The sequence below is a fragment of the Salvelinus alpinus genome, chromosome 8 (genome assembly GCF_045679555.1).
Source record: "Salvelinus alpinus chromosome 8, SLU_Salpinus.1, whole genome shotgun sequence".
NCBI lineage: Eukaryota > Metazoa > Chordata > Actinopteri > Salmoniformes > Salmonidae > Salvelinus > Salvelinus alpinus.
The window spans coordinates 17,358,871-17,419,818 of record NC_092093.1 but is presented as its reverse complement, the minus strand read 5'-3'; the positions used below and the strand labels follow the sequence as shown (position 1 = coordinate 17,419,818).

General features: G+C 44.1%; 1 protein-coding gene across 6 annotated transcripts; it reads right to left on the bottom strand.

Moving 5' to 3' along the window:
• Positions 1 to 255: 255 nt before the first annotated feature.
• On the bottom strand, positions 256 to 44,622 carry LOC139582666 (CYFIP-related Rac1 interactor A-like). Of its 6 annotated transcripts, XM_071412866.1 has the most exons (13): positions 44,476 to 44,607; positions 11,605 to 11,659; positions 6,389 to 6,468; positions 6,114 to 6,193; positions 3,737 to 3,858; positions 3,397 to 3,502; positions 2,951 to 3,087; positions 2,731 to 2,808; positions 2,345 to 2,461; positions 2,135 to 2,214; positions 1,859 to 1,985; positions 1,483 to 1,553; positions 256 to 1,167 (listed from the first exon to the last, which is right to left on the bottom strand). In XM_071412866.1, the coding sequence occupies exons 4-13, from the start codon at positions 6,184 to 6,186 to the stop codon at positions 1,104 to 1,106; spliced, it is 975 nt and encodes a 324-aa protein (XP_071268967.1). In that variant the 5' UTR covers positions 6,187 to 6,193; positions 6,389 to 6,468; positions 11,605 to 11,659; positions 44,476 to 44,607; the 3' UTR covers positions 256 to 1,103. The 6 variants fall into 6 exon arrangements, with proteins under 6 accessions (XP_071268967.1, XP_071268970.1, XP_071268971.1 ...); XM_071412869.1 differs by lacking the exon at positions 6,114 to 6,193 and having other exon boundaries at positions 44,476 to 44,610; XM_071412870.1 differs by lacking the exon at positions 6,114 to 6,193 and having other exon boundaries at positions 44,470 to 44,569.
• Positions 44,623 to 60,948: the final 16,326 nt, after the last annotated feature.

Sequence of the window (60,948 nt, the reverse complement as noted above, 5' to 3'; positions counted from 1 at the left end):
CAACAGTCTGACTGGTCTTACAGTATAAAGGAGAATGACTAGGAGAGAAGGTTCATCATCATCACCGCCATCCTACTACAGGAGTAGAGATCACAAAAGCGGTGGAAGGAATTGTTTTTGCCACTCCGTGTCACTTAAATATAACCTGACAGTTTTTATTTAAAGCTGCTTTTTTGAACAATAGATTTCTGTTAGATACAGAGCCCCAAATACAGACAAGAAAAACCCCTCATGAAAAATAAATTACTAAAATCACACTGTGTCCCAATCCAAATAAACATTTGGTTGATCTGTTTATTTCTTATGGCACGTACTGCCTTTTCTGTCATTTTCTTGCCAACAAAGCACAAAGTCCACCAACTTACTGAGAACACGTTATGTGAAAGCCATCACTTTTCCCCCTCAACGCTTCCCTTGCTAAATTCCAAACCAGCCACTACTCCCTAGGCACTCTTGTAGATAGGAGAGGTGGTTGAACAATCTTCACCTTGCCATCCACAAGAGTTGGGAAGACAGGACAAACCGATCTGGAACATGGGGTGTATTCATTAGTCGGATTCCTTAGCAAAATTTTTGCAACGGAAAACGTTTATTTCAATCGGAAAACGTTTTGCAACAGAAACAAGAGTTTCTATTGGACACATGCAGGTAGGTCCCTCCACGTTTGGTTCCGTCTGCTCTGTTTGTTTCCGTTTAGTTGCTGCAGTAAACGGAATCCGACTAATTAATACACCCCAGGATAGGAGTTGATTTGGAATTCATGTTTTGTTGACACAAACCACAGATGAAGCTCCTTTCATTCGCCCGCTCACTCACAGGAACCAACCAGAGTGCTTGGCTCAGGTCACAGGAACCAACCAGAGTGCTTGTTTCTCCAAACGCTACTTGCCAAGCTCAGTTTGTAAGGCTGAAAGGTATGTTAACATAATAACAGAGAAAGGCAAATCATTTTTCAGAGTAAAAGATGTACGTTCTATAAGTTTCAGTAAGTTGCAGGGAATGACTATGTAAATACACAAGTATTAACATCCAGTCTTTTAAATTATGTAAACATATACATCTTTCGTTGAGGTCAGTACATTGATCCTCTTCATATAAAAACGTTACTGAAGCATGGAGCGGATGTTTTTTGGAGTGGACTCGTCGTGCAGGTGTTTGGTGGTGAACCTGAAAGACAAAGCAGGATGAAGGCATAGGGCTGAAACACCTAGCTGGCGGTTGATTTGAACCTTTACCAAAATAAGCCAATTTAATAAAGGTTTTTTAAAAGATATACAGCAGTGCCTTGGGATTGTTTGCTGTATTGCTGTGGGAGCTATCCAGAGAGCACCCTCTACCATTCAGTAATATTGGAAGCTAAGGAGCACTCCTACCACAATACCATTTATAAATCATCTGGCATTTCAACTGAATAAGGTGAGACATCAGAGAAGTACCGTCTCATCAGAGAAGTACTAAACTAAAGCGAGGATAGAGACTTACTTGAGGGCGTTCAGGAGACCTTCAACATTATCTGCTGGCTGTTCTTTGAGGACCTTTATGCATCCCTTCATCTGATGAAAAACACAAAAATGCGCAATTACTCTGGATACACGTGTAAAACATTCAAACAGACATTCACACACATTTTCCATTGGCAAGACAGCGAGGTACACATGATGCTAACGTCAGGCTTTCAGTAGCCACTGTATGTGTTGAAGCTGTAGCTTATTATTCCATACGGGATGGGAATTTGTTTCCTGCTTTAACCAACTCCTCAGCACTGGGATTTGAACTGGGAGCCTTCTGTAACCTCGAGGTTACCGTCCCCTGTAAACAGCCCAGTAGTATCAGTATAGGTGAGAGAGGAGGTTCTCACGTCTATCTTGGAGGACTTGTTGAAGGCTCCGTTGGGATGGACGTGGTCGTACAGGATGATGACTCCAACCATCACTCTCATACAGAACAGCAGCGTGTCCTCACTGTTGAACCGGCACGTGTAGTCTCTGGAGGGAGAGAGATACGCACACACACGCACGCCAATTCACAGCACACGTTGAACAGTTGTTTATAGCGTGGCATTGACAGACAGACTCACTCTGGATATAGTCACTCTGCTAAATGTCTACAGGTAAAGTAAATCAAGTCAACTCACGGTGTCTCCAGCATGACTTTGCAGACACTGGCCATTGTACTGAGAACGTCAGTGGTGTTCTCCAGGGGTAATGTCTTGTTCTGGAGATATAACAAGGTAACACAAACCATCATCAGACTGAAAATGATGAAGAAATGAGGGAACCAGACTTAACTTACAACGATCAACTCTTTTCACAGAGCAGCTAACAATAAGGAGGAAGTCTCTTACCTCTGTTACGAAGTTTGTCGTAGCTGTGCTTAAGGTCTTCAGCATGGGCGTCGCCTCTGCGTAGAACAGTGACATTCTGTTGGCCATCTCATTGTTGACCTCTCTCTCTATATCCAACTAAAGACAAAACAGGAAGAGGGTCAACATCTGATCCATCTTTAGCTTCAAGGCAGAGGAGAGTGGATGTCAACAGAGGACTGATAACCAGGCCAAACACAGACAAGCTATTCTGTCACATTCAGACTAAAACAGACATGACTAGGGTCACAAAATTCTGGTAACTTTCCAAAAATTACCAGGTTTTTCAGAAATCCCTGTTGGAAGATTGGTAAAGTTAGATGATTTTTTGCAACCCTAGACCGACATAACAGTTCCCTCTGACTCACATTCATGTTGTTTATCCTGTTTCGGCTGATGGTCCTCCTGTAATAACTGAAGTCATTCTGGATGGCAGGAATTCTCATCTGAAAGTTAAGAGGACATTAATTTAGTTCCAACAGACAACATGGGAACTGTTATTTGTCAAGAGGGAATAAAATAGGTGCTAACTTTGCACTTGTGTACAGAAATTAACAGTTTGAAATGATGTGTGTGTGTGTGTCTGACCTTGAGTTCGTCGAAGCGCAGGGTAAAGTGAAGGATCTCAGCAAACTGTTTGGCCAGAGCCTGCTCCTTCTCTAGGTGCTGGGTGGGGGTGTACGAGGGGCATGTCAGGGACTCCAGCAGGCTCTGAAGGGCCCTCTCTACAGGAGAAGAAACACAGTTAATACATTACAAACACGAGTTAAGATTTAAACACGCCAGGATCTCCAGCAGGCTATGGAGGGCCCTCTTCAAACACCTGAAGGAAAATGTTATGGTTGTAAACATTTTTATATATATAAAAAACAAACATGTTTCATGTCTCCAATGTGAAAAAGATTACACAAAAAAGATATAATATACTAATAATAGTACACCAATATTTGATTGATTGGCTTTTGATAGTAATTAAAATGTCGTCCCCCGCCGCGCTAAGTGCTTCTACGTGGAGGGATAAAGGTTAGACTTACCTAGTCTCAGCGAGAAGCAGTACAACTTTTTGAGTCGTATGACTAAGGGACAGACTGAGTTCCAGGCTCTCTCCTGTAGGATCATGTCATTGGGGTTCTGAATGGCCTGGGCGGAAACAGTGACAGACACCATGGTTAAATATACATCATCTATATGGAATATAAGAAAATGGGTAATGGAAACAATTCTGAGATGCCTGGTATGAAATCATCAATTGAGCTTTACATTTATAGGTTTGTTTGAGTGCGTGTGTGTGTGTGCACGCACATGTGAGTGTGAATATGCATAGCCTGTGCCTACGACTGTGTGCGTGAAAGCATATCCAGCAGATATACATACCTCTCGTATCTCCTGTCCGGCTCCCTTGTAGGCCTGTAGGCCAGAGAGGATGCTCTCAGAATCCTGGAGCACCGCGTTCACCTGGTTCCATACATCTCTCTCACAGTCTGTGGGCTGTGCATCTGACACACACCACAACAACAGTTAGCCTGGCTAGCTAGCAGGCAGCATATAGACAACACAACAGTTAGCCTGGCTAGCTAGCAGGCAGCATATAGACAACACAACAACAGTTAGCCTGGCTAGCTAGCAGGCAGCATATAGACAACACAACAACAGTTAGCCTGGCTAGCTAGCAGGCAGCATATAGACAACACAACAGTTAGCCTGGCTAGCTAGCAGGCAGCATATAGACAACACAACAACAGTTAGCCTGGCTAGCTAGCAGGCAGCATATAGACAACACAACAACAGTTAGCCTGGCTAGCTAGCAGGCTGCATATAGACAACACAACAACAGTTCGCCTGGCTAGCTAGCAGGCTGCATATAAACAACACAACAACAGTTAGCCTGGCTAGCTAGCAGGCAGCATATAGACAACACAACAACAGTTAGCCTGGCTAGCTAGCAGGCTGCATATAGACAACACAACAACAGTTCGCCTGGCTAGCTAGCAGGCTGCATATAAACACAACAACACTGTACTGGACATTAAACTCACACATTCTGACCATTTGGTTTTCAATGATTATGTGATACAAACTGTCCTTTAACAGGAATTGGGAACTATGTGTATGCCTATATTTGGTTGTCAAAAAACAATCATGCATGTATACTTAGGGCATTTTCTTACACAGTAATACAACTTCTAAGGCTTAGAATAGAATCTCAGCAACAAATAGCATGATACAATATACTTTAGTGTTGTAAAACATTCAGCAAGCATGACATTAACATGAATATCTCTAGGTTCAAAGATAATCTAAGCACGAGGAGACAGGGAAAGGCTACTCTGTGGTAAACAGAAGAGCAGCATGGCATCTGCCAGTATAATAGCAGCACGAGCTGCTGCTCCCTACAAGGCTACAGAAGGCAGCGGCTTATAGCTCTGCCCTTTAGACGGCAAACTCTTAATCATACTCAAGGCATTTTCATATTAGAAGCTGCAGCTAACACACATACAGTCAGTGAGTTACCTACATTATTTCCCGACAGACTAAACATAGAACATCAGTTGATGTCAAAATACTATGAGAGAGTGGAGAGTAAATGCAGTGTAAAACATTCCCTTTCTCTATGGAAGAAAAACAAGTGATGGCGCTATGACAACGAGAGTGAATTAGGCTACTACTAAGGAATATGCTTGGCGTGAGTGGAATAGGCTACTACTAAGGAATAGGCTACTACTAAGGAATATGCTTGGCGTGCGTGGAATAGGCTACTACTAAGGAATATGCTTGGCGTGTGTGGAATAGGCTACTACTAAGGAATATGCTTGGCGTGTGTGGAATAGGCTACTACTAAGGAATAGGCTACTACTAAGGAATAGGCTACTACTAAGGAATATGCTTGGCGTGCGTGGAATAGGCTACTACTAAGGAATATGCTTGGCGTGTGTGGAATAGGCTACTACTAAGGAATAGGCTTGGCGTGAGTGGAATAGGCTACTACTAAGGAATATGCTTGGCGTGTGTGGAATAGGCTACTACTAAGGAATAGGCTACTACTAAGGAATAGGCTTGGCGTGAGTGCTTCCCCCATTTCTCTGTGTCATTTTTTAAGCCAAGAGTATATTTTATTATGTTAACAGTTCAGCTGCTGTCTCTAGCCTATATCATGTGTAGGAAGAGTGCAAGGCAATGAAGCAACGGACATACAGCCTAGCCACATCCAGATGTTACACGAGTTACAATAACATGACTATGGTTTACGATCACTATGTTAGCTCTAACTACATCTGGACCTAGTTCTGCTTTCTACTCCAGGACAACTAAATCAGGAAAAGCACAGCACTGAAAAGGTCAGGACATCATCAGGACATATTCAACATCAAATAGGATAACATCAGTTTTAGTTTTTTTGTTGATAATGCATCATTTGCTGCCATTAGACATGAGGAAATGGTGCATAACAAAAAAACTGCTTGAAACAGATGTCTCTTGAGTAGACGATAGACAATAGGCAAGCAATGGGCTGTTCTAGGAGCATAGACTATGAAGCATGCAGGTAGCTTAGTAACAGGGTCAGAATTAATTCCAGTTCAATTCGGCCAATTAAAAAATTATCCTAATTGAAAATAACCGTTACTTCTCGGTTGTGCAATTGGAAGCTTATTGAAATGGAACTGTCCCCAAACCCTGGTTAGTAAAGGAGCTCTACAGAAGTAAAGCTCTAGAGAAGGAAGAAGAACACAGGCCAGGCAAAAGCAGTGCTCACTTTCAAAGTCAAGGAAAAAGTTTGGTCCCTGCTCAAGTTCAGTGCAAGTGAGCACTTTTAACAGATTCCCCATTTGGTTTCTGAAAGAGAGGAAAGCAAGAGAAGAAAGAGAGAGAAAGAGGTGTGGTGTATTAGAGAGATAGAGACAGGTACAGACAGACACCTACACAGCTTTATGTCCAGAGGGGACCCATAGATATAAACCACTGACTAGGGGAAGCGTTTCATGGTCACACCTTCAGTCAAACTCCTGCACACTCCTCCTTCAGACTTACTTTCAAAGTCCAGGAAAAAATGTGGATAGTTCTCTATTTCCCTTGTAAGGACTTTTAGAAGATTACCCATTCCAGCAAACCTGATCAAAAATGGTAAAAACACAAATAAATACTATTAGATACATTTAAATATATTCACAAATGCAATGGTGTCAAATGATTCAAGAGAACAACTACAGTAGAAATAACATTCAAGGATTAAAAAGAGAATGCATTTATTTGTAATCCCCTTTGAATACATTTCACAATAGCACACCAACAAAAGGTTATTTCAACTTGTTTCTCCCTTTTAGAGAGACTTGGATACCCACAGTGACAATAAAGTGAAAGTGACTACATCTCAGAGGCAGGACTGGTAATATTGGATTCCCTCACAGAGACACTCTGCTAAAGGCTGCTGTCAAACATTCAGTCCACTAACATTCTCCAACCCAGGGTTTCACAAACTTTGTCCTTGGGACACGTTTTGGTTTTTGCCCCCTAGCACTACACAGCTGATTCAAATAAATCAACTAATCATCAAGCTTTGATAGTTTGCATGAGCTGTGTAGTGCCCTGCAGTCCCAAGGACAGAGTTTGGGAAATCCTGCTCTCACAGTGCGCGTGTCAACGTTCCACTATTAGGTTCTCTCAGTGCGCGTGTCAACGTTCCACTATTAGGTTCTCTCATTGCGTGTGGTAACGTTCCAGTATTAACCGAGGGTGTCCTCTAAACAACATCAAGATATAGGCCTAGTGATGTGATTTAGCTAGTCTAAATTGGGTGGTTAGGTGTTCATGGAATGCATGTACAAGGCCTGTGTAATGGAATAGCAGTGGCTCCTCCATGTCTCACAGTGTGTGTGTGGCTGTGCATGTGTATTTAAAGGCCTAAGGAAAAGAAACAGATGGTAGAATCACATTATTCTGATCAAGTATTTAGAAGATAAAGTCCTTTAAGATCCCAGAAAGGGCTAGTTAAGTCTTAAACGCCGGTTGAACTACTCTTTAAACCGTTTCATTGGAGGCAACAAGACGGTAGTAATTTCCAGAGGATAGGCTACCTTAAGCAATGCTTAGCGGGTGGTCACTATAACACATAATTACACAGCGGCCTAGCTACATCAGAGGCTAGTGAACATGATTACTGCTTTAAGAGGGTGATCTGATGCGGTCCCTGCTGGACCAAACAGAACGGGGAGAGTAAATGAGTGCCAGATTTAGGGAGATGATCACAATTGGCCTATAGGCTGTGTGTCTACTTATGCCGGTGTTTTGATTGGTCCATAAGCTAAGGGTGTCAGTAAAACAGATATAATTTTCTATATTGTACATATCCAGGTGTTGAATTCTAGAGAATGTACACAGTACAGTCACATATTAATGCTGCTCTTTCCAGATTCCTGACCGTTAGATTGGTGATACAAAGAGCCACGGTTACAGTCTGCTCAGCATATGATCATCACAGCACACGTCTCCCTCATTTCTTACGGTTAGATCTTTACAGTGATAGGCTAACACTTACAGAATGCACACCTACACTGCCTTCAGAAACTATTCACACCCCTTGACTTATTTCACATGTTGTTATGTTACAGCCTGAATTCAAAATGGATTAAAACACGTTTAATCCTCACGCATCCAAATACAATATTGCATATTGACAAACTGAAAACATGTTTCTTAATTTTTTCAAATGTATTGAAAATTAAATATGTTGTTTACAGAAGTATTCACACCCCCGAGGGTCAATACTTTGTAGAAGCACCTTGGGCGGCAATTAAAGATTTGAGTCGTCTTGGGTATGTCTGGATCAGTTTTGAACATCTGGATTTGGGGATTTTTCAATGGGATTCAAATCTGGGTTTCGGCTTGGCCACTCAGACGTTCACATTCTTGTTTTGAAGCCATTCCAGCTGTGATTTGGCTGTATGCTTGGGGTCATTGCCCTGTTGGAACATAAATCTTTGTTTGCACTCTGAAACAGGTTCTCATCAAGGATTTGGCTCCATTCATTGTTCCCTCTATCCTTACCAGTCTCCCAGTCTCTACCTCCGAAAAGCATCCCCATACCATGATGCTGCCAATGCCATGCTTCTTGGAAGGGATGGTATTAGATGGATGATGAGCTGTGTGCCTTGTTTTCTCCAGAATAGTTATTCGCATTCAGGCCAAAGTTTGTCTCATAAGACCACAGAATCGTTCACATACTTCTCCCATCTCAGCCAAGGAACTCTGTATTTCTGTCAGAGTGGTAATTGGGTTCTTGGTCAACTCCCTGACTAAGGTCCTTCTTGCCTGGTTGCTCAGTCGCCCAGAGTCTGGGTCGTTCCATATTTTTTCAATTTCCCACTGTGCTCTTGGAAACTTTCATCACTCTGGAAATGGATTCATCCCCTTCCCCAGATATATCCCTAATCACAATTCTATCTAGGAGATCTATGGACAGTTCCTTGGACTATAGTTTCTGCTATGACATACACTCAACTGTGGACCTTATATAGACAGGTGTGTTTTTCTAAATCATGTCCAAACAATTGAATTGGTCACAGGTGAACTCCAATCAAGCTGTAGTGACATCAAGGATGACCAAAGGAAATTGGATGCACCTGAGCTCAATTTGGAGTGTCATAGCAAAGCGGTGTGAGTACTTATGTCAAGAGTTCTCTGTATTCATTTCTTTCAATATATTTGGAAAAAGTAATTCACAATTTTTTTTCACAAACATGTTTTCACTTTGTCATTATGAGGTAGTGTGTGTAGATGGGTGCATTCAGGCTGTAACAACACAATGTGGAATAAGTCAAGGGGTCTAGATACTTTCTGAAGTAAGTCAACCGGTCAATACTCCATTTGCCATCTTTAGCCCCTCACATATTCCTGGGAATGTAATCCACAGAAAGTATGGAAATAAAAAACGAAATGCACATATCTGCATGAGAGCCATCGCACTACAATTCACAAACAGAGCACCACTTTTGCTGCTAGGGGGTGGTGTTGCATCATGGTGCTTATTCCCAGTACAATCCAGTCCTTCCGTGAATAGGGCAGGCTATACTAGAGTATACCACTAGGTTTCCTTCTCTCCACCATCCACACCTTCATTCATCCAATCATGGTCTCAGTTGAAAAGATTCCTGAGAACATGATTAGAGGAATCAGTCGTGTTAGTGCCGGGCTGGAACAAAAGCCCGTACCCTCTGTTTCCTCTCTGGGACTAGAGTTGCAGAGCCCTGCAGTCATCCCAGCGAGGCCTGGTAAAGAGGCAGAGGAGGACGTGGAACACAATGGGGTTTCTGCCTTGGCTTGGCTGGCTATCAGTTAGACAGTGGATATTCACTAGCGTTTCCTGTCTCAGTCTCATGTGTCGCACAGACAAAAGAGTCAACAAGTCCAGGGCCAGTCTAAACAAGCACAAGCTAATAATTCAGAGAAGGAGAGGAGAATAGTGGGTATCACCATAGTAACAACAATGTGCTGACTAGCTGTATTATTAGTGTACTATTAATCACCTTTATGGTGCCTAGTTTCTCGTTTGTCACATGAACAGGATACAGCAGGTGTAAAACAGTACAGTGAAATGCTTACTTGCAAGCTCTTCCCCAACAATGCAGAATAAAAGTGTTAAAATAGATTCTTATCTAATGAGAATCCAATAAAGTTACATACAGGTCAGTGGCTGTACCATTATTCCAATGTGCAGGGATACTGGAGTGGCGGAGGAAGGTGTACATATAAACAGGGGTAAAAAGAAGCTGGTAGCACAATAAATACCAATGGAAATTGGCCTCAAAATGACCTGAAATGTTCTGCATAGAAGACCTAATGTCAGGAACACTGACTACAAACAAACATGTTCCTATTCAAATTCCTTTGAAAAATCCAGGAATATGACATGTTTAAACACACACTCTCCCTCCCCCTCCCTGCCTCTGCCGTGAGCTGACAGTAATAATGAATGACGACTCCTTGGCGGTCAGGATGTGTCTGTGGTAGTCTTCAGAAGACCTCCTGCTACCAGACTAGGCCTTCCCAGTGTAACCCTAAGAACCCTCTCACTGACAGAATGGTACATATGTAGAGTAGGGGGATTCAGAACGGCTTGGTTCCACTTTCATAACCATTTATCTGCGTGTTTGAACCTGAAAACCAATGATTGAATCTCTCTGATTCCTGTCTTGGACTGGGTCAACCTGGAAACATAATACCTCAATAAAGAGGTCTTATTTCACCAGCTTTATGAAAAGAGCCATTGTGTAACATCATAACCTATATTTTAAAGTTAAGTATTTTAGAAAGACAGAAATGAATACTGCTTTAAGTCTGTTTAAATGTAAAGTCTAAATGGTTGTTTTACTTCAGTGAGTTGTTGTCCTCAGTAAAGAGGTGCTGAATACGTTCCACAATACTTTCCTGTTGTGGAAACGGGGATAAATGCTTCACGCATTGTGCTTTGTAATTAAACTCGCTCAGTGCAATTAAAGTCCAAACGAGCAGCATGCTAAAACGGCATATCTTGCTGCGTTAAGATTTGAAACAACCTCCATTGGGGAAAAGAGCGAGTCCAGAGAAAACAAACCACAACATATTCTGCTCTGGGTTGAAACCAGGAAATCATTTTGGTGCACATACTTCATAACGGTCTTAAGTTAGTAACTAAACCCTGAAAGGTGGTTGCCCAGACCAACATTAAGTCCTACTCACATGTTGTGTTATAAAACTGAGGATGTGCAACAGTAAACTTGTGCAATAAGAACCTAGATTTATATTCTACTGTTGCAAAACTGCTCTACTGAACCTGACCCTGGCCTTAAACATTACATGGACTCTGAAGTGGGTTTTACTGCAGGAGTAAGCTTCACCTGGGTCTGATCAACCACCTCATAAACATGTTTCGGTCTTCATTACCCTAAAGCTGTGACAACATGGCAACAGACTGAAAGAGAAAGTCCTGTATTTTAAATAACAAATAGAGGCTAATCTTAGACATGGTAAGTACCATGTTATCATGATAACCACAGTAGCATTGTTACAGGGTTGTTAGGCATCACTGAATGAGTAAAGTGCGGTGGTGTGGTTAGGGCCAGGTTTCACCAAGCCTCAGAGTAGCAGTGCTAATCTAGGACACCATGTCATCTTTCTGAAAGGCACAACAGGTCCTAGATCTGCATACCTACTTCTGACACTATGAATCCAGGCATGTCTACACAATGTGATGAAGAAATGTGTTACTGTACCGTATCTGGAGGAGGACGTTGCTTCCCTTCTAGAGCACCCACTTCTTCTTGGTTTCTGAAAAACAATCCAGAACACTCCATCTCATTGTCTTGCCGTGTACAGAGCTCGGAACATCTAAAAGTAAGCACTGTCAATGAGCGTTAGATCAACAGTGAAGGGTACGTATGACCACATATTGTTCTCGTTGTGCCTCTGACTAGGTGTGTATGTCTGTGTGTCCCAACGAACGAACAGTACTAGCATTCCGTTTATCAACTTTCTCCTGGGTTGAACACGTACCTAAATTATTCAGGAGTGAAAGTCATAGCGCCATTCTAAAACAACAAAGCGGCAGGCGGAAGGACGATAATTAATAACGCATCTCTCGGCTGTCCCATGTTAACTGGGCTATTAAATATCCAGCAGAGACATCTTCCAAGTTCTAACCCCCTGAAAACCCAGACCGCAGGGCAGGAGCACACGTGCCCACACACACGCGACAAGGCCTATCACCACTACAGGGACTGCCACAGAGCAATGACTCAAATGTGTAGAGCAACAATGTCACTCTGTATTTGTCCCACATACTGCAGGCCTGTATGGCTTACTGTAAAAAGAGGCATGGCATAGGCTTACTGTAAAAAGACACTTCAAAACAAAAGGTCCTGTGTTGCGTAGGGCAGTGCTGATACCAGTATCGCAATATTTTTTTACATGGCAAAAAGGAAAACATGAAGCAGACACGTTTGTCCTTTAAAAACCTTCTGTATGTAAAACTGTGTGCTATAGATTGGAAAATAAATCAAATGTGACTCTGGATGACAACATGACGTTTGTTTTCAACATTAGGGCTGTTTTCCTGAATAAGTTAAATCCGCTTTGTGTTGTGTTCTTGTTTCCTTGCCACAATACTAACGGGCATCGTGATACTGGTCCCAGCCCTAGTGTTATGACAGTGTTGTGTTCTTGTTTCCTTGCCACAATACTAACGGGCATCGTGATACTGGTCCCAGCCCTAGTGTTATGACAGTGTTGTGCATCTAGACTAGTAACACACAGCAGTAAATGTGCCAGGAAAGATCAAGATTCTGATTTCCATGACTGTCTTGTTCACCATCAGATCTGACAAATGTAATATTGAGGAATTTTAATGGAAATCAGGCTAGACTAAAAGACAGATGTGCAGGAGTAGCTAAATATGGAAGTACAAAATGTAAAAAAAAACTCAATACCCACAAAGGCCATTTATATGTTATGCAGCTGACATTTGTCAAGCAACCATTTTCTCCCACCACTGTGTGCCAATGTGTAGGCAGGGAAATGAAGTCACCAGAAAAGAGGACCTGCAAATCAACTGGACAACCCTGGAGACTGTCCACACAGCCCAGCCAAGGGCTGTGCTGACCTGGTTTCACTGATGACAGAAAACACCAATCCTTTGTTGACTTGCATTGTTCACTCAAGTGCACACGCACACACACACACACACACTCACTCTACTGGGTTTCCCTTAGACCAGCTCCTCTTCTAAGAAGGCCCCAGATTATAGCTCTGCTTTAGGGCCTCTGGTCCTAATGACAGCCCCTTAGCCTCCAATGCTCTGGTGGGTCACAATACACCTTCATCACTCTGGAGTAGACAGAAAGAGACATATCTGCTCCTTCTACGTCAATTCCCATCTGTCACAGAAAATATTCCTCACTCCCTCCACCAAACCTGCCTGGCTGTGGAGCGAGGGAAGAGAATTTGTAAGTCGCTCTGGATAAGAGCGTCTGCTAAATGACTTAAATGTAAATGTAAATGTAAGAGAAGATGAATGGAGGGATGGATGGGGAGGGCTGGTCTGGTCCCATGGGGATTGTTGTAGTGGTGGAGCTGAGCAGCACTTCTTATATGGTCATAGTGGAGCGCAGGAGGATCCCCATGGTTCAACACGACTGGTCTTTTTTTCACACCACACACACACACACACACACGTGTTGTTGCACAGTATACCAAAACTTCAGAAAAACGGTTTGGTACTAGTATTTTTGTTCCTTTCGGTACTTCTGTCAAATGTCTCACGGATCAACAGTCTATTAGCGTAGCAGATGTGTCTCTTATAGCGTGTATGAAACCAGAAAGAAAATAAGCCCATTTCAAAGCTAATTGCCAGCAAAACGTTACTCGTTCACTTTAAAAAAACATATATATATATTTTTTTTAATCGGTCTCTCTCACATCACTCCCAAAGGTTATTTAAGCAATAAGGCCCGAGAAGGTGTGGTATACGGCCAATATACCATGGCTAAGGGTTGTTCTTAGGCACGACGCAACGCCCTTAGCCGTGGTATATTGGCCATACAGTATACCAAGCCCCGAGGTTCCTTATTGCTATTATAAAAACTGGTTACCAACGCAATTAGACTAGTAAAAAATGTTTTGTCATACCCGTGGTATACGGTCTGATATACCACAGCTGTCAGCCAATCAGCATTCAGGGCTCGAACCAATCAGAGTATAACTTCTTATGGCTGCAGGGGCAGTATTGAGTAGCTTGGATGAAAGGTGCACAGAGGTGCCCAGAGTAAACGGCCTGCTCCTCAGTCATAGTTGCTAATATATGCATATTATTACTAGTATTGGATAGAAAACACTCTGACGTTTCTAAAACTGTTTGAATTATGTATGTGAGTATAACAGAACTCATATGGCAGGCAAAAACCTGAGAAGTTCCACTTCCTGTTTTGATTTTTTTCTGAGGCTGCTAGATTTTCAACCAAGCTCCCATTGAAATTACAACGAGATATGGATGAGTTTTCACTTCCACTAGATGTCAACAGTCAATAGAACTGCTTTTTGTGACTGCTATATTTCGCTGGAAAAATGGCTGTGCTTATTGTGGTTTGGTGGTGACCTAACAATCGTTTGTAGTGCTTTCGCTGAAAAGCATATTTGAAATCGGACACTTTTGTGGGATTAACAACAACATTACCTTTAAAATGATATAAGACACATGTATGTTTGAGGAATTTTAATTATGAGATTTCTGTTGTTTGAATTTGGCGCCCTGCACTTTCACTGGCTGTTGTCATATCGATCCCGGTAGCGGGATTGCAGCCATAAGAAGTTGATAACTATCTATAGTCAGGTTGGTTGCAACAAAACCGACCTGTGCGCAACTATGAGGCAAAACAGATGGGGTTGGCTTAGATTGTTGACAACATGTAAGTTATATTGTCTTCAATAATGATTGAAAACAAATGCATTTGCAAAATGAGCACTTGTCTCAAATACATCGTTACAGATGTTGGTTAGCTAGCTAGAAAATGTTTTGCAATATTAGCATAGATATGAAATCAGTCAAAACAGGACATGGTATCAAGAACATGATGAAACAAAGTGAAACAAGTCACTTACGATTCCCCACATGGCGATTTGCTACAAGAATGACAATCTGGCCATCACAACATGCTGACTTCTGGCCCATGGAAGCGTGCACATTGTTTTAGTGACGTTGTCAGCTAACCCATCTATTGCCTCAGCAAACTGACTGCCTCCTGAATGAAGCCATCACCGGTTAAAGAGACAGCGCACACTTTTAGAAAATAAGCTTCCTTCATGTTGTTGATCAGTTCAATAAAATAAGTCCCAAATGGAAGGGAAACAAATTGTATGTCATCTGTAGCCTGATGAAATCAGCCAAAACAAGCTCAATAACTCAATGCATGCACACACTTCTATTGAATATGCATTCACCTGTATTGTGAATAGACCTAGGCTACTTCTTGATTTACCCAGTTTATCAATAGAGATTTACCATTCAAATAAATTATTACCATTATGTTGTTATGTAGTTTGTTTTTACAAATCTAAGTAAAATGTATTATATAACTGATTCATGAATGCATACATGGCTGATGTAGAAAATGTCTAATGTAATGATATTGAATTCAAAACATGCCCGACGATTGAACAGTAGCTGAGTTTATCTGTCTGGATCATGTGCCATATTAGACTTTGGCTAATATGATTTCATTTTTTGCAGTGATATCAGGGACGTTGCTAGGCCTGGAATATTAATTAACCCCCCCTAAATAAATCAATATATCAGTCAATATATTTTCTGTGTGAGCTTTTCCCCGTCAACCGTTCCATCGCATCTTAAACTTCTTAACGGGCGGGCACTAGGACCTGGGGGCATCCTCTGTCGCACACGCTAGTGAGAGTTAGGTCTACTTGTAGCTAACATTTTGGTTAACGTTAGCTCCTGCTGTGGCAGTAGACTGCTAGCTAACAGTAAACTGACAGGAAAAGTCTCTGACAGGACAGATTCATGCAGATAGGCTACGATGTGAATTTGTGGTAAGTTAGAACAGAGAGAGAGAGAGAGAGAGAGAGTATTCACTACTATAGACTTCGGTCATCATCAAAGCTTTGTTAACCAATACGTTTTTATGTGAGTCAAGTTACAGTGTAATAGACGTTGCGAGCTAACTAACGGTGTCTTTTAAATTCAACACAACTAGATATCATCGCCACATAACTTAACTTTGTATTTAATATAGTTTTGCCATCTATGCCAGGCTATAAATGAGTAAGATGACGTAACATCATGCACATATCTTTTCATACTCAATTGCTTTCATTCAGGAGAGAGCGAGAGAGCGCGAGAGAGAGAGCGAGCGAGAGAGAGAACAACAACAACAAACAGATCCAGAGAGAGAAAGTAATCAAGCCGCTGCAGCAACTCCTTCCAGAAATGAGAGCGATTTAGGTGACAAAGACACTGGGCCCAGACAAGTGAAGCTGAATAGCTACCCACACGAACGTTTTGGTACACAGAAAAGGGCATTTCCCGCACTGCTGGTTTGAGAAATACAAATTGGGTAGAGTAGTCTGTCCACAAAAACACAGCTTTCTGCTTTCCATGTGGAGTTTTTGGCAAAAACATTACATTTGATTATTGTCAGTAATGGCTGTAAAAAGTGGGGGGGAAAAGCGTTGTTTATCTTCAGTTAACATGAAATGGCACAAACACACAGAGACAGTGTTGTGGCATGGCAAAGCTACCAGGCAACTAGCAGTCATGGGAACATTGCTCAGATTTTAACACCTGCCCATGCTAGTGATATTGCAGAGAGAAGGGAGTATCTGAGGAGAATTGTTGCGGTCACCTCAATGTTAGGAAGACAGGGACTCTCTTTCCGTGTCAATGAGGAATCTAGTGAAAGCACAAATAGAGGGAACCTTCTTGAATGTATGGAGTTTTTGAAGGAGTTTGACCCTTTCCTGCAAAGGTACAATACTCCATCAAATGCGACATCTCTCTCCAGAATCTCAGAACGACATGATCGAATGCTGTGCTCAAGAGATTATGGACACCATGGTCTCAGATGTCAAAATCTGGAATGTATGTCATTGTGGCGGATGAGGCCAGGGATGGGCAGTCTGAACAGTTCGCGTTAGGTATGTAACAGAGGGGACAGTTAAGGAGCGTTTACTAGTACTAGCAGAAATCAAGTCATTTGATGCCCAATCGATAGCAAATGAGTTGCAACAGCAGCTTCAAATGAGAGGGGTAGCAGACCTAAAGTGCGTTGCACAGACCTATGATGGTGCAGCTGTCATGACTGGATCTAAAGGAGGTGTGCAGCACATTTCAGAGTGCTGCATCAGGAGGCTATTTATGTACATAGCTTTACTCATGAGCTAAATTTGGTGTTGTGTCATACTTGCAGGGCTATTCTGGAGGCTGCTGAGTTTCAGTTTCTTAGAGAATGTATATTCGTTTTTCACTACATCTAGTTAACCACCACAAGTTCAACGAAGCTCAGTACAAACTTGGAATAGCATCAGCTGAACTTGTACAACTCTCAAACACTCGCTGGGCATGCCAGTTGCGGTCCATAAATGCAGTCCTGGACACTAACTGCTATTTTTGATTGTCTATCTGCCATTGGATCCCCCATGGCTGTTGGTCTGAGAGCAAAGCTTCATAAGTTCTCCACCGTGTATTTGCTACTGATGTTTCAGTCCCTTCTTTCTGTAACTGAGGGACTTCATAAGTTCCTCCAGAAAGAGACTGTAAACCTGGCAGAAGCTTGTTTTGGCAAACAAGCTGTATGTGACACACTGATAAGCAAACGCACAGATGCATTTGCCACAGAACTTTATGACCGAACCAAATCACTGAAGTTCACAATATTCCAGAGGCAGATGCAGCAAGAAAGTGCAAACAAAGGAAAAATGGGAGATTGTGGTGGAGACCTCCTTGGGTTTAGGCACAGAATTTTCATGTTCCCAAACAATAAAAACAGAGTTGTTGCTCCCCTGCCTGGACATGATAGTTTGTGAGCTTGACCAGCAATTCTCAACTGTAGATGCAGGTCTGCTCAAAACACTTCCTAGAAACATCATGCGGAACTGAGTTTGCCAAGCACTACGGCATGGATGTTAAAACAGAATAGGTGTTGGTGGCCAGAAACTTTCTTGCCCAGAAAAGAGAGGCTGGATGTCCTCCCAAAGATATGGTTGCTGTGCATAACCTCCTGGATGATATGTTCAGGTTGCCCTCACCAATCCTGTGATCAGCTGCTCCTGTGAAAGGTCCTTTAGTGCACTGCGCCGGCCGCACTCCTGGTTGCGTAAGACAATGGGTCAGAAAAGTCTTGCTCTTGCAGCCATGTGCATTGAGGGTGAAGTGCTTGGGCCACTAAGTCACAATAGTGTTATTGACAGCTTTGCCACCTTTAAAAATATGATGTACACTGATGTGTCCACCCACAAAATAAGCATCAAAAGAGAGAAGCAGGAGGAGCAGTTCTGTAATATTTGTTTGGGATCTTACCTTTTTTAAATCAGATTTTATTCCTAATTCTTTTTCAGTTTTTAAAATGTTATTTAGCTCATTAGTTGAATTTAGTTTTGCCCCATTGTGGATGATACTGTTTAAGATGTTCCATGGGTCTGAATTATTGGGTTAATTTTGAGCAACAATTAACAAAAGGGTGAAATTTAAATAACATTTTTAGCTAATGGTATAATATGACCTGCATGTCTTCACATTTCTCTCTCTCTCAAAATAACATTCCAAAAAGTATTTTGGCTTGATCGTACAGCCATTTTTGTGCCTTTTGTTGGTGTTGGATGGATGGGGACAGAGGGGACTTTAATATCTTATATATTATCTATTATATAATCTTTATTTAAGTAAGTCATATCAGATCAGTGTCTAACACAAACTATGAGACAGGTACACTTTTAGCCAACCTTGACCAAAAATAAGAGATTTTACACCCATTGTTACTCTAAAAATACATGATGAAAAGACATTTTGGGTGCTTTAAAACAAATCCTGGGGGAGTATGCCCAAACCCCCCCTAAAAGAGGCTTAGCCTCCCTGTCCATGAATCTCTAGTGACGTCCCTGAGTGGCATCATTTAGATACTAAACCTGGTATCATGACACACACAAGGATCACCCATGGCTTAACACGAGTGGTCTTCTCTTCTCCAAGCTACACACCCCTCTACTCACCGCACGTGATACACTTCACTGACCAAACAGCCTCTCTTCCTCTCTCTCACTCACTCTTTCTGGAATGATAATAGAGAGATTCAGTCTGCGTTTCCGCTGACAGACACAGAAGGTACTGGAATCAGCAAGAGTCATTGGTAGCGTCCCAAATGGCATCCTATTCCCTTTTTAGTGCACTACATTTGACCAGGTCCATAGAGCCCTGCACTAAATAGGGAGACATTTGGGACGCATCCAGAGTTCTAGAAAATAAACATGTTTTTCCCAGCAGAGTGGAATTTTCCAGCCCAGTGAACCTAATACAGTAATAACACAAGCACCAGTGTTGCACCTCGTCAGAAGAGATAGGATAGTGTCTCTCTCCATCAGAGGGTCTCTGAAAGGCTTTGGTCATTCAATGGAGGCCGAAACATGGCCCGTCCCTTAACAGTGATGTGGTGTTGCTCATAGCATGATGAAGTGGCGTCTACAGGAAAAGCCTGCCTCCTGCTTAGACATACAGACTAGTGCTGTGCAGGGTGTAGGCTACATCACAAGAAAGGCTACTATCTAGATAACAATGTGATGGAGTGTCAACATGGAGGAAGACTTCCAGCGTGTATGTGAGTCTGGTGATAATGCGATGCTGATTGATCGGTCAGTCTGGAGCTGTGGTAGTGTCACGGTGAAGAATGGGTGTTTCCCTTGACCTCTAACTTTCAGGTATCCTATCCTGTCAGGAATTATGGACAACGCGATCCATCTAGTCTCCTCAGTCCTTCTGAACACACCACTTGCTAACCGCCTGCAGCCTCCTGCCGTCTGGCCACTAAACTGTTGCCATGGATACCACGGGTTGTTGGACAGGGGGGGAAGCACATGCAGATGGTACTTCTGTAGTGGAACCCCACAGGGCTTCCTCACTGCCACAGTGACTGTTAGCAAAAAGGGAAGGTTCATTGGTGTTAAGTGAACTGTCACTTGTGGCCAGGATTCCTGCTAACAGTATTTTCAACGACTGCTGTGAAATTCTGTAGAGACCGAAGAGTCGGTGCCATCCTGTAAGACAAGTCACCCGCTTCTGTGAGAGATGACATTCACAGACCAATGGATTCCTATCCAACATTTACATAAGAAAACACCCAAGACCACACTACTCATTGAAATAGAAGCAGGACATTCAGTCAGATATTCTACTCAATTCTGATTCGACTGTAGGTGTTCTAAGCCAGCCAGACAGAACCCCTCTTATCTTGCTTCTAATTCAGACCAGGGGGAACTTCCTTTCAGTCATCCCAGAAGCAGAAGAGACAATTGAGGAACATCTTTCTCTGTCACGTTCAGTGAGGATCTAGAGTGAATGTGTGAGACAGACTTAGAGAGAGAACGGCTGGGGCTGTGTCGTCTAGGTCTAGTAAGTACTTAAAAAGGCTCTGTCAGAGTCAAGAAGACGATTTCTTGAGACATGGCAGGACTTTATTACCATAGTCATAGCAAATGTGAAAATGTACGTTAAATATTGGCCATACTAATGACCTGAATGAATAGCATATCAGCCAGGCAGTCTGTTGTTGACGATCTAACTGATTTGACCTGGGAATCCAATTCATGAGGAGAAAGAGACAGTGGAGGAAAGCCCCATGTGCTGCTACCTCCCTGCTGCCTCAGGATTCCTAGATGTATGTGTGTGTATGTGTTTGTGTTGGGTGGGGAGTGTTTCCCCTGTGGTGTAGTAAAAGAGCGAGATGACATCTGCCATAGCATCACGCGATGCATCAGCTCTCAGCCAGGCCATCTAGCAAATCTCAAAACTGCATTGAAACAGCATGGAAGTCTAGCCTGTCTCCTCTCAGTCCACTGAAAGAGTAGATTAGATTTAGTGTGAAAGCACAATTTATCGTCAGGATTTTTTTTTTATTTGACCACTGGTTTACCAGACACATTGACAGAGAACATATTCTGAGCCATTCGGAAGCTGGGGATTAGTAGGTGTTTAGGGTCAATTCCATTTCAATTGAGTTTTCCAGATTAGAAAAAGATCGTATTTATTCATGATTTGGGGAGGGGAACCTGCCTACCCACCCAACCACCATGGTTGCCTTGCTTCTGACTGACTGACCGACCAACCGCCACATAGCCTAGGCCTCCTCTGTAGGCCACTCAGCTACACATACTCCACTAGCACTTAAATGAAAAGACTGGTGCTGAACTCATACACCTCCACTGACTGTAGCCCCCACATGTGGTTCTGTAGTCCGTGAGAGAGATCTGATGAAAACCGACTAAAAGTTAAAGGGTCATGCCATTGGCATTTTAGACTTCTCCCCCCTTAGTTTACCAAACAGCGCAGGCCTTAAAGTTAAAGCACACCGTGTGGGGCATTCACTTACAGCTCTAGAATCTACATTTGACATTATAGTAATTTAGCAGGACTTACAGCAGAGTATTTACATTTTCGTACTGGTCCCCCGTGGGAATTGAACCCACAACCCTGGCGTTGCAAACGTCATGCTTTACCGACTGAGCCACAAGGGACCAGTAGTGAAATACGATTAATTTCAAGAGGGAGCTACTAAATGAATGTCTACACCTAGTAAAGCTAGTTCTTTAGCCGATGTCATTATGAATCACATACAATTTATCATTCAATTGTTCTCTACAATATTACAACCTTAAACTGCTTGTACTTAACAGTGTTGATTGAATAAGAACGTTAGTTTGTTGCGGCGTTTGCTAGTTTAGACCGCGCAGTTCTTGGTTGCATCTCTCCCATATTTCGGCGTTGGGAAGGTAGTAACATTAGGAGGCATTTCTGTGCTTTGGACCAATCAAAATCAACTTGCTACTCTCGCCATTTTCATCTCCAGATCTGTGGCTATCTATTCCTCTAGCCCTGGGAAATCAATGTTGAGAGGGGCAGTTTCTATGGCAACTTAAAAAGGGGAAGACTCAGAAACTCACAGTGAAAACTGGAACAGATTTTTATTGTGGAGGGTAGATACAGTTGAAGTCGGAAGTTTACATAAACAAGTTTTAATGACTCCAACCTAAGTGTTTCAACCACTCCACAAATTTCTTGTTAAACAAACTATAGTTTTGGCAAGTTGGTTAGGACATCTACTTTGTGCATGACAAGTAATTTTTCCAACAATTGTTTACAGACAGATTATTTCACTGTATCACAATTGCAGTAGGTCAGAAGTTAACATACACCAAGTTGACTGTGCCTTTAAACAGCTTGGAAAATTCCAGAAAATGTCATGTCTTTAGAAGACATAATTTGAGTCAATTAGAGGTGTACCTGTGGATGTATTTCAAGGCCTACCTTCAAACTCAGTGCCTCTTTGCTTGACATCATGGGAAAAATCAAAAGAAATCAGCCAAGACTTCAAAAAAAACAATTGTAGACCTCCACAAGTCTGGTTCATCCTTGGGAGCAATTTCCAAATGCCTTAAGGTACCACGTTCAGCTGTACAAACAATAGTACGCAAGTATAAACACCATGGGATCACGCAACCATCATACCGCTCAGGAAGGAGATGCGTTCTGTCTCCTAGGGATGAACGTACTTTGGTGCCAAAAGTGCAAATCAATCCCAGAACAGCAGCAAAGGACCTTGTGAAGATGCTGGAGGAAACAGGTACAAAAGTATCTATATCCACAGTAAAACGAGTCCTATATCGACATAACCTGAAAGGACGCTCAGCAAGGAAGAAGCCACTGCTCCAAAACCGTACTTTTTGGAGAAATGTCCTCTGGTCTGATGAAACAAAAATAGAACCGTTTGGCCATAATGACCATCGTTATGTTTGGAGGAAAAAGGGGGAGGCTTGCAAGCCGAAGAACACCATCCCAACCGTGAAGCACGGGGGTGGCAGCATCATGTTGTGGGGGTGCTTTGCTGCAGGAGGGACTGGTGCACTTCACAAAACAGATGGCATCATGAGGGAGGACAATTATGTGGATATATTGAAGCAACATCTCAAGACATCAGTCAAGAAGTTAAAGCTGGATTGCAAATGGGTCTTCCAAATGGACAATGACAAACCTGACTCAGTTACAGTCCTCTGTCAGGAGGAATGGACCAAAATTCAGCGTGTGTAAGGCTATCCGAAACATTTGACCCAAGTTAAACAATTTAAAGGCAATGCTAACTAATACTAATTGAGTGCATGTAAACTTCTGACCCACTGGGAATGTGATGAAAGAAATAAAAGCTGAAAAATCACTCTACTATTATTCTGACATTTCACATTATTAAAATAAAGTGGTGATCCTAACTGACCTAAGACAGGGACATTTTAACTAGGATTAAATGTCAGGAATTGTGAAAAACGGAGTTTGAATGTATTTGGCTAAGGTGTATGTAAACTTCCGACTTCAACTGTATGTAAGGGATAATCAACAAGGGGCTATGAGTTCTAGGAAAAGAATGAATGACGTGGAAGGTGTGTCCCACGATGAGCAAGGGGTGGAAATGACCTTCCACAGAGATGTATTACTTTCCAGAGAACGCATGGAGCCCCGAGCTGATTATCCCTTTAATACCATGGCTATAATTTAACACATTTGCCATTAGAAATGTGTTCAACATCCACTGAAGTAGCTGGCAAATATACTAGATAGTAACAGTAGTTGCCTTGGTAAGCAAACAAACAGACTTGCTAGTTTAGCTAACCAAACCATCAGTCCTAGGTTGCTATTATGAAAAACTAATTCAACAATGTCAGTAATGTTTTCAATTCAACTTTTTCTTTCAAAAGCACCTCAAAACATAGAACATGAAAGGATGAACTATTGCCATTGAATTCTACCATGTGGAAAACCGTGCGTTATTAAGGAATCAGGTATTCAACAATACATTTCAGTCCGTTAGCTTTGAGAGAGCGAGATCTATATACACACAATTTTGATTTGTATTCCGCAGATTTAATTTAGAAAAAGCCTATGTTAATCACACAAACCTGCAGCCACTAGCTAACTGTCAGTTGATGTTCAAAGTTATCGGCCTTCTGCCGAGGGAGCAGTGACAGCAAACACTTCTTGACTATGGCCGTAATGACATTCTATTCACTCTAATCATGCTAAATTCTGAGTAAATCTTCTAACTTTTAAACTATATAAATGGTAGAGACATAGCACTTGGACTAATTGTTTTTCTCGTGCATTTCTCTATTGAATGAATCATGTTATGGATGAACACCCTACACAGAGACACAGAAGATATGTTGTGTTTCAGTATGGACAGTCTTAAATGGATGAAAGGGGAAGTGGCGGTCAGGAGTATTCAGATGACATAACTTGGTCAGTGTAATCTCCCGTGGCTGTATTCAATTGGTGTTATGAAACGCTGTATATTCCCCCACTACTGAAGAAATGGAAGTAGCATCTAGCAAGACACACAATATCAAGTATTTTTCACTTTTTCAAACCAAGGCTACAAAACCTGTTATAAGGCCAAGGAAGATCACATAAAATCAACACTAGTTAAAAATACCTTCTGTTCGGGAGAGTTTCATAGAAGGCTGGGCAAGAGCAACAACTACTATTCAGACCATATTCAAACATCTTGTCTTTGGACAACCATCACATACAGTGAGTAGATCTATGTTGGAGGGGAATTCATGCCCCGAATCCCCAGTAAGTTAAATTCCATGTTTGGCCCATTCTAAGAACCCAAAACGTAAACCACCCTCAAAGCCAAATCCCCCAATCAGGATCAAATTTCATGGAGTTTTAGCTTCATAATGACAGAAGAACCATAACAGTCCTTTTTTTAGCAACTACGTAGGCCTAACATCTGGCCTTGGTTTACATGTCTAACCTCAGAGGTGAATGTTACGTGAGGACAGCAACAAATACTACTCACTGTAGTACAACAGTAGTAGAGTACTGTAGACCTGATAATGTAGCAAGGCAAGTGTGTTTCGGGGTCTGTGCGACAATGCCTATCCTACTCATCCTCTATTACGGTAACCTTTAAAAACAGTGGTCTCCACCTTTTACTGGACATAAGCCTTACTTATAAGTAGAACAATGCCATATACAGCACCTTCAGAAAGCATTCAGAGATTTTGTTGTGTTACAGCCTGAATTCAAAATGGATGAAATATATATATATTTTTTTTTTTCCTTCACCCACCTACACACACACCCACCCATAATGACAAAGTGAAAACATGTTTTTAGAAATCTCTTGAAATGTATTGATAATCAAATACAGAAAGGTTATCAATGAACATCCATTTTGGAAAATGAATGCTCAGGTTGTCACAAGGGGCATTGCGCTACCGCTAGCAGCATTTTTTGCCAAAGACTTATACTAAACAAAAAAAACAAAAACACTTTATTTTTTTTAAATGCCCTTTGTCAGGACCCTGTCTTTCAAAGATAATTCATAAAAATCCAAATAACTTCACAGATCTTCATTGTAAAGGGTTCAAACACTGTTTCCCATGCTTGTTCAATGAACCATAGACAATTCATGAACATTCACCTGTGGAACGGTCGTTAAGACACTAACAACTTACAGACGGTAGGCAATTAAGGTCACAGTTATGAAAACTTAGGACACTAAAGAGGCCTTTCTACTGACTCTGGAAAAACACCAAAAGAAAGATGCCCGAGTCCCTGCTCATCTGCGTGAACGTGCCTTAGGCATGCTGCAAGGAGGTATAAGGACTGCAGATGTGGCCAGGGCAATAAATTGCAATGACCGTACTGTGAGACGCCTAAGACAGCGCTACAGGGAGACAGGACGGACAGCTGATCGTCCTCGCAGTGGCAGACCACGTGTAACAACACCTGCACAGGATCGGTACATCTGAACATCACACCTGCAGGACAGGTACAGGATGGCAACAACAACTGCCCGAGTTTGACCCCCCCCCCCCCCCTTTGTTCAGGGACACATTATTCCATTTCTGTTAGTCACATGTCTGTGGAACTTGTTCAGTTTATGTCTCAGTTGTTGAATCTTGTTATGTTCATACAAATATTTACACGTGAAGTTTGCTGTAAATAAACGCAGTTGACAGTGAGAGGATGTTTCTTTTTCTGCTGAGTTTAGCTGTCTAGTCTGCATTTTATAAAATGTGCAATAAGCATAAAACAATTATATAAGGAATTGGCAACTTGTTCTCATTCTGAGAAATAAGGTAAGCCATTTGATTTCAACATCTAAACAAAGTGGACAGGCTAGCCTGCTGTTCAAACAGTTGGAGACAGACAGAAGGGTGTGTTAATAACTCAACTGTTATACCTTGTTATCTAGCAAAAAGATCCAAGGTGGCTAAATATAAAGATTAGTTGGCTATTCATTGGCACGTGGGCTTGTGCTTGAGAGACTGCTGACTGTTCGAAATGCACTGTATTTGACCTTTAATTGTAATTGAGAGAACAGTGTACAAAACATTAAGAAGACCTTCTCTTTCCATGAAAGACTGACCAGATGAATCCAGGTGAAAGCTATGATCCCTTAAAAATGTATCCTGTTAAATCCACTTCAACCAGTGTAGATGAAAGGGAGGAGACAGGTTAAAAAATGATTTGTAAGCCTTGAGACATGGACTGTGAATGTGTGCCATTCAAATGGTGAATGGGCAAGACAAATATGTAAGTGCCTTTCAATGGGGTATGGTAGTAGGTGCTAGGCACACCGGTTTGGGTCAAGAACTGCAATGCTGCTGGGTTTTTCCACGTTCAACATTTTCCCACGTGTATCAAGAAAGGTCCACCACCCAAAGGACATCCAGCCAACATGACACAACTTGAAGCATTGGAGTCAACATGGGCCAGCATCCCTTGACACCTCGTAGAGCCCACGCCCCAACAAATTGTGGCTGTTCTGAGGGCAAAGGGGGGGTGCAACTCAATATTAGTATACTCAGTGTATATTGTGAATCGCCCATTAGTTTGAAACAAATCCTAATTGGCATCAAAAGGAACATTTTAATTTTAGACATCGGCCAACTATTTTTTAAAGAACTTTGTTTACCAAAACGGTGCCAGCCTTAAAATGAAAGCACGCCGTGTGTGGGGAGAGACAAGAAGTAAAGAGTTCCTTAGTCAGTCAGCCCAGCCAGTGACAGAGAGACTGAGGGCTGCTGTGGTATTCAGAGCCAGATAGGACAGAGAGGAGTGCACTGCCCTGCCGTACCCACCCTTACTACCAGTTTATTACCGCGTGGGACTCCAGGCGTAGAATTCCTCCAACATGGACCTCAATAGCACCTCTGTTCTGGTGGTGTTTGAATGTCAAACGCACTGCGATACAAAGGAGCCATGTCTCAGTATGTGTGTGAGGGGGGAGAGGCATCTACACTATTAGGCATCTTCTTGTGTGGGGGCTACTATGGCTATGCTAGCTAGGCCCAACATAAGCAGAGAAATGTTAGGCCTATTTGTTGTAAGCTTTCGATTAGATGTGAAGCCATAACATTGTGATTTAACATGGTGGATCTACTCCCAGTAGATAATGTGTGGCCCATGTAATAATCAGACCAATCTGACTTGTGATGACATTTCCCATCAGGGATGAATAAAGTACTGTACCCATCTGGTTTTAGCAGTACGAAACAATATGCACTCACTACTGTAAGTCGCTCTGGATATGAGCGTCTGCTAAATTACTCAAATGTAAGCAACAGCGACTGAAACCACTTCGCATCACTGTATATTACTAGTACAGTATGGTCTGAGGGGACAATGAATGACCATCACAGGGTGTTGTCTAAATGAGATATAGCCTAGGTCTGATGTCACAGGTCCCGACTCCTGCCTGTCTACTTATGGTTCAGAGACACATGGTTATGGAGGAGAGGTAACGGACCTGCCGTTTGGCTGTGGTCCATATCAGGCTGTCAAACATATCTAGGCATCCTCACCTCATTACTTCCTCCTCAAATGGTCCGAATTCATCGTTTTTGCACTGCGGCTGCTGGCCAGCAGGTTGTCCTCAGCAACACAGAGTTATATACATTACCGTTCAAAGGTTTGGGGTCACTTAGAAATGTCCTTGGTCCATTAAAATATCAAATTGATCAGAAATACAGTGTAGACATCGTTAATCTTGTATATGATATTCTAGCTGGAAACGGCTGATTATAAATGTAATATCTACATAGGCGTACAGAGGCCCATTATCAGCAACCATCACTCCTGTGTTCCAATGGTACGTTGTATTAGCTAATCCAAGTTTATCATTTTAAAAGGCTAATTGATCACTAGAAAACCCTTTTGCAATTATGTTAGCACAGCTGAAAACTGTGCTCAATAAAGAATAAAACGGGCATTCTTTAGACTAGTTGAGTATCAGCATTTGTGGGTTCAATTACAGGCTCAAAATGGCCAGAAACAAAGAACTTTCTTCTGAAACTCGTCAGTCTATTCTTGTTCTGAGAAATGAAGGCTATTCCATGCGAGAAATTGCCAACAAAATGAAAATCTCATACAACGCTGTGTACTACTCCCTTCACAGAACAGTGCAAACTGGCTCTAACCAGAATAGAAAGAGGAGTGGGAGGCTCCGGTGCACAACTGAGCAAGAGGACAAGTACATTAGAGTGTCTAGTTTGAGAAACAGAAGCCTCACAATTCCTCAACAGGCAGCTTCATTAAATTAGTACCAGCAAAAACACCAGTCTCAACGTCAACATTATTGCTTCTTTAAATCAGCGCAACAGTTTTCAGCTGTGCTAACATAATTACAAAAAGGGTTTTCTAATGATCAATTGGCCTTTTAAAATGATAAACTTGGATTAGCTAACACAACGTGCCATTGGAACACAGGAGTGATGGTTGCTGATAATAGGTCTCTGTACGGCTACGTAGATATTCCATAAAATAAAAATCTGCCATTTCTAGCTACAATAGTCATTTACAACATTAACAATGTCTACACTATATTTCTGATCAATTTGATGTTATTTTATAATTTACATAAAATTAGCTTTTCCTTCAAAAACAGGGAAATGTCTAAGTGCCCCAAACTTTTGAATGGTAGTGTATATTTAAGCAATCAGGCCCGAGGGGGTCTGGTATATGGCCAATATATCACGGCTAAAGGCTGTTTAAGCAAATCTAATTTATTGGTCACATACACATGGTTAGCAGATGTTAATGCGAGTATAGCGAAATACTTGTGCTTCTAGTTCCGACCATGAAGTAATATCTAACAATTACCCAACAATTACCTAATACACACAAATCTAAAGGGGTGAATGAGAATATGTATATATACAAATATGGATTAGCGATGGCCGTGCGGCATAGGCAAGGTGCAATAGATGGTAAAAAATACAGTATATACATATGAGATGAGTAAGATAAGTAAACATTATTAAAGTGGCAATGTTTAAAGTGACTAGTGATCCATTTATTAAAGTGGCAAGAGATTTGAGTCTGTATGTAGGCAGCAGCCACTCTATGTTAGTGATGGCTGTTTAACAGTCTGATGGCCTTGAGATAGAGACTGAAAAACAGCTTCTCGGTCCCAGCTCTGATGCACCTGTACTGACCTCGCCTTCTGGATGATAGCGGGGTGAACTGGCAGTGGCACGGGTAGTTGTTGTCCTTGACGATCTTTTTGGCCTTCCTGTGACATCGGGTGATGCGTCTTGCAGACCGCACCACCCTCTGGAGAGCCATGCGGTTGAGGGCGGTGCAGTTGCAGTACCAGGCTATGATACAGCCCTACAGGCTGCTCTCAATTGTGCATCTAAAAGTTTGTCAGGGTTTTGGGTGACGAGCCAAATTTCTTCAGCCGCCTTCTTCACCACACGGTCTGTGTGGGTGGACCATTTCAGTTTGTCTGTGATGCATATGCTGAGGAACTTAAAACTTCTCCACTGCATATCCGTCAATGCGGGGGGTGCTCCCTCTGCTGTTTCCAGAAGTCCACGATCATCTCCTTTGTTTTGTTGAGTGAGAGGTTGTTTTCCTGACACCACACTCCGAGGGCCCTCACCTAGGCTGTCTCGTCGTTGTTGGTAATCAAGCCCACTACTGTTGTGTCGTCAGCAAACTTGATGATTGAGTTGGAGACGTGCATGGTCACGCAGTCATGGGTGAACAGGGAGTACAGGAGAGGGCTGAGCACGCACCCTTGTGGGGCCCCAGGTTTGCGGTGTCAGCGGAGTGGAGATGTTGTTTCCTACCTTCATCACCTGGGGGCGGCCCCTCAAAGTCCAGGATCCAATTGCACAGGGCGGGGTTGAGACCCAGGGCCTCCAGCTTGATGAGCTTGGAGGGTACTATGGTGTTGAATGCTTAGCTGTAGTCAATGAACAGCATTCTTACATAGGCATTCCTCTTGTCTAGATGGGATAGGGCAGTGTGATGGCGATTGCATCGTCTGTGGGCCTGGTGGGGCGGTATGCAAACTGAAGTGGGTCTAGAGTGGCCGGTAAGGTGGAGGTGATATGATCCTTGACTAGTCTCTTGAAGCACTTCATGATGACAGAAGAGAGTGCTACGGGAAGTAGTCATTTAGTTCAGTTATCTTTGCCTTCTTGAGTACAGGAACAATGGTGGCCATCTTGAAGCATGTGGGGACAACAGACTGGGATAGGGAGCAATTCAATATGTCCGTAAAAACACAAGCCAGCTGGTCTGCGCATGCTCTGAGGACGCGGCTAGGAATGCCGTCTGGGCCAGCAGCCTTGCGAGGGTTAACACATTTAAATGTTTTACTCACGTCAACCACAGAGAAGGCAAGAGGGGGGGGGGGGGGGGGGAGTCCTTGTTAGCGGGCTACGATGGTGGCACTGTATTATCCTCAAAGCGGGCAAAGAAGGTGTTTAGTTTTTCTGGAAGCGTGACGGTGTCCGTGACGTGGCTGGATTTCTTTTTGTAGTCTATGATTTCCTGTAGACCATGCCACATACGTCTTGTCTCTGGGTCGTTGAATTGCGACTCCACTTTGTCCCTGTACCGGCATTACACTTGTTTGATTGCCTTGCGGAGGGAATAACTACACTGTTCATATTGAGCAATATTCCCAGACCTCTTTCCATGGTTAAATGCGGTGGTTCGGGCTTTCAGTTTTGTGCGAATGCCGCCATCCATCCACGGTTTCTGGTTAGGGTAGATTTTAAGTCAGTCACATCTCCAATGCACTTCCTTATAAACTCACTCACAGAGTTAGCGTATAGATCGATGTTGTTCTCCGAGGCTGACCGGAACATATCCCAGTCAGCATGATCAAAATCTTGAAGCATGGATCTGATTGGTCAGACCAGCGTTGAATGGTTCGATTTACTGGTACATCCTGTTTGAGTTTCTGCCTATGAGACGGTAGGAGCAAGATGGCGCCGTGGTCTGATTTGCTGAAGGGAGTGCGGGGGAGGGCTTTGTATGCATCGTGGAAGTTAGAGTAGCAGTGATCAAGTGTATTACCCCTGCGAGTACTGCAGTCAATATGCTGATAGAATTTAGGTAGCCTTGTTCTCAAATTTGCTTTGTTAAAATCCCCAGATACAATAAATGCAGCCTCAGGATATATGGTTATCAGTTTACATCAAGTCCAGTTTAGTTCCTCGAGGGCCGTTGTGGTGTCTGATTGTGGGGGAATGTACACAGCTGTGACGATAACTGACGAGAATTCTCTTGGGAGGTAAAATGACCAGCATTTGGTTGTAAAGAATTCTAGGTCGGGTGAGCAGAAGGACTTGAGTTCCTGTATGTTGTTATGATTACACAATGAGTCGTTAATCATGACGCATACACCACCGCCCTTCCTTTTCCCAGAGAGGTGTTTATCTCTGTCGGCGCGATGCATGGAGAAGCCCGGTGGCTGAACCGATTCCGACAACATATCCCGAGAGAGCCATGCTTCCGTGAAACAGAGAATGTTACAATCTCTGATGTCTCTCTGGAAGGCAACCCTTGCTCAAATTTCATCTACCTTGTTGTCAAGAGACTGGACATTGGCGAGTAGTATACTCGGGAGCGGTGGGCGATGTGCACGTCTACGGAGCCTGACCAGGAGGCCGCTCCGTGTGCGGAGCCGTTGTTTAGGATCGGCTTCTGGGATTAGATCCATGTCCTGGGTGGTGGTACCAACAGAGGATCCGCTTCGGGAAAGTCGTATTCCTGATCGTAATGTTGGTAAGTTGACGTCGCTCTTATATCCAATAGTTCTTCCAGGCTGTATGTAATAAGACTTTAGAATTCCTGGGGTAACAATGTTAGAAATAATACATGAAAAATCTAAATACTACATTGTTTCCTAAGGACTGGCAGCGAGGCGACCATCTCTGCCGGCACCATTTTGCATCAAAATAGTGTTTACAGACGTGGGTATACGGTCTGATATACCACGGCACAACGCAACGCGGAGTGCTAGGACACAGCCTTTAGCCGTGGTATATTGGCCATACATTACAAATCCTTGTGGTGCCTTAATGCTAAACTGGTTACCAACATAATTAGAGTAAAAATAAATGTTTTGTCATACCCATGTCAGCCAAGCAACACTCAGGGCTTCGAATCACCCAGGTTATAATAGAAGTCATAGAAAAAGTATGAGGGAGGAGTCAAATCAAAACATAACAAGATATCTGCAAAAGAGTCAAACAATAACGCTTAATGAGTGTCATGTTCCTAGAATTAGGATCTCTGTGGTCATGTTATGATTTCTTCTTAACGCTGTAGTTAGTTTCAGGACCTCTTTCACACTGCTGTCAAAGCGAGCACGCTCGCTCACTAGATCAATTCCTGAATGCTGCTCCTGATCCCTGGTCTTTTTTGGCTCCACTCTGTTACTAAAGCTATAGTACTCAAAAGCGTGACTGCGCTTCTTTCCTGCCCAAATAATATCCCCAGTGCTTTCACAGACTGTTCCCATGAACCAAAACAGGAGAAATCTCCCTCCTATTCCAGACTGTTGCCATGGACCAAAACAGCAGGAATCGCCCTCCTATTCCAGACTGTTCTCATGGACCAAAACAGCAGAAATCTCCCTCCTATTCCAGACTGTTCTCATGGACCAAAACAGCAGAAATCTCCCTCCTATTCCAGACTGTTGCCATGGACCAAAACAGCAGAAATCTCCCTCCTATTCCAGACTGTTGCCATGGACCAAAACAGCAGGAATCTCCCTCCTATTCCAGACTGTTCTCATGGACCAAAACAGCAGAAATCTCCCTCCTATTCCAGACTGTTGCCATGGACCAAAACAGCAGGAATCGCCCTCCTATTCCAGACTGTTCTCATGGACCAAAACAGCAGGAATCTCCCTCCTATTCCAGACTGTTGCCATGGACCAAAACAGCAGGAATCGCCCTCCTATTCCAGACTGTTCTCATGGACCAAAACAGGAGAAATCTCCCTCCTATTCCAGACTGTTGCCATGGACCAAAACAGCAGAAATCTCCCTCCTATTCCAGACTGTTGCCATGGACCAAAACAGCAGGAATCGCCCTCCTATTCCAGACTGTTCTCATGGACCAAAACAGCAGAAATCTCCCTCCTATTCCAGACTGTTGCCATGGACCAAAACAGCAGAAATCTCCCTCCTATTCCAGACTGTTGCCATGGACCAAAACAGCAGAAATCTCCCTCCTATTCCAGACTGTTCTCATGGACCAAAACAGCAGAAATCTCCCTCCTATTCCAGACTGTTGCCATGGACCAAAACAGCAGAAATCTCCCTCCTATTCCAGACTGTTCTCATGGACCAAAACAGCAGAAATCTCCCTCCTATTCCAGACTGTTCTCATGGACCAAAACAGCAGAAATCTCCCTCCTATTCCAGACTGTTGCCATGGACCAAAACAGCAGGAATCGCCCTCCTATTCCAGACTGTTCTCATGGACCAAAACAGCAGAAATCTCCCTCCTATTCCAGACTGTTGCCATGGACCAAAACAGCAGGAATCTCCCTCCTATTCCAGACTGTTGCCATGGACCAAAACAGCAGGAATCGCCCTCCTATTCCAGACTGTTCTCATGGACCAAAACAGGAGAAATCTCCCTCCTATTCCAGACTGTTGCCATGGACCAAAACAGCAGGAATCGCCCTCCTATTCCAGACTGTTCTCATGGACCAAAACAGGAGAAATCTCCCTCCTATTCCAGACTGTTGCCATGGACCAAAACAGCAGGAATCGCCCTCCTATTCCAGACTGTTCTCATGGACCAAAACAGCAGAAATCTCCCTCCTATTCCAGACTGTTGCCATGGACCAAAACAGCAGGAATCGCCCTCCTATTCCAGACTGTTGCCATGGACCAAAACAGCAGAAATCTCCCTCCTATTCCAGACTGTTGCCATGGACCAAAACAGCAGGAATCGCCCTCCGATTCCAGACTGTTCTCATGGACCAAAACAGCAGAAATCTCCCTCCTATTCCAGACTGTTGCCATGGACCAAAACAGCAGAAATCTCCCTCCTATTCCAGACTGTTGCCATGGACCAAAACAGCAGAAATCTCCCTCCTATTCCAGACTGTTCTCATGGACCAAAACAGCAGAAATCTCCCTCCTATTCCAGACTGTTGCCATGGACCAAAACAGCAGAAATCTCCCTCCTATTCCAGACTGTTCTCATGGACCAAAACAGCAGAAATCTCCCTCCTATTCCAGACTGTTCTCATGGACCAAAACAGCAGAAATCTCCCTCCTATTCCAGACTGTTGCCATGGACCAAAACAGCAGGAATCGCCCTCCTATTCCAGACTGTTCTCATGGACCAAAACAGCAGAAATCTCCCTCCTATTCCAGACTGTTGCCATGGACCAAAACAGCAGGAATCTCCCTCCTATTCCAGACTGTTGCCATGGACCAAAACAGCAGGAATCGCCCTCCTATTCCAGACTGTTCTCATGGACCAAAACAGGAGAAATCTCCCTCCTATTCCAGACTGTTGCCATGGACCAAAACAGCAGGAATCGCCCTCCTATTCCAGACTGTTCTCATGGACCAAAACAGGAGAAATCTCCCTCCTATTCCAGACTGTTGCCATGGACCAAAACAGCAGGAATCGCCCTCCTATTCCAGACTGTTCTCATGGACCAAAACAGCAGAAATCTCCCTCCTATTCCAGACTGTTCTCATGGACCAAAACAGCAGGAATCGCCCTCCTATTCCAGACTGTTGCCATGGACCAAAACAGCAGAAATCTCCCTCCTATTCCAGACTGTTGCCATGGACCAAAACAGCAGGAATCGCCCTCCTATTCCAGACTGTTCTCATGGACCAAAACAGGAGAAATCTCCCTCCTATTCCAGACTGTTGCCATGGACCAAAACAGCAGGAATCGCCCTCCTATTCCAGACTGTTCTCATGGACCAAAACAGCAGAAATCTCCCTCCTATTCCAGACTGTTGCCATGGACCAAAACAGCAGGAATCGCCCTCCTATTCCAGACTGTTCTCATGGACCAAAACAGGAGAAATCTCCCTCCTATTCCAGACTGTTGCCATGGACCAAAACAGCAGGAATCGCCCTCCTATTCCAGACTGTTCTCATGGACCAAAACAGGAGAAATCTCCCTCCTATTCCAGACTGTTCTCATGGACCAAAACAGCAGAAATCTCCCTCCTATTCCAGACTGTTGCCATGGACCAAAACAGCAGGAATCGCCCTCCTATTCCAGACTGTTCTCATGGACCAAAACAGCAGAAATCTCCCTCCTATTCCAGACTGTTGCCATGGACCAAAACAGCAGGAATCGCCCTCCTATTCCAGACTGTTCTCATGGACCAAAACAGGAGAAATCTCCCTCCTATTCCAGACTGTTGCCATGGACCAAAACAGCAGGAATCGCCCTCCTATTCCAGACTGTTCTCATGGACCAAAACAGGAGAAATCTCCCTCCTATTCCAGACTGTTGCCATGGACCAAAACAGCAGGAATCGCCCTCCTATTCCAGACTGTTCTCATGGACCAAAACAGCAGAAATCTCCCTCCTATTCCAGACTGTTCTCATGGACCAAAACAGCAGGAATCGCCCTCCTATTCCAGACTGTTGCCATGGACCAAAACAGCAGAAATCTCCCTCCTATTCCAGACTGTTGCCATGGACCAAAACAGCAGGAATCGCCCTCCTATTCCAGACTGTTCTCATGGACCAAAACAGGAGAAATCTCCCTCCTATTCCAGACTGTTGCCATGGACCAAAACAGCAGGAATCGCCCTCCTATTCCAGACTGTTCTCATGGACCAAAACAGCAGAAATCTCCCTCCTATTCCAGACTGTTGCCATGGACCAAAACAGCAGGAATCGCCCTCCTATTCCAGACTGTTCTCATGGACCAAAACAGGAGAAATCTCCCTCCTATTCCAGACTGTTGCCATGGACCAAAACAGCAGGAATCGCCCTCCTATTCCAGACTGTTCTCATGGACCAAAACAGCAGAAATCTCCCTCCTATTCCAGACTGTTGCCATGGACCAAAACAGCAGGAATCGCCCTCCTATTCCAGACTGTTCTCATGGACCAAAACAGCAGGAATCGCCCTCCTATTCCAGACTGTTGCCATGGACCAAAACAGCAGAAATCTCCCTCCTATTCCAGACTGTTCTCATGGACCAAAACAGCAGAAATCTCCCTCCTATTCCAGACTGTTGCCATGGACCAAAACAGCAGAAATCTCCCTCCTATTCCAGACTGTTCTCATGGACCAAAACAGCAGGAATCGCCCTCCTTTTCCAGCAGCTGCTGAAATCAATGAGCACGCTGCGGAGCTCAGACAGGCAGCCACGCAGGCAACCAGAGGAAAACAGGCGGCAGCGAGCTAACTCTCCAGGATTATGTCTAGGCTATATCACTGACCCGTCTATTAAAATCATACGGAAGCTAACGAGTGAACTGTTTGACATTATTTGGCAGAGTGCAGGGCTAACTGACATGCCTGAATAAACCAGGGTTTTGGGTCATCATTGACATGTCATAATTTAAAACACAAGGGACTAATGACTGAACAGTTCCTGTGTATACGGCAGGGGAGATGGATTGGAAGGCAAGCCTAGGTCTATGACTAGGATAAGGAAACTGTCATTCGAAAACATTCAGAGGCTTACAGAGAAATAGGCTCTATAAATAGACTTATGAAAAAGACTGTTTAAAGGCGTTTTCAACCACAGAGATGTACAAATTGATATGAGTTCAGTATAGGCCTACTTTTCCCCAACATGATTCATGTCTCAGCTCTGGCTTGAACTTCATTGCAGAATGTGTCATTTTATTTTAAAATAGGCTACTATTGTAAGTAGTAGGCCGAATGTTTGTCCATTTCTCCACATTTCTAGGACCACTTCCTTCCACACACTGGAACCTCCCTCTTAGATTTCAACAAAAAGCCTTACAGTCTTCTACTCTCCGGATATCAATAAGAAAAATAAAACCGGAGCAGGAAGTGTGTGTGCTAACAGAGAGCAGCCATAGAACCGGGGCAGTTCAGTTCAAAACACTTGTTTCCCAGACAGAAAGGTTGGGTGCAACAGGAACTGCTAGGTGATGATTTACATAGCAGCAGTACAGGTCATATACAAATCAGGTCATATACAAATCATTTCTCCCAGACAGGAAATGAGTTTAGTGAAAAAATGTAATCTTGGAATGGCAATATTGAAAACAAGTAAAAATCTGAAAAATGGCTACTATAGCATGTAGGCTAAGGCTAGTCTTCTGCTTTAGGGACCCTTCCCAGGATTCATCACCTAATGTCACAGTTTGACATGCTTTAGGGACACTTCCCAGGATTCATCACCTAATGTCACAGACATGCTTTAGGGACACTTCCCAGCATTACCAACATGCATCACCTAATGTAACAGTTTGACATTGAACAACTCAACAATGTACGATGGAGTTGAGCGGCGACTAGAGTGGGTGGACAGGAGCGCCGACGTAACAAAATGAAGTTATCAAAAACGACTGATTTTAGCATCCAAAGAACAGCCTGTAATTACACACGACATTGGTCCACTGATTTCAGCATTGGTCTGTGTAATTGTGGGCTATTCTTTGGGTGCTGAAAAAAGAAAAAGAAAAGAAAGGTCACCACTTTATTTCAGCACCCAAAGAATAGCCCATCGTAAGTTGGTGGATATGGAGTTTAGCTGTCTATGAACAAGGTAGCCATAGAGCTATACAGATCTATATACGGTGGTTCTGAGGTAGCCCAAAGGCTGGTTCACAGATTAAAGTGTTCAGTCAACCTATCTAGGCCTATCCAGAGGGCAACACAAGCTGCTCATCCCAGTCTGAACAATGAGGCTCTGGTGTGTGCTGCTGCTGTCTGAAGCGATTCCAGGTGGCCCTTTAGCTGACTCAGCATGTTGCTGCACCATGGCAAACTGCCTGATCATCTGTAGAGGACATCTGAGAGGGTTTAAAACGTGGTGATGTTGCTACCCGTCCTTATGGAAGTCACGCTTTAGGCTAAAGCAGACAGCAGTCGCTAGGCTATATGATAAGTTTGCTAGGCCAATATATCATAGGATAGGGCTTTATTTGGTATTTCATGAGGATCCCCATGAGCTGTTGCAAAAGCAGCAGCTACTCTTCCTGGGGTCCACACAGAACATGAAACACAATACATAATACAAAACATTAAATAGACAAGAACAGCTCAAGGACAGAACTTTTTTTTTTTTTTTAGGCACAAGTAGCCTACACACACCATCTAGGTGAACTAGGGGAGAGGTGTTGTGAGGTGTTGCTTTATCTGTTTTTTGAAACCTGGTTTGCTGTTTATTTGAGCAATATGAGATGGAACGGAGTTCCATGCAATAATGGCTTTATATAATACTGTACGCTTTCTAGAATGGTGTGTTAACGTGTTACTGAGATGGTTGTTAAACACTTCTCTAGGCGTTGAATGATCTGATCACCTGAACAGCACAACTGTGATTGCAACCCTTAAGCATATGTCTTGAATAAAGCTCAGAGGAATTAGGCTACTTTGTTAGTTTGGCCTATTACCAAAATAAAATATTATTTAGGCTATTGGAGGAAATCCTGTGGAATAATGAATTTTATGCCCCAAAGAAGCTTGTGACGCAAAGCTCGATTTAGACTTGAACGAATGACTACCAAAGCCAAATGTAGGCTCTCTCTCTATAAAAAAAGCTGTTTTATAAAGAATGGGTTTTAATGAAACGGAACATGATAAAGACTAAAAGAACCAACAAATCATACAATAATTCTGGCAACGGTTTAGGGCAGCTAAAACGCATAAAGCACTTTTGTGCTAAAATATCAAAATCCGACAATGTGTAAGGTATGCTTTTGCTACTGCTGATTGTTAATTCACCCTATAGCAGAGGCTGAAAAACACAAACAGCAACCCTCACTGGTTATGGAAGTGGCAAGCAAACGCATCCTGTTTTTCAGACAGTCAGATGTAGGGCTGGGCGATACGATTACCAGACTTCGTAGCCACCTGTTTACGGCACAATTTGCACCGAACATTGCTCTGCTCTTTGTCGGATTTCAAAATGCCAAACAACTTCCAAATTACTGAAATAGTTTAAGCCTTTTTATCAATCATTTCTTTGCTGGAAGCTGCTCCTTCTCCATGGCTATCACTGCCACTGTTTTCGCCCACATCACTCATTTAGTGGTTAATAATGGCTCCTCCATCACTTGAGGTGATAAGTGGTTTTTAGTGGGCGTATACCTCTCCATGTGCATATTGTCACTTCTCCGCACGTTCCTGCTGCGTCACAGAGGTGAAATGGACTGCAGTACCTAATTATTCTATATCGACATTATCGAAATGAATCTAAACGTTTTTATATCAATATTGAGGGAAGTAATTACCTCGATAATTATTGATATATCGCCCAGCCCTAGTCAGATGTAGTACAAAACTGAGCGGAGGACGTTTGTGGATTAGCTAAGACTTTACACACCCCACCCCAGTCCCTTTTCTGCCAGCTGGAGCGGCAAGGGGAGAATTTTGGGCGGGAAAACTATGCCGATATTGTTTGCGATGAGACAATAGTTTACTTCAAATTGTCTTTTGCACTCTGTCCATAAAGCCTAAAGCTACATGTTAATAAGGTCAAACATTACTCAGCATAATATATGGCTTCTATGGAATGTTTAACAAAGTTCTCAGAGTAATTGATTAGTCATGGTTCAGCAACCGCTCTACAGGAAACAATATCATGCATTGCTCCAATTAGGCTACAGAATTGTAGGTATGATTCTTTACCTTTTCAAACTGCCTGAGGACAAACAAGGGTCAAGAGGAAGTTTAGCCTACTCGGTTCAGTCATTTCCAGGTATAAATGGTCCATATTCACAAAACCCATCTGCCATAACAGTGACAGCACTGACTGAAGAAATGCTGCAACAAGATGCCTTGCATTCCAACTGAAACAAAGCACACAGGCAGACATCAAAATGCCCCGCTCCCAGCTGTCCACGTATATCTAACAACAGGCATCGTTTCACAATGGATCAGGGACAGTAATGGATCAGGGGATGAAGGAATATCTCAGGCTGGTCTGGGCACAACATAAAAATGCCAAGTTTTCAGGTGGTCCAGTCAGCTAGTTATGTTCCCATTTGTACTTCACTATTTTTTTATTTCTGACAACTTTTACTCCACTACATTCATCAAGAAAATAATGTACATTTTACTCCATACATTTTCTCCGACACCCAAAAGCACTCGTTACATTTTGAATGCTTAGCAGGACAGTAAAATGGTCCAATTCACACACTTACCAGGAGATTATCCCTGGTCATCCCTACTACTACTGATTTGGTGGACTCACTAAACACAAATGCTTTTTGTAAAGATGTGTGAGTGTTGGAGTGTGCCCCTGGCTATCCATAAATGTAATGTATAGGGTGGCAGGTAAACACAGCGGTTAGAGCCTTGGGCCAGTAACCGAAAGGTCGCTGGTTCGAATACCTGAGCTGACAAATCTGTCGATGTGCCCTTGAGCAAGGCATTTAATCCCAATTTGCTCCAGGGACACTGTACTATGGCTGACCCTGTAAAACAACACATTTCACTGCACCTATCTGGTATACGTGACAATACAACTTTGAAAGCAATGGAATTTAAGTCATGAATAAGGGTTAGCGCAATGCCCGTGCTAAACGGAGAGCTGTTTGAATTCAACAGGTTATCAAAAACTATTTTGAAAGTAGCGTGTCGTTATTTTGGAGTAGGGTAGATTTAAACTCAGCAAAAAAAGAACCATCCCATTAATTCATAAAAATCCAAATAACTTCAGTTCTTCATTGTGAACAATTAATGAACATTCACCTGTGGAACGATCGTTAAGACACTAACAGCTTACAGAAGGTAGGCAATTAAGGTCACAGTTATGAAAACTTAGGACACTAAAGAGGCCCTTCTACTGAATCTGAAAAACACCAAAAGAAAGATGCCCAGGGTCCCTGCTCATCTGCGTGAACGTGCCTTAGGCATGCTGCAAGGACACATAAGGACTGCAGATGTGGCCAGGGCAATAAATTGCAATGTCCGTACTGTGAGACGGCTAAGACAGCGCTACAGGGAGACAGGAGGGACAGCTGATCGTCCTCGCAGTGGCAGACCACGTGTAACAACACCTGCACAGGATCGGTACATCTGAACATCACACCTGCAGGACAGGTACAGGATGGCAACAACAACTGCCCGAGTTACACCAGGAATGCACAATCCCTCCATCAGTGCTCAGACTGTCCGCAATAGGCTGAGAGAGCCTGGACTGAGGGCTTGTAGGCCTGTTGTAAGGCAGGTCCTCACCAGACATCACCGGCAACAGCGTCGCCTATGAGCACAAACCCATCGTCGCTGGACTAGACAAGACTGGCAAAAAGTGCTCTTCACTGACGAGTCGCGGTTTTGTCTCACCAGGGGTGATGGTCGGATTCGCGTTTATCGTCGAAGGAATGAGCGTTACACTGAGGCCTGTACTCTGGAGCGGGATCGATTTGGAGCTGGAGGATCCGTCATGGTCTGGGGTGGTGTGTCACAGCATCATCGGACTGAGCTTGTTGTCAGCAGGCAATCTCAACGCTGTGCGTTACAGGGAAGACATCCTCCTCCCTCATGTAGTAACCTTCCTGCAGGCTCATCCTGACATGACAATGCCATGAGCCATACTGCTCGTTCTGTGCGTGATTTCCTGCAAGACAGGAATGTCAGTGTTCTGCCATGGCCAGCGAAGAGCCCGGATCTCAATCCCATTGAGCACGTCTGGGACCTGTTGGATCAGAGGGTGAGGGCTAGGGCCATTCCCCCCAGAAATGTTCGGGAACATGCAGGTGCCTTGGTGGAAGAGTGGGGTAACATCTCACAGCAAGAACTGGCAAATCTGTTGCAGTCCATGAGGAGATTAATGCACTTAATGCAGCTGGTGGCCACACCAGATACTGACTGTTATTTTTGATTTTGACCCCCCCCCCCCTTTGTTCAGGGACACATTATTCAATTTCTGAATATGTCACATGTCTGTAGAACTTGTTCAGTTTATGTCTCAGTTGTTGAATCTTATGTTCATACAAACATTTACACATGTTAAGTTTGCTGAAAATAAAACGCAGTTGACAGTGAGGACGTTTCTTTTTTTGCTGAGTTTATGAACATGCAAAGGTCGGGATTAAGCAGCCAGCTAAATAACATTAGCTAGCACCTATATCAATTAGCAAATTATCTCGCTAACTACTAGTTAGCACAATAGCTAGCTAGTTGTCTGGCTCACTCAATAGTAGCACTTTAGCTTTGAAAACCTTTCTCAGTGGTTATTGACAATATAGTCAAGTGACCCCTCTAACAATGGAAATAAATGTCCTCAAAGATGGAAGGCAAGCAGGAGGAGGCGAGAACAGGTGGGACCCTTCTAGCCAATGAGGGCAGATACGTGTGAACTAGGGTTGGGCAGTATCCAGATTTTCATACCGTTTCTGTACCATACCGGAGTATACGGTATTACTGGAAGTACACACAAGAGGCACTATTATTTATTTTATACATTTTTTTATGCACAAAACAATTTAGGCAGCATGGATCTTGATCCAGGCAGGGATTGATTGGTTACAGCAGAGACAAGAAGCTTGATCTTGTCATCTAGCCACTTAGCTAGAAAGTTCACAAAACAAATTAAAAGCTTGAGCCCTGAGCTGGACATAACTATAGATGTGCCAAATAAATTAACTTATAAGCAGTGGAGTAGCATGCACCCCGCAAGGCGTGGTGCCCACAACCCCCATTAAGAGAGGAAATCATACCGTTGGCATGTCTAAATACCCCGGTGTACAGTATATCACCCAAGCCTAGTTTGAACAACAGGCCATTAATAGAGGACTCAAAATATATCACAATATTATTTATGCGCTTAGTTGGCTGTACCTGCACCAATACTTTTCCTTCAAAATGTCTGTAGTGTATGAACGGTTTGGCCTACAAAACTTATGAACCACTCTATGAAAATGGGAGACTAACGAACACGACCGAGTTCGTGAGACCCTTACAAGTGTCACGGGACTCATCTGAAGGTAACCCATACAAACGAATTGAAGTATAGCGGAAGTTGTGCCAACAACAATATGAGGTTAAATGGGTAAAAAATAATATATATATATATATATACACAAACACACATATATATTTCCTGAGCTTTCTTACATCTCCTAGATATTGGACACTTCAATATCTTATTACTTGTGATTTATTATTATTTGCCATCTATGAATTTGTTTTTCGATGCTTCTCTATGGGTTATAGTAGTAAGGGCCAAATTCAATATTTTATCAAAGATTTTTTGGGATACCTAAAGGGGTCCTAAAATTCAAAATCAAATAGCTAAATGAGCCATGGTACGACCAACGTAAAACAATTCCGTACGTTAGCTTAGTACCCCCCGGTGTTGGTTGGTTGTACATTTGTATTTAGACCTTTTTTGGAAGTATATACCGGCCATAACGGGAGTAAATTAAGTTAGTTGCTCAGCGAAACTCCATATTTGGTGATCAACGAAAGTATGTTGACGTTATAAGCTTGCAGAGCTTTCGGGGCGTTAATACTTAACGCACAGATACAGCAGGTTCAGTTATCGATGAATGAGTTAGCGGCACTCATGTCACGCTCATGACCAGAACCATTTAATTGCAGAAAATAACTCCGTATTTGGAAGTTTTATGATTATTATTTGATACATTGAAATTGTAGTTTGGCAAGTGTTAGTTAATGGACTAAGGTAGCTAACTAGCTAACGCACCATGCATGAAATCAGATTTGGGCTAACACGAGTAGGCTAGCTAAGTTAGCAATATCACTACCTGCGGCTTATTCAATCCATGTGAACTCGCTTGACGGTGAATGATTCTGCGTCGCTAACGTTGCCTACCATTTTCAGCCACTATCGTTTCTTTATTAGCCACAAAACGGTTTTTAAAAGTTGACCGGTCACTTACACTTACCAGTGATTTCTTCGAATACAACTTTTGAATGGGAGATCCGACGTCTTTGCACCCCGATAGCGCCACTTTCACCCCCAACTTTCTATGGTACAACAACAAGTGTACCCCTCCCTCCAACGCAGTAAAAATCGTGTCTTCCATACACAAATGTCATTGGTTAGTATGTAGGACCCGTACGATATCGACCAATAAAACATAAATTAGCTTCCTCTTTGGCCAATAGTGACGTTGAAACAGTATTGTGGGCGTGTTTCACTCTACTGCTGAAATGAAACCGGAAAATTGTTAAAAATAATTACATGATACTGGAGTGTAAGAGGTTGGAATTCATTTTTAATATTGTTAAATCTAGATTTTTCATGTTTCTATATTTCCTATCTGTATATGTGATTAAGGTACTCATAAAATGGCAAGATGTTGACCTATACGAATTATATTTAAAAATTTAGCAGTATTATATACGTTTTAAAAAGACACCACATTGCCATGGATTCAGACAGCTCTGGGGAAATTCGAATCCACTGTGTAAAGTAATACTTCCTTTGTGCAATGCCAACTCTATAATCAGGCTTTATAAAGATTGATTGATGTGCTCACAGGCATGTCAGAACATAGGCAGAGAACATGCCCCCAGGGTTGCGATTTACAATGCAACATTCTCCACTATGGACATAAAAAATGACATTAACAGCCTTTGAGAAATATCAAGGCCATAGAGCATAACAGCTTGCCTCTCCAAGAAACGTATGTTGCCTACTGTAAAATGCATTCATTACAAACCATTATTATTTGAGGCATCGGATCCTTGAAGTTGATGACATGACATGACAGATTTGTAGAGCCAGTATGATGCCCATCCTTGCAATAGAGAGTTGTTAGAGTGAGCTTACAGTGCCCAGGGACTTAAATACAACAGTATGTGTAGTCAGTTGGCGTATGTCTTACCTGGCCTTGAATAGGAGGACATTTCGTTATTTGAATGATGGGACAATGTGCATAGTTCATATCTTATCATACTCTGCTATATGTCTTGCTGTCCCTGGCATGTCTAGTGTCACCTGTGGATAATGCACCTACAGTGGCTCAGACGTTGGCCAGTTGTAGATAAATTCCACCAGAGGGCAGTCATTTAATACATACTGACCGATGGAAGGTGAGGGGTTACTTTGAGGCACAGGCACTGCATACTAGTCTATGTTTACATCAGTGGCAAATGTAAATCTTGGTGGGGCAAAAAAAATAAAACTGTTTAAGATGCATGCCAGCAAAGTCATTATACAACACAACACTAAACAATACATTAATTGCACTATAACGGTGACAAACAGTGCCCACAAACTATTAGGGCCTACATAAAGCTGTCTCTACAGCAGTTCCAACACCTTACCGCTGCTACACCTGGCTATCAGCCAGTGGTGTAAAGTACTTAAGTAAAAATACTTTAAAGTACTACTTAAGTCGTTTTTTAGGTACCTGTACTTTACTTTACTATTTATAGCTTTGACTAGTTTTACTTGACTACGTTCCTAAAGAAAATAATGTACTTTTTACTCTATACATTTTCCCCAACATCCAAAAGTACTCATTACATTTTCAATGCTTAGCAGGACAGTAAAGAGGTCCAATTCACTCACGAACATCCCTGGTTATCCCTACTGCCTCTGATGTTTCGTTTGTAAATGATGTCTGAGTGTTGTAGTGTGCCCCTGGCTGTCTGTAAAAGATGTCTGTGTTGTAGTGTGCCCCTGGCTGTCTGTAAAAGATGTCTGTGTTGTAGTGTGCCCCTGGCTGTCTGTAAAAGATGTCTGCGTGTTGTAGTATGCCCCTGGCTGTCTGTAAAAGATGTCTGTGTTGTAGTGTGCCCCTGGCTGTCTGTAAAAGATGTCTGTGTTGTAGTGTGCCCCTGGCTGTCTGTAAATGATGTCTGTGTTGTAGTGTGCCCCTGGCTGTCTGTAAAAGATGTCTGTGTTGTAGTGTGCCCCTGGCTGTCTGTAAAAGATGTCTGTGTTGTAGTGTGCCCCTGGCTGTCTGTAAAATATGTCTGTGTTGTAGTGTGCCCCTGGCTGTCTGTAAAAGATGTCTGTGTTGTAGTGTGCCCCTGGCTGTCTGTAAATGATGTCTGTGTTGTAGTGTGCACCTGGCTGTCTGTAAAAGATGTCTGTGTTGTAGTGTGCCCCTGGCTGTCTGTAAAAGATGTCTGTGTTGTAGTGTGCCCCTGGCTGTCTGTAAAAGATGTCTGTGTTGTAGTGTGCCCCTGGCTGTCTGTAAAAGATGTCTGTGTTGTAGTGTGCCCCTGGCTGTCTGTAAATTATGTCTGAGTGTTGTAGTGTGCCCCTGGCTGTCTGTAAATGATGTCTGAGTGTCGTAGTGTGCCCCTGGCTGTCTGTAAAAGATGTCTGTGTTGTAGTGTGCCCCTGGCTGTCTGTAAAAGATGTCTGAGTGTCGTAGTGTGCCCCTGGCTGTCTGTAAAAGATGTCTGTGTTGTAGTGTGCCCCTGGCTGTCTGTAAAAGATGTCTGTGTTGTAGTGTGCCCCTGGCTGTCTGTAAAAGATGTCTGTGTTGTAGTGTGCCCCTGGCTGTCTGTAAAAGATGTCTGTGTTGTAGTGTGCCCCTGGCTGTCTGTAAAAAAAAAAAAACACATTTGTGCCATCTGATTTTCTTATTATAAGCAATTTGAAATGATTTATACTTTTACTTTAGATACTTAAGTATATTTTTGCAAATACATTTACTTTTGATACTTAAGTATATTTAAAATCAAATATTTTTAGACTTTTACTCAAGTAGTATTTTTTTGGGTGACTTTCATTTTTACTTGAGTTATTTTCAATGAAGTTATCTTTACTTTTACTCAAATATGACAATTGTGTACTTTTTCCACCACTGCTATCAGCGGAGCCTTGTCTGGCAGCTAAACAGTTCATTCAGCCTCATTTACTGCCTTTTTAAAACACATAGCTGATGTGGCTGACTTGCTGACTTGCTGAAACAAATGTGGTTTCTACTGACAGTTGAGATGTACAAACTATGGCATAAGGGGACAATGAGCAGATAAGAGGCAATCCGTCTTTTCGATTAAGACATTAATGAGCAAGCTAGGACGGACGTAGTCAATATAACTATTTGTTCAGGACTTTTGAAATGTACAGCGAGAGAATTCAGAACATGTGACCTCTTACAGTATCCTCCCTGTACACCAAGTCAGAACCGTAGGATAAATAAAGGGGGCATATGAGCAGACAATGAAAGCTCTTACAATATTCAATGATTACATTTCTATAAAACAGGCTATACACAACACCACCAAGTCTGAACAGTACACAAAATTATGAGGGGAAAAGGGACCAAATTATTAGGGTGAGACACATGGGCTACTTACAGCTTACTACACAACATACACTTAGTATTACTTTATGAGCTGCAGTATACTTATCTCCCTGGCATATGCAGCAGCATACAAGACATTTTTGGACTCACCTTGTTGTGCTGTGCTCACTTGAACAGGAAGGTGGCGAGGCAGTCCTTCGTGGGCAAATTTTGTCATGAAACTTTGTCATCAAAGTCTGTCATTCTCTGGATTTATGGTGCTTTCAAAACAACTGGGAACTCGGGAAATAAACAAGGTTGAATCCACTGGGATTCTCTGCCTCTAACCCTATTACAGGGGCTGAGTCACTGGCTTACTGGTGCTCTTTCATGCCGTCCCTAGGAGGGGTGCGTCACTTGAGTGGGTTGAGTCACTGACGTGATCTTCCCGTCTGGGTTGGCGCCCCCCCCTTGGGTTGTGCCGTGGCAGAGATCTTTGTGGGCTATACTCGACCTTGTCTCAGGATGGTAAGTTGGTGGTTGAAGATATCCCTCTAGTGGTGTGGGGGCTGTGCTTTGGCAAAGTGGGTGGGGTTATATCCTTCCTGTTTGGCCCTGTCCGGGGGTATCATCGGATGGGGCCACAGTGTCTCCTGACCCCTCCTGTCTCAGCCTCCAGTATTTATGCTGCAGTAGTTTATGTGTCGGGAGGCTAGGGTCAGTTTGTTATATCTGGAGTACTTCTCCTGTCTTATCCGGTGTCCTGTGTGAATTTAAGTATGCTCTCTCTAATTCTCTCTTTCTCTCTTTCTTTCTCTCTCGGAGGACCTGAGCCCTAGCACCATGCCTCAGGACTACCTGGCATGATGACTCCTTGCTGTCCCCAGTCCACCTGGCTGTGCTGCTGCTCCAGTTTCAACTGTTCTGCCTGCGGCTATGGAACCCTGACCTGTTCACCGGATGTGCTACCTGTCCCAGACCTGATGTTTTCAACTCTCTAGAGACCGCAGGAGCGGTAGAGATACTCTTAATGATCGGCTATGAAAAGCCAACTGACATTTACTCCTGAGGTGCTGACTTGCTGCACCCTCGACAACTACTGTGATTATTATTATTTGACCATGCTGGTAATTTATGAACATTTGAACATCTTGGCCATGTTCTGTTATAATCTCCACCCGGCACAGCCAGAAGAGGACTGGCCACCCCTCATAGCCTGGTTCCTCTCTAGGTTTCTTCCTAGGTTTTGGCCTTTCTAGGGAGTTTTTCCTAGCCACCGTGCTTCTACACCTCCATTGCTTGCTGTTTGAGGTTTTAGGCTGGGTTTCTGTACAGCACTTTGAGATATCAGCTGATGTACGAAGGGCTTTATAAATACATTTGATTTGATTTGATGATGACGTCAGTGATCTTCAGGTCGGAGCTCTAGAAAGAGACCCGAGTTCCTAACAGATTTTTAAATAACAACATGTTTTTCCATTGCAGATGGAAGACACTTTAATCCTCTGGGGTGCTCAGCATTTACCACAATATGATAAAACATAATTGAGGGCTTCAATTCAGATGGGCTACAGCAATAGTGCATCAATTAGTTCCAATGCAGAAGACTTTGTGGTGGAAACTTGACGTTGACATGTTTTGGCCTCATCAAGAAGAGGTTTTTGTAAAAAAAAAAAAAAAAATGTAACTAGGCAAGCCAGTTTAGAACAAATTCTAATTTGCAATGACAGCCTACCCCAGCCAACACTGGGATAATTGTGTGCTGACCTATGGGACTCCCAATATGATGCAGCCTGGATTTGAACCAGGGACTGCAGTGACGCCTCCTGCACTGAGATGCAGTGCCTTACACTGCTGCGCCACTCGGAAACCCAGGTTGAGGCAGTTGTGTCCTGGAAAACCTTGCAGAACAGAAGTTATTCTTCAAATCCCAGACAATATGGTAAGCAAAAAACTTGCCTGAAAATGCTGTCAGTGGGCCTTTTCGGCACAATTCATCATTCTAGCTAAGCACAGCAGTCTCCAATTTTACTGATTTGAATGGCCTCAGACACAGGGGAAACCTCACCTGTTTTTGGTTGTGAATTAAAGGAAAAATACCAGTGTGCAGTATATTCAGATTACTCCCTGGTACATACTGTCCTGAATGACTTGAATGAGTGATGAATGCAGACATTTTTCTTCCAATGTTTCATTGTTTTCCACTTTGAACATGGGAGCCTTTCACCAAAGTTTCTTGCTTTACTGAAGTAAGAAATGTTAAATGACATGTCCACATTTCCATTTGGTGGGTCCCAATATAAATGTTTGTAACCAACTAAGTAATAGGCCAACAGATGTATGCAGTGATCTAAAATGTCACCTTGTTTTGAAAGCTGAATTCACAGCCCAAGTGTGTCTCTCTCTCAGCAGCTTGGCAAACGACGGCTGTGCCAGAGGGAGGACACATGACAGTTTGAGAAATGAGAGTATTTTCAATGAGAACGCCACGAAAAGAAAGATTCTTTGCTGGGCCAGGAGGGATCTACAGGGTCATCCGTTTGGGTAAATTGCTGCTGTAATTCAACCAAAGTGACAAGAATGTGTAGTGTCTCACACCAATGTGTAGGATGACCGCTGTTCTTTGAAAATAGCATTTCCTGAAATATTGTGTGAATTTATCCACTCAGACACACCAGGCTTCAGCTTGTCTTTTACACATGCACCAGGGTTTCCCTTAGGAAAATGTGAATTTAATTTACCTGCCATTTCAGAAAACTACCAGATTCTTCTACGTTAGGGCGTGGTTGGTTGTGAATTAAAGGAAAAATACCAGTGTGCAGTATATTCAGATTACTCCCTCCCTACTCCCACAGTGCTCCTAATGACAGAAATCACATTTGGATTATGGTAATGCATTTAGGGCTAGGCGTCCCGGTAGCGGGACAACTTCCGGTGAAACTGAATAAATAATCATACAAAATATGGATACTAAACATTTAGGTACATGTAAGTGTCTTATAACGGTTGAAAGCTTAAATTCCTGTTAATCTAACTGCATGGTCCGTTTTACAGTAGCTCTTACAGCGAAAACATGCAATGAGATTGTTTGAGGATGGCGCACCACATCAAAATATTTTTCCACTGGCACTGGTTTCAGAAATTAACAAATAGCGCTGAAATATTCACTTACTTTTTGAAAATCTTCCTCTGATTTGTCATCCAAAGGGTCCCAGCTATAACAGGTAGTGTAGTTTTGTTAGATAAAATCCTTCTTTATATCCCAAAAAGTTTAGTTGGCGCCATCGATTTGAGTTATCCACTCGTTCAACATGTAGAGAAAGGAATCTGAAAATCTACCCCTAAACTTTGTTTCAACAAATCAAAATATGTTTCTATTTACTCCTCAGATACCCTAAAATGTAATCAAACTATAATATTTCTTACGGAAAGAAGTATGTTCAATAGGAAACTGATTTTAGCAGGTGCGTTCTGTCTTCTTGGCGCACGCAAACACGAATTTCCAAGACTGTGTATTTCTACTAAAACTGTTATTTCTAATTCGTTTTTGAAGTTACAAACCTGAAACCTTGAACATAGACTGCTGATACCCCGTGGAAGCCATAGGAATTGCATCCAGGGAGCTAATTTTCAGTATGACCTTATACTTGCCATTGTAAGAGGATGGTCTCTCAAAAAAAACAAATATCCAGTTAGTTTTTCTTTGGATTTTCTCCTACCATATCTATTGTGTTATATTGTCCTACAATATTTTAACATTTCTACAAACTTCAAAGTGTTTTCTTTCCAATGGTACCAATTATATGCATATCCTGGCTCCAGGGCCTGAGCAACAGGCAGTTTACTTTGGGCACATCAGTCAGGCGGAAATGGCTCCACAATGGCTCAGCTGTCTATACTTGTACATTCATCGTTTCATTGTATGAATGGTTTGCCCTTTGATGAAACATTAAAAAAATATATTCCCCATTACATGTCACCAGTAGTAAATTAATCGTTAATCTCTGTAATTTGGTTACGTTAATTAATGTTTATATATCGGCTTTAAAAAAATATATGGCTAACGGAAACCGGCTAACGGAAACCCTGACATGCACGCACGCAGGCACACACAGACACTCACCTGCACACACATGCACAACCTATACTACACCCACCCCACACACATACACTATTGTCCAACTAATTGGTTTCTGTTTCTGCATCACATCCTTGACAGAAGACAGCCGTTCTCAGATCTGCCAAGCATTTGAGACTCCAAAGCTCTCGTTAGGTCTTCCTGGGCATCTGATCTCATTAACATTATCATAGCCTCTGCTACTTCATTACCCAGACTCCCTTGGTAAAGAACACTCAGATTGACTGCATTTGTTGTTTGTTTACTTAATGCTTCCTCTCTCACCTCACACATAGAAATGGGAAACTAGAGGTGTGTTTGTGTGTGTGTGCTTGCACTGCATGTGGCTGTGTGTACACGGTCTGCACTGCATGTGGCTGTGTGTACACGGACTGCACTGCATGTGGCTGTGTGTACAAGGACTGCACTGCATGTGGCTGTGTGTACACGGTCTGCACTGCATGTGGCTGTGTGTACACGGACTGCACTGCATGTGGTTGTGTGTACACGGACTGCACTGCATGTGGCTGTGTGTACACGGACTGCACGTGCATGTGTGTATGCATGTGTTTGGGTGTGTGTGTGTACACCTGTGTATGTGGGTGTATGCATGTTTGTATGCACGTGTGTGTGTGTGTGTGTGAACCTGGGTGTGTTATTGCATAGCGGCACACTTCCTAAGAAAGCAGGCCATAAATGGTTGGGGCGGCTGGCTGTAAAGGATTCCTGGGTTATTGATGGCAACACAATCTCCCTTTGTGTCCCGATCGATGGCTGGGCCACAGCCAAATTATTGGCTTGGTGCTCTGTCAGAGATGGCAGTAGCTGATGGGACTGGCTGACGTGTCTGTGGTGCAGGGAAAGTGTAGGGAGGTAGAGCGAGGAGGGGAGAGAGTAGGGAGAAAGAGGAGAGACAGGGAGAGAGAGAGATGATGAGTAGAGACAGGGAGAGAGAGAGATGAAGAGGAGAGAAAGGGAGAGAGAGAGATGAAGAGGAGAGAAAGGGAGAGAGAGAGATGAAGAGGAGAGACAGGGAGAGAGATGAAGAGGAGAGACAGGGAGAGAGAGAGATGAAGAGGAGAGACAGGGAGAGAGAGGGAGAGATGAAGAGGAGAGACAGGGAGAGATGAAGAGGAGAGACAGGGAGAGAGAGGGATGAAGAGGAGAGACAGGGAGAGAGAGGGATGAAGAGGAGAGTCAGGGAGAGAGAGAGATGAAGAGGAGAGACAGGGAGAGAGAGGGAGAGATGAAGAGGAGAGACAGGGAGAGATGAAGAGGAGAGACAGGGAGAGAGAGGGAGAGATGACGAGGAGAGACAGGGAGAGAGAGGGAGAGATGAAGAGGAGAGACAGGGAGAGAGGGGGAGAGATGAAGAGGAGAGACAGGGAGAGAGAGAGATGAAGAGGAGAGTCAGGGAGAGAGAGGGAGAGATGAAGAGGAGAGACAGGGAGAGAGAGATGAAGAGGAGAGACAGAGAGAGGGAGATGAAGAGGAGAGACAGAGAGAGAGAGAGATGAAGAGGAGAGAGGGAGAGGGAGAGAGGGAGATGAAGAGGAGAGACAGGGAGAGAGAGAGATGAAGAGAAGAGTCAGGGAGAGAGAGGGATGAAGAGGAGAGACAGGGAGAGAGAGATGAAGAGGAGAGACAGGGAGAGAGAGAGATGAAGAGGAGAGACAGGGAGAGAGAGAGATGAAGTGGAGAGACAGGGAGAGAGTGGGATGAAGAGGAGAGACAGGGAGAGAGAGAGATGAAGAGGAGAGACAGGGAGAGAGAGAGATGAAGAGGAGAGACAGGGAGAGAGAGAGATGAAGTGGAGAGACAGGGAGAGAGAGATGAAGAGGAGAGACAGGGAGAGAGAGATGAAGAAGAGAGACAGAGGGGAGACAAGGAGAGAGAGAGATGAAAAGGAGAGACAGGGAGAGAGAGAGATGAAGAGGAGAGACAGGGAGAGAGAGATGAAGAGGAGAGACAGGGAGAGAGAGAGATGAAGAGGAGAGACAGGGAGAGAGAGAGATGAAGTGGAGAGACAGGGAGAGAGAGATGAAGAGGAGAGACAGGGAGAGAGAGATGAAGAGGAGAGACAGGGAGAGAGAGAGATGAAGAGGAGAGACAGGGAGAGAGAGAGATGAAGAGGAGAGACAGAGAGAGGGAGAGATGAAGAGGAGAGACAGGGAGAGAGAGAGAGATAAAGAGGAGAGACAGGGAGAGAGAGGGAGAGATGAAGGGGAGAGACAGGGAAAGAGAGAGATGAAGAGGAGAGACAGGGAGAGAGAGATATGAAGTGGAGAGACAGGGAGATATGAAGAGGAGAGACAGGGAGAGAGAGAGATGAAGAGGAGAGACAATGAGAGAGAGAGATGAAAAGGAGAGACAGGGAGAGAGAGAGATGAAGAGGAGAGACAGTAAGAGAGAGATGAAGAGGAGAGACAGGGAGAGAGAGGGAGAGATGAAGAGGAGAGACAGGGAGAGAGAGAGATGAAGAGGAGAGACATAGAGAGAGAGGGAGAGATGAAGAGGAGAGACAGGGAGAGAGAGAGATGAAGAGGAGAGACAGGGAGAGAGAGAGACAGATGAAGAGGAGAGACAGGGAGAGAGAGGGAGAGATGAAAAGGAGAGACAGGGAGAGAGAGAGAGAGATGAAGAGGAGAGACAGGGAGAGAGAGAGAGAGATGAAGAGGAGAGACAGGGAGAGAGAGAGAGAGATGAAGAGGAGAGACAGGGAGAGAGAGGGATGAAGAGGAGAGTCAGAGAGAGAGAGAGATGAGAGGAGAGACAGGGAGAGAGAGAGAGAGAGATGAAAAGGAGAGACAGAGAGAGAGAGAGATGAAGAGGATAGACAGGGAGAGAGAGATGAAGAGGAGAGACAGGGAGAGAGAGAGATGAAGAGGAGAGACAGGGAGAGAGAGAGATGAAGAGGAGAGACAGAGAGAGAGAGGGAGAGATGAAGAGGAGAGACAGGGAGAGAGAGAGAGATAAAGAGGAGAGACAGGGAGAGAGAGGGAGAGATGAAGGGGAGAGACAGGGAAAGAGAGAGATGAAGAGGAGAGACAGGGAGAGAGAGATATGAAGTGGAGAGACACGGAGATATGAAGAGGAGAGACAGGGAGAGAGAGATGAAGAGGAGAGACAAGGAGAGAGAGAGATGAAAAGGAGAGACAGGGAGAGAGAGAGATGAAGAGGAGAGACAGTAAGAGAGAGATGAAGAGGAGAGACAGGGAGAGAGAGGGAGAGATGAAGAGGAGAGACAGGGAGAGAGAGAGATGAAGAGGAGAGACATAGAGAGAGAGGGAGAGATGAAGAGGAGAGACAGGGAGAGAGAGAGATGAAGAGGAGAGACAGGGAGAGAGAGAGACAGATGAAGAGGAGAGACAGGGAGAGAGAGGGAGAGATGAAAAGGAGAGACAGGGAGAGAGAGAGAGAGATGAAGAGGAGAGACAGGGAGAGAGAGAGAGAGATGAAGAGGAGAGACAGGGAGAGAGAGAGAGAGATGAAGAGGAGAGACAGGGAGAGAGAGGGATGAAGAGGAGAGTCAGAGAGAGAGAGAGAGATGAGAGGAGAGACAGGGAGAGAGAGAGAGAGAGAGAGATGAAGAGGAGAGACAGGGAGAGAGAGGGAGAGATGAAAAGGAGAGACATGGAGAGAGAGGGAGTAATAGTGTAAGGATAGAAGTTGAAATGGCACTGCAGTGTCACAGCCCATAATTTAATCTGACTGCACCCCTAATCCTCTGGTAATCTCTAATCAGATTAGTGTCAGACATTAAGGAAAACATTATTGACTTTAATAAGATAGATAGGCTAGGTGGACTTGTGAATGCTGGAAATGAATCCCTAATTTGCGTCACTAAATCCTGGTGGCTATATGTATATTGATCTATTTGTTGTGAGACCTGGAAATAATTTGCATATCAAATTGACTGTCAAATCAGAGTAAGACAATAATTACATGAGATTATCAAGATTAGAATTTTGAATCAGTTATTTCCTAGCAAGCTGTCTACTCAGACATGATTGTTGTTGTTGTTGTTGTTGTCGTCGTCATGGTGACGGTTACGGAGTTTACTTTATCTCATTAATTCAACACATTGAGGATACCAGAGGGCGGTCGTCAACACATTGAGGATCACAGAGGGCGGTCGTCAACACATTGAGGATACCAGAGGGCGGTCGTCAACACAATGAGGATACCAGAGGGCGGTCGTCAACACATTGAGGATACCAGAGGGCAGTCGTCAACACATTGAGGATACCAGAGGGCGGTCGTCAACACATTGAGGATACCAGAGGGCGGTCGTCAACACATTGAGGATCACAGAGGGCGGTCGTCAACACATTGAGGATACCAGAGGGCAGTCGTCAACACATTGAGGATACCAGAGGGCGGTCGTCAACACATTGAGGATCACAGAGGGCGGTCGTCAACACATTGAGGATACCAGAGGGCGGTCGTCAACACATTGAGGATCACAGAGGGCGGTCGTCAACACATTGAGGATACCAGAGGGCGGTCGTCAACACATTGAGGATACCAGAGGGCAGTCGTCAACACATTGAGGATACCAGAGGGCGGTCGTCAACACATTGAGGATACCAGAGGGCATTCGTCAACACATTGAGGATACCAGAGGGCGGTCGTCAACACATTGAGGATCACAGAGGGCGGTCGTCAACACATTGAGGATACCAGAGGGCGTTCGTCAACACATTGAGGATACCAGAGGGCGGTCGTCAACACATTGAGGATACCAGAGGGCGGTCGTCAACACATTGAGGATACCAGAGGGCAGTCGTCAACACATTGAGGATACCAGAGGGCAGTCGTCAACACATTGAGGATACCAGAGGGCAGTCGCCAACACAATGAGGATACCAGAGGGCAGTCGTCAACACATTGAGGATCACAGAGGGCAGTCGTCAACACATTGAGGATACCAGAGGGCGGTCGTCAACACATTGAGGATCACAGAGGGCAGTCGTCAACACATTGAGGATCACAGAGGGCAGTCGTCAACACATTGAGGATACCAGAGGGCGGTCGTCAACACATTGAGGATACCAGAGGGCAGTCGTCAACACATTGAGGATCACAGAGGGCGGTCGTCAACACATTGAGGATACCAGAGGGCGGTCGTCAACACATTGAGGATCACAGAGGGCGGTCGTCAACACATTGAGGATACCAGAGGGCGGTCGTCAACACATTGAGGATCACCAGAGGGCGGTCGTCAACACATTGAGGATACCAGAGGGCAGTCGTCAACACATTGAGGATACCAGAGGGCGGTCGTCAACACATTGAGGATACCAGAGGGCGGTCGTCAACACATTGAGGATCACCAGAGGGCGGTCGTCAACACATTGAGGATACCAGAGGGCAGTCGTCAACACATTGAGGATACCAGAGGGCGGTCGTCAACACATTGAGGATCACAGAGGGCGGTCGTCAACACATTGAGGATACCAGAGGGCGGTCGTCAACACATTGAGGATCACAGAGGGCGGTCGTCAACACATTGAGGATACCAGAGGGCGGTCGTCAACACATTGAGGATACCAGAGGGCGGTCGTCAACACATTGAGGATACCAGAGGGCGGTCGTCAACACATTGAGGATACCAGAGGGCATTCGTCAACACATTGAGGATACCAGAGGGCGGTCGTCAACACATTGAGGATACCAGAGGGCGGTCGTCAACACATTGAGGATACCAGAGGGCAGTCGTCAACACATTGAGGATACCAGAGGGCGGTCGTCAACACATTGAGGATCACAGAGGGCGGTCGTCAACACATTGAGGATACCAGAGGGCGTTCGTCAACACATTGAGGATACCAGAGGGCAGTCGTCAACACATTGAGGATCACAGAGGGCAGTCGTCAACACATTGAGGATACCAGAGGGCGGTCGTCAACACATTGAGGATACCAGAGGGCAGTCGTCAACACATTGAGGATCCCAGAGGGCAGTCGTCAACACATTGAGGATACCAGAGGGCGGTCGTCAACACATTGAGGATACCAGAGGGCGGTCGTCAACACATTGAGGATACCAGAGGGCGGTCGTCAACACATTGAGGATCACAGAGGGCGGTCGTCAACACATTGAGGATACCAGAGGGCAGTCGTCAACACATTGAGGATACCAGAGGGCGGTCGTCAACACATTGAGGATACCAGAGGGCGGTCGTCAACACATTGAGGATCACAGAGGGCGGTCGTCAACACATTGAGGATACCAGAGGGCAGTCGTCAACACATTGAGGATACCAGAGGGCGGTCGTCAACACATTGAGGATCACAGAGGGCGGTCGTCAACACATTGAGGATACCAGAGGGCGGTCGTCAACACATTGAGGATCACAGAGGGCGGTCGTCAACACATTGAGGATACCAGAGGGCGGTCGTCAACACATTGAGGATACCAGAGGGCAGTCGTCAACACATTGAGGATACCAGAGGGCGGTCGTCAACACATTGAGGATACCAGAGGGCATTCGTCAACACATTGAGGATACCAGAGGGCGGTCGTCAACACATTGAGGATACCAGAGGGCGGTCGTCAACACATTGAGGATACCAGAGGGCAGTCGTCAACACATTGAGGATACCAGAGGGCGGTCGTCAACACATTGAGGATCACAGAGGGCGGTCGTCAACACATTGAGGATACCAGAGGGCGTTCGTCAACACATTGAGGATACCAGAGGGCGGTCGTCAACACATTGAGGATACCAGAGGGCGGTCGTCAACACATTGAGGATACCAGAGGGCAGTCGTCAACACATTGAGGATACCAGAGGGCAGTCGTCAACACATTGAGGATACCAGAGGGCAGTCGTCAACACATTGAGGATACCAGAGGGCAGTCGCCAACACAATGAGGATACCAGAGGGCAGTCGTCAACACATTGAGGATCACAGAGGGCAGTCGTCAACACATTGAGGATACCAGAGGGCGGTCGTCAACACATTGAGGATCACAGAGGGCAGTCGTCAACACATTGAGGATCACAGAGGGCAGTCGTCAACACATTGAGGATACCAGAGGGCGGTCGTCAACACATTGAGGATACCAGAGGGCAGTCGTCAACACATTGAGGATCACAGAGGGCGGTCGTCAACACATTGAGGATACCAGAGGGCGGTCGTCAACACATTGAGGATACCAGAGGGCGGTCGTAAACACATTGAGGATACCAGAGGGCGGTCGTCAACACATTGAGGATACCAGAGGGCGTTCGTCACAACACATTGAGGATACCAGAGGGCGGTCGTCAACACATTGAGGATCACAGAGGGCGGTCGTCAACACATTGAGGATACCAGAGGGCAGTCGTCAACACATTGAGGATACCAGAGGGCGGTCGTCAACACATTGAGGATACCAGAGGGCGGTCGTCAACACATTGAGGATCACAGAGGGCAGTCGTCAACACATTGAGGATACCAGAGGGCGGTCGTCAACACATTGAGGATACCAGAGGGCGGTCGTCAACACATTGAGGATACCAGAGGGCGGTCGTCAACACATTGAGGATCACAGAGGGCGGTCGTCAACACATTGAGGATACCAGAGGGCAGTCGTCAACACATTGAGGATACCAGAGGGCGGTCGTCAACACATTGAGGATACCAGAGGGCGGTCGTCAACACATTGAGGATCACAGAGGGCGGTCGTCAACACATTGAGGATACCAGAGGGCGGTCGTCAACACATTGAGGATACCAGAGGGCATTCGTCAACACATTGAGGATACCAGAGGGCGGTCGTCAACACATTGAGGATACCAGAGGGCGGTCGTCAACACATTGAGGATACCAGAGGGCGGTCGTCAACACATTGAGGATCACAGAGGGCGGTCGTCAACACATTGAGGATACCAGAGGGCGTTCGTCAACACATTGAGGATACTAGAGGGCGGTCGTCAACACATTGAGGATACCAGAGGGCGGTCGTCAACACATTGAGGATACCAGAGGGCAGTCGTCAACACATTGAGGATACCAGAGGGCAGTCGTCAACACATTGAGGATCACAGAGGGCGGTCGTCAACACATTGAGGATACCAGAGGGCGGTCGTCAACACATTGAGGATACCAGAGGGCAGTCGTCAACACATTGAGGATACCAGAGGGCGGTCGTCAACACATTGAGGATACCAGAGGGCATTCGTCAACACATTGAGGATACCAGAGGGCGGTCGTCAACACATTGAGGATACCAGAGGGCGGTCGTCAACACATTGAGGATACCAGAGGGCAGTCGCCAACACAATGAGGATACCAGAGGGCAGTCGTCAACACATTGAGGATCACAGAGGGCAGTCGTCAACACATTGAGGATACCAGAGGGCGGTCGTCAACACATTGAGGATCACAGAGGGCAGTCGTCAACACATTGAGGATCACAGAGGGCAGTCGTCAACACATTGAGGATACCAGAGGGCAGTCGTCAACACATTGAGGATACCAGAGGGCGGTCGTCAACACATTGAGGATCACAGAGGGCGGTCGTCAACACATTGAGGATACCAGAGGGCGGTCGTCAACACATTGAGGATCACAGAGGGCGGTCGTCAACACATTGAGGATACCAGAGGGCGGTCGTCAACACATTGAGGATACCAGAGGGCGGTCGTCAACACATTGAGGATACCAGAGGGCGGTCGTCAACACATTGAGGATACCAGAGGGCATTCGTCAACACATTGAGGATACCAGAGGGCGGTCGTCAACACATTGAGGATACCAGAGGGCGGTCGTCAACACATTGAGGATACCAGAGGGCAGTCGTCAACACATTGAGGATACCAGAGGGCGGTCGTCAACACATTGAGGATCACAGAGGGCGGTCGTCAACACATTGAGGATACCAGAGGGCGTTCGTCAACACATTGAGGATACCAGAGGGCGGTCGTCAACACATTGAGGATACCAGAGGGCGGTCGTCAACACATTGAGGATACCAGAGGGCAGTCGTCAACACATTGAGGATACCAGAGGGCAGTCGTCAACACATTGAGGATACCAGAGGGCAGTCGCCAACACAAT

Excerpts from the sequence above, each read along its gene's own strand:
- LOC139582666 (XM_071412864.1), bottom strand. The coding sequence starts at position 44,616 with ATGGAAGACACGATTTTTACTGCGTTGGAGGGAGGGGTACACTTGTTG. Across the intron at positions 3,859-11,604 it reads AACGTCCTCCTCCAGATACG|ATGCACAGCCCACAGACTGT; the intron begins GTACAGTAACAC and ends GGTGTGTGTCAG. Across the intron at positions 2,809-2,950 it reads TGCGCTTCGACGAACTCAAG|ATGAGAATTCCTGCCATCCA; the intron begins GTCAGACACACA and ends CTTAACTTTCAG.